Genomic DNA, 66,146 nt, shown 5'->3' on the forward strand with positions numbered 1-66,146 from the left:
AACTCCTCCCACAAGGTTATCTAAATCTCCTTGACAGGTGCACAGGCAGAGAAGGCATTTGGCCCTTGAGGTAACATTTACTTGGGAGGTTGGGACAATTCTGTCACGCTTAGGACAAGTCAGCTGACCCTGAGCCCAGGAGCACCCCAGGACTGCAGCACAGAAAATACACCAGCTGGCCGGTCGCCCCTCCTTTGTTCCATTCCCGGGGAATTGGAGTAGCGTTGGAGTCACCGACGCCATCCCCTCCCGCCTCTGGCGTGCATGGAGCATGCGCTTCCTTCCTCACTTCCTCTCCAGGAGGGAGCGAGAGTAAAGCTACGCCCTGGCGCGGCAGTCTCCGCGTCACAGGAACTTCAGCACCCACAGGGCGGACAGCGCTCCCCTCTACCTGGAGACGTGACTCCCGCGCGCCCCAACCCTGCTTATCCCTTGACCATCGGGTGTCAGAGATCCTGCGGCCGCCCAGTCCCGGCACCTCTCCCGCCCCACACCCGCCCTCCTGGCTCTTCCTGTTTTTACTCCTCCTTTTCATTCATAACAAAAGCTACAGCTCCAGGAGCCCAGCGCCGGGCTGTGACCCAAGCCGTGCGTGGAAGAATGGGGTTCCTCGGGACCGGCACTTGGATTCTGGTGTTAGTGCTCCCGATTCAAGCTTTCCCCAAACCTGGAGGCAGCCAAGGTATGTGAACACTTTTCTTCTTCCTACCTTCCTTTTATTTCGCCACGAAAAGGTAAAGTTTGGCATAATACGTGAGCTGTAAATCACCCTGCCTCGTTTTCTGATCAAATCATATCCATGAATACGGACAGAGAAATCAGTTCAAATTTAGAGACAGAAGACAGATTTTTTTCTTCACTTTTAAAATGATAGAGCAATAATATGGGTTGTTTTTAAACATCTTATTTTGAAAAGGGAAGGGAATCTTTTTCACCTAAAGTGGCTTGGATTGTTTTCTAGTTGCCTTACAACCTTTCTCAGATAGTCTATTCATTATGTATGCAGTATATGATGAAAGAGCTTTTAGTGTGCCAATAATACCAATCCAAATTATGCTCTCTCTAGTTGAGAATAGCTGGTAACCCTAGTGTTAGAACTATATGTTAAATTTCTGGTCAGAAAAAAAAAAAAGTGTGATTCTGTCAGCACAGGAAATACACCAAGATAATAAACAAGGCAATATCGATAATTACTATTATTGTATAATCTTGATAATCTTTGTTAATACGCATTTGTTTCATAGTCATCCAAAATTATTTCTCCTAATATTTGTTTTTCCTTTTTATAAAAATTTTATTTAATAAGAGGCATATTTTGTCCTTCAATGCACAATTAAATTTATATTCACGTGTGTTTATTCTAGACAAATCTCTACATAATAGAGAATTAAGTGCAGAAAGACCTTTGAATGAACAGGTAGGTCAAAAGTAACATTATGAATGCTATTTCATTTTGATTTAGTTATTATTATTTAATGTAATTATGCTGTGACATTTTGGTCATTTTGAATTTACAAACATCAGGAACTTAACAGTTAATTGACAGAAATTAGGACGGGAAATCTAGTTTTGGTAAATTCTATGCCCTAGCAGTTATTTACATTGAGTTCTGTATAATGAATACATAGAGTAACTATATAATAACCCAGTAAGCTCAGCATCACATCCACTCTGTTGTAAGATTGCCTAATTTACCAGAGATTTCTCTTTCACCAATATTATAGGAGAAAGAAATTAACACTTATTGAGCATCTGCCCTTAATTTTATCTCATTTAATTATTATAACAGTGCTCTGAAATAGGAATTATCCACATTTTACAAACAAGAAAATTAAATCCCATGGAGATTAAATCATTTGGCTCTTATACTTGGTAAGTAGTGGAGCAATGATTTTAAACCAGGTCTATCTCCTGTTTGCTTCACAGATTGCTGAAGCAGAAGAAGACAAGATTAAAAAAACATATCCTCCAGGTAAAGAGAAATCATATTGATGTTAATTTAAATAATGTAGGCTATGAGAATCTGAACTAAAATGGCTGTGTTGGGTTTGGGGCTATTCTTCCAGAAAACAAGCCAGGTCAGAGCAACTATTCTTTTGTTGATAACTTGAACCTGCTAAAGGCAATAACAGAAAAGGAAAAAATTGAGAAAGAAAGACAATCTATAAGAAGCTCCCCATTTGATAATAAGTTGAATGTGGAAGATGTTGATTCAACCAAGAATCGAAAACTGATAGATGATTATGACTCTACTAAGAGCGGATTGGATCATAAATTTCAAGGTAAATGAGAAAAAAGAACTTTTTGTTAACGTGGAATTTCCTATAATGGGTTAAGAGAAAGTCCAATATTTTAAAAATATCGTTTAAACATTCATAGTCCTTTATTAGTCAAGTCCAAAATTGAGATAAAGCATATATTTACTGATAACATGTAGAGCCCCAGCTCCGCAGAGTGCCAAATTTTATTTTCCCTTTAAAAATTCCTTTAGTGATGCTCTGAAAACATTTTTTAATCTAGTATTTATATTTTATGGTATTAAATTCATTTGAACAGAGTAATTTTAACAATTAGTACACACAAAATATCATAATTTCCAAATAATTAGATCAATAAAGTACCTCCCACCCTGCACAAAAAAGGTGAAATATCCACTATTTCCTTTTCAGTGTTTCCTCCTATAGCCATATCCTTTCTCCTTAGGTCATCCTAACCTTTACATGGCTTCAATTACATCTATATCCTAACATCCCATATCACTAGGCCAGACTTCTCTTAGCTATAGACCTATTTACCTGTTTACCTATTTGACATTTTCCCTTGGCAATCTCAGAAGCACCTCAAATTTAGCATGCCCATGATTAAACTCATAATCTTTGTCCACCTCACAACCTAGACCTCTTAGAGTACTGTTTCTTTAGGAAAGACACTACTATCCATCCAGTTTTTTAAAGTCAGAAATCTAGGATCAAACTATTTATCTTTTCCCTCACCTCTCAAGTTCTAACCTGCCAAAACTTACTAATTTTATGTCTATGTATCTATCAATTGTTTTTCTCTGTACTTGTCCAAACTCCAATCCTTGTCCAAGTTCCAATTATGTCTCATGTAAACTATAGCAAAATCTACAGTTCTCCCAGCAACCACTCCGCCTCTCCCCAACTCATTCTTCATTTGGCAGCCAATGTGGTAGTGTCCTGACCCGAAGTCAGGAGTTCAAGACCAACCTGGCCAACATGATGAAACCCCGTCTCTACTAAAAATAAAAAAATTAGCCAGAAGTGGTGGTGGGCGCCTGTAGTCCCAGCTACTCAGGAGGCTGAGGCAGGAGAATCACTTGAAACCAGGAGACAAGGGCTGCAGTGAGCCAAGGCCATGCCACTGCACTCCAGCCTGGGCGACAGAGCCAGACTCCATCTCAAACAAACAAACAAAACAGGAAAACCAAAGTCCATAATGAAGCTTGCACAGTCCTGCATGGACTGCTTCCTGACTACATTTCTAGGTTCATCCAGCACACATAATCTGATAGAAACCTTGTTCTTGCCCTTCATGGCACTTCATGCAGTTTGTAATTTTACCTTCATAAGTGTGATTATTTATGATTAATGCCTTTCTCCAAAACTAAACTGAAAACTTCATAAGAATAGAGACATTATAACCCCAGTGCCTGGAAGCCCATGAATTCATTGAATAAATTTATGAATGAATGAATGAACAAATGAAATAATATATGAGGGAATAAATGAACTGCCATACCTAGGCATTAAGGAGGAAAGTGTGTTTTTCATTTTGAGAACGAGTGCTTAGGAGTAAGTACAAGTTTTCTTCCCTGTCCTTATTCTGTTCCATGGCTACAGGAGATTTATGTTGATTATCTCTGCCAGAAAACAACTGACTATTAAATTGGACTTTCATAGGACATACTAACCTAGGAGTGTTCCGAAGTGTCATGTGTACCTATGAAGTGGGATGGAGGCAATGGGTTTATATTTTGACATATATCATATGCCATGCTACTCAGGGAAATTTACCTTTTAAAATCTTGAATTTGACTTTTTTACCTAAAATACTGGGACTACAAATAGAGACTGATTATAACTGCATACAAAACAGATTCAACCACTTCAACTGAAGTGATCATTTGATTTAATAAAATAGCCTAATATTGAGTTGGCTGGATTGGTCAAACTGGTTGTACATGCAGGCAGAGACATCGATCTGTTTTTGATCTGACCGCTAATTTGAGCAACTAATTTTTTAACTGTTCAACATTTTATTACCACCCCAAGTATGTTTGGAACTACCAAGTGCTAGTCCTAATGACTTCAGGTTTACTGTAGGAGGTATTAACTCCACTTGAGATCACAGAGAAGACAGGCCAAGGTTCTTGGAGAAAATGACTTGTGAGTAAGCTTCTGGTCTCCCCTTGTGCTCTGAAAATCCTGAAACCAGAGGGTTTTTGGCCACTAAGTTGAATAGAACCTCAAATGCATGTAGACTTCATCCCAGAGGGGAAGGTAATGGAAGCTAACTTCTGCCAGATGTGTTCCCAGACCTACTCTCGCCTTTAGGAAGCTTCCAAACAGGCTTGTACTATAGGACCCACCAATTCTCCTTTTCAGTGTTTTCTATAGTATGCACAATTTAGGATCTTTCCAAATTTCTCTTATAAAGTAGTGCTTTGGGGCTCCTGTATGCATTTGAATATTTATTGAGCAATTGCTATGTGTTGGACTATGAGCTAGACAATAAACCCTGTGTAGTCAGGGAGCATGCCTAACCTTTACATCACTCTATTTCCAGTGTCTGGCACATCATAAGACTTTAATTAAAATATATTACACAAATGAATGTCAAGTGCTATATTAGATGCTAGGGATTAAAAACATAACTGGGCAGATGATGACTTGGGACATGACCCTTTGACATTCACTTAGAATGTTGTGGCTATTTAACAAAAGTTATGTGTTAAACCTATGTTTGGCTCCCCTCTGGGAGTCTATACATGGAGGGTGAAATACCCCTTCATGAGCAGGAGGGAAGCCATTCTGAGTCATACTATCCATTTTAGAATAGTGAAGGAAATCAGGGAAAGGTGAGGAGCAATGGTCACACGTTCCACTGTTTACCCCATCTAGCAAAGGACTGCTAGGGGAGACCTAAGTTCCTGGCTCAAGAGAGTACAGCAGTGCAGCAGAGCAAAGACTCTTCAGTGGGTTACTAACATCCTCCCTGTTGTGAAGTAAATGGACTGAAAAACAGTCATCTCAGTTATTTTCCAGGTCTAGGAGGCAACCAATATTCCTCCTTTTACGGATCCTGAGGGATAGATAAGTGGGAAGGGAAATAAATTCTTCCACCTCTGCATAGACTGGGGCAGTTTCTGCTCTATGTATTCCCGAGAGCCTGAATTGCAACCCACAAATAGAAAAATCAGACACATAATAGTGAGACTCTGCTCCTGAAAAATAGATGACGATCCAAATTTTCAGCCAGCCAGGAGGAGAACTGATTTTATGTTTGTTTGTTTATTTGTTTGTTTTTCTTAGGGGCTTTTCTGATTTTTTTGTCTCTCTGGTACTCAGCTCAAAGGGCTCATGGCTCATGGGCTGGAGAACAGCTCAGCAATTTTGTACTGACAGAACTTCCAGTCCTCCATGTATAATTACCCCCGCTCATTTTCCTAAGCTTCTTTCCAAACAAGAAGGAGATATTCTGCCTGAGGCTGCATATACCTCTATTTTCATAGAGTCTGAAAGAAAAGCCACTGGATAAATTCCCTGTCCAAATCCCCAAAACCCATGGAAGAAAAGAGCAGAATCAGAACAGAAATACTAGGCTCTTCTTTCTTTGAGTGAATATGATGAGGATTATCCGGGCAGAATCTGGCCAGAGATTCAATTTCCATTTTCTCTAGAAGATAATTGCTGTTCCTTTATTTCAAAATACAAATCCACTGTGCATAATAACAATAATACATTAGCTTTCATATATTAGGTTGGTGCAAAAGTAATCGTGGTTTTTGCCATTACTTTTAATGGCACAACAATCCCATGAAATAGATACCTTGTTAGACTCCTTTACAGTGATCCAAGGATATAGCTAACCAGAGATATCACTGGGGCTAAAATTCTGATCTTTCCAATCTTTCCAGAGGAAACAGGGAGAATTAAGTGCATTGTAAATTTGATCCATTCAATGTAGTATAGATTGGAGATGACTAATAATTGATTCCTGGAAGATCTCCATGGATGTGCTACAATGCTTCATTGCCACTAGCCCTTTCCCTCAGGATGGGCCCCTACTTTAGTCTGAAGTTGTATTTGGAATACATTGCCAAATGTATTCCTAGGAAAGCCAAGGGAACATATGAGCATGCTTCTCTGCAAAGATTTACATATTGCTTTGTGCAGATCTGTTGCCATATTTTAAAAGTTTAAATTCCAGGCACATAAAATAAAGTAAGTTCCCTGTTCTCTAAGGATGAGTCTTGTCACCTTAAGCTGCCTTTTTTACATAAAGACACTCTAATACAAGTTCAATTAGAAGTAAATATTTATTTTAGGTGAGTCGTGAAATCTTCAGTACACACTCTCTGATTCTGGGTGTGAGGTAGAGGTCCCTGCCCCTACCCCAGGAATTTGCCTGCAAAGGTAGTACATGTAGGGATATTACCAAACTATCTATTCCCTGTATGGAACTGGAATATCAAATCATACAATATATAGAAGGGTACATTGAATAATATGACATACTATATAAATATGGCATACTATGTTAATAAAAAGTATAATATGGTTTGTATTATTGGTGATAACAATAAATGGAGAGAACTTTTCTCTTGCCTTTAGCTTTTCCTTCCTCTTATAGTCACCTAAGAAAGTTTCAGAATGTCCATTATCATACTAAGTTTTTAACATGAAGACGAATTTTATTTCAAACCAAGGGTTTCTGTGGACCAAGAACCACCATAAATACATTTCAAACATATCTGAGTATAAAAAAGTGAAGTACAGATTATAAGTATAATATGATGCATGAAATAGATCTATGATCACTATGGTGTGAAGTTGTGGTGGTTCTGTCTAGATGATCCAGATGGTCTTCATCAACTAGACGGGACTCCTTTAACCGCCGAAGACATTGTCCATAAAATCGCTGCCAGGATTTATGAAGAAAATGACAGAGCCGTGTTTGACAAGATTGTTTCTAAACTACTGAATCTTGGCCTTGTAAGTCATGTGCATGGAAATAAACCAAATTCCTAGTGCAGTTTAGAGTATGCCAAGAAGCCAAGTCACTTGCCTCAAGTAGCCAAGTGTTTATAATGTGTCTTCCTTCTACTAGGACCCGTAGGTTTTAAGGACAAGTAAAGCACCATTCTTTTTTTTCTAAGAGTTTATCATCCATCAGAAGAACTAGGCAAGTAGACACACACCCAAAATGCCAGCTGCTTAGAAACCATAAGAGCCAGAGAATAGCTTATATCCAACTGGCAGTAAGGAAAGGCTTCAGAGTAAGAGGCGTATGAAGGAAGCTTAGAGGGATGGTTAGGCTATAACCAGCAGAGGTAAAAGACATGTATGTGACAAAAAAAGAAATAACATGAGCAAAAGCATGTGATGTGTATTTTTGAAATTCCAGGTGATCTAATTTGAATCCACCTCAGCTTGGCTCTTCTGCCCTGACCTGGCCCTGACAGGCTTTATTAAGATGCTAATGTTGTAGGATGTCAAAGGTTATCTGACTATGACTGAAAGCTGTGGAGGAGCAACGATCAGGGTGTTTCTCAAAATATGTGGTCCATGGGTTTCAACAGATAGGACTAACAGCTTGCATGGTGGGCCCGAAGATACTTCTTCCAGGAGTGCTGAGCAATCCCTATAACAGCCAGCATGTGGTGCAGGCATAAGTGAGGGCTGTCTGAAAGGTGGTTCAGAAGATTCCTCTTTAAAAAATACATGTTTGACTACAGTTTAGTCCACATTATTTTTTAATAACAAGACTGGGAATATAGCAGTTATATATGTTTTGCCTTTTTATGATAGATCACAGAAAGCCAAGCACATACACTGGAAGATGAAGTAGCGGAGGTTTTACAAAAATTAATCTCAAAGGAAGCCAACAATTATGAGGAGGATCCCAATAAGCCCACAAGCTGGACTGAGAATCAGGCTGGAAAAATACCAGAGAAAGTGGTATGTATATGCATGGATGTGTGTGTGTGTGTGTGTGTGTGTGTGTGTATACTTCTATCTGTATAATAATTAGTGCCTTACTTGATACCAAAGAAAATTTGAGGTATGTGGCATTTTTAGCCCATTTATATTCAGGCCAGGCATGTTGGCTCAAACCTGTAATCCCAGCACTTTGGGAGGCTGAGGCAGGAGTTGAGACCAGGAGTTCAAGACTAGACCTGGCAACATAGTGAGACCACCATCTCTACAAATAAAAATAATTAGCTGGGTGTGGTGGCACAAGCTTATAGTCTCAGCTACTCAGGAGGCTGAGAGAGGAAGATCGCCTGAGGCCAGGTGTTTGAGGTTACAGTGAACTATGATTGCACCACTGCATACCAGTCTGGGTGACAGAGTGAGACCCTGTCTCAAAAAATAAATTAATTAATTAATTTTAAAATATGTATATACATAAAATACCAAAAAGTTAAAAGATATAAATGATCTCTACTCTGAAAATAATGTAAAGATTATGTTATATTCTATTATTTGGTAAAGATTACATCTTATACCCCACAGTAAAATAATACATAATAATATGTGAAGTAACAATATCACATAATAACATCTATGTGTACAGTCCCAGTGAACTACAACCAAACATCTCACAGTTCTTTTGGTATCCAACATCTGTTCACAGCAGATGTCAGCATCTGTGCCCAATCCCCCCACAAAGAAGTGGGTTGACTAGATCTTCTGCTCCACCTGCTTTTGTGTTCCCCAGAGCTAGCTGCCTAATGCTGCCTCTCTGTTCTTGGCAATGCTCTTCCACCTGCTCCTTCCCCTTTTCATTGGTTTAGATGCCTATTTACCCAGGCTAATTTCATCCTTCCTTCCCTTTGTTGGACTCCTGCCTCCTCATTTTTTCCTTGGCACCAACCAAGCTGTTGAGATCTTTCTCCCCACCTTGAATTCTCTTTAAAACTTTAAATGAAACTGACTATAAGGGGATATCAAATTCCTCATCTGTCCTTTGATTTTATTCTGTAAAGCACCCAGACCCATGGCTCCTCATCTCCTCCAGCATCTCATCTCAAATACAAAGACTATAGAGGCTGACGGTTCTGTTTTAGAGAGGCTAGAAAATAGAAATTGGGTCTGGGTTTTTTTTTTTTACTGGATAGCCTAAAAACTTTCCTCTGCTCTCCTTACTTCCAATCCTCACCAGCTGCCATCTTTTAAGGCAGCTTTTAAAGATTCACCCACTCAAAAAAAAAAGTTCTAGATTTATCAGAAAAAAACCCTTATGACTTTCGCTCAAGCTTACCAGTCTGAGCTAAAATGGACGTAGCTATTCCCATAATTCTTCACTCCCATTATATACTCCTATTCACCCATCTCTAAAATGTTCATATGCTTGACCTGTTTACTCATGTTACCTGAATGCATCAATGCAAATAAAACACAAATGAAATATTATTTCAACAAATATTTATTGAATACTAACTCTGTACCAAGCACTGGAAATACCATGCCTATTTAAAAAGACATAATCCCTGACTCATGAAGCTCAAAGTCTAGTGGAAGAGGTAGACTGTGTTTAAATTATCATGTATTTTCATTACAATTGCATTAAGTGCTCTGAGGAAAGAAACATAGTTCTATGAGACCTCAAAAAAGGAACCTGACCTGGACTTAGGCTCAGGAAATGCTTCCCTAAGGAAGTAACTTGAGCTGAGAACCGAAGGTCAAATAGGAGTTAACTTGTGAACATGAGAGGCAGCACATAGAGAAGGATGTGTGGAGTATCCAAGCAACTGAAACAAGCACAGTGTTGCTGGCACAGAAAGAAAGAGCAAAAAGAGAAGAGACTGGGGAGGTGGACCCAGGCCAGAACATGCAGCGCCTTATGAGCCATGGATGGACTCTGATCTTTATTGTAAGAACCATGAGAATTTTCTGGTCCCCTGAAGAATTTTAAGCAAAGGAGTTACATGATCAGATTGTTAAAAAGATAACTCTGGCTATAATGCGGAAACGCAGTGTTGGGCATAGATTTGGGGAGGGTGATGTTGCAGTTAGCATGTGAGAAATGAAGGCTGCTTGGACTAGAGTGGCATAGTGGAGAGAGAAATGTGCAAATTTGGGATAAATTTTGAAAGTGGGGCCAACAAGGCTACTGACGGATTGGATGGGGGAAAAGGAAGAAGAGGCAAGAAAGGCTCTTAAATTTCTATCTAGTTCACTGAATGGAGAATGAACCATTTACTAAGATGGGAGTCACTGAACAAAAACCAGGTCTGAGAGAAAGGATTTTGTACACTCATCCAGACAGCACTTAAATTTTACCCAAAAATTCCCAGGTGTGACTGCTCTGCTAGGGGTAGACATTCTAACAGGCTTTCCTGTATCCTGGCACCAGCCCTCTTGGTGGATTCTGTGAACTCAAAGCTTCCCTCTTCACTAAAAGGCAGTTTTTCCAAGAGAGACTCATGAGAATTTATGGAGGTAAACATGGCCAGAGAGAGAGCCCAGAAATTCCCGTTTTTCCCCTGAGCAGGAGCTGGGGTCTTCAGGGGGTTTTCCTTGAGGTAGAGCACTTTTCCCTAAGCTTCAATGACCATTTCAAGTGACAAGAGCACACATGTCTAGAAATGGGTTTGAACCTGCAGGAGCTTGCAAAGGAGGGGGAGTTCTTGCACTTCACATTTAAGGGCATCACAAAGGAAGGAATCAAGCTGGAGTTTCACTAGTTCTAGCAAAATGTTCATTTTTTCTTGATTTTTTTCCCCACTGGAGACTCCAATGGCAGCAATTCAAGATGGTCTTGCTAAGGGAGAAAACGATGAAACAGTATCTAACACATTAACCTTGACAAATGGCTTGGAAAGGAGAACTAAAACCTACAGTGAAGACAACTTTGAGGAACTCCAATATTTCCCAAATTTCTATGCACTACTGAAAAGTATTGATTCAGGTAACCACTGTGTGGTTGTGATTATGTGGAACAGAAAGAGTGATTCCAGGAAATGTGTGGGTGTGTTCTTTTCTTCCTGTTTTCAGTTTCCAAATGTAATCTCCAATGACATACACTGTGGGCTTGGGGAAAAGGGTTCACATCGATTTTTTTTTCCAAAGGAGCATGCCAATTATGAAAATATTTAGGAAAGGATAATCAGGAAAGGTGATGTTTCTGGATAATTTAATCTTCTTGTTAACAGAAGATTCATTTATTTGTTGAGCAAACAAATACTGAACATGTGCTATGTACAAGGTGCTGGAAAAGACCTAGCACAAAGATGGATATGAACCAGGCAGTGTCCTTGCTCTGACCCAGTTCAACCTCAACTCTTATTGCAACTCTTTTTTTCTCAGCTTGATTGAGGTATAATTGGCAAACAAACATTGTATATATTTAAGGTGTACAATTTGATGTTTTGGTACATTTATACATTGTGAAATGATTATCACAATGAATCTAACTAGTGTATCTATCACCTCACAGTTAACATTTTTTTCTTTTTTTTCTTTTATTCTTTTTGTGTGTGTGATGAGAACACTTAAGACCTACACTCTTAGCTAATTTCAAGTACACAGTACAGTACTGCTAACTATCACCACCATGCTGTACATTCTCCAGAATGTATTCATCTTGCATAACTGAAACTTCATACCCTTTGACCAACACCTCCCCATTTTTCCCTCCCCTTAGCCCTTGGCAACTACCATTCTACTCTCTTCTTCGATGAGTTTGACTATTTGAGATTCTACATATAAGTGAGATCATACAGTATTTGTCTTTCTTTCCCTGCCTTTTTTTATTAGCATACATGTTGTCATACACACACACAAAAGTAGGAAGGAAATCCTGCCATTTGTAACAAATCTTTCTTTAAAAGGCTTTACTCACTTTCCTTGATGGAAACAGTGTATGAAACCTAATTAATCCTTTTTAGATTATTCAAGACATCTTTATGAACAGTTTCAGCTTCAGCCTTTATGAACATTTTAACTTCAGAGTTAAAATGGAGAACATTAGACTGAAGGAATCCGGGAGCCTCAAACACACTTGGGAAATTATTTGTTTTTGTTTTTGTTTTTTTAAAGCTAAGTATTTCATGCATCCTGATCTCTTTGCTCATATGTGCAATGAGTTAACTGAGGATTCAGTCCATGTTTATTTTGGTTAATCTGCAATGAGGATAATAATATGCAATGTTTCTGTTGTTATTGTTCAAACAGATGCTCTGGACTGCCTTCATGGCTTTTTCTTTCCCTGTTCGAGGATTCAGCCCCAGATTGAACATTTATATAAAGACTTCTATAATTGTAATCTATTTCTCCCAAGAAGTGACCTTAAAATAAGCTTTCATTTCTGGAGAACATCCTTTGTGCTTCAATTCCAGACATTGGCCAGATGGCACCGGCCACTCTGCTGGCTCTGCAGAGCTTGTACATCTTGAGGGTCCATTCTGAGCCATCTTGCCCCATTGGTTGGCAGATGCCCAACTCAGAACCTCTGTCATCCTGGTGAGTCACTTCTCATCAGTGAAGAGCATCAGCGTGATGCCAAATACTTCTATGGATGTGTCCTTGAGCAAATAATGTGATAGCTGAAGTTACTATTTATCAGTTCTTTTCTAAGATCTCTTCCCCTGACTCTTCTCCCATTTTTTCTCCCTCCCAACCCATGACTTTTATGGCATTTTTAAAAATTCTACTGTATAAAATGTTCCTTACTTGTTTTTATCTTTCCATTTCCCTCACCTAATTTCTTATTGTCTTTATTTTTCCATAATTTTAATTTAAATATTTATACTAAGTTCTTTGCTAGCATCTGTCTTTCTTGCCCAGGGTCTCAACCAATTAAGAATGAATAAAGCAGATAGGAAACCAAAATATCATCTCTGTTGCTGATAAACACGGGGCTGCAGAACATAGCTTCACGTGAGAGCCAACAGTGGCCTTGTTTGCTCCCTACTCCTCCGTCTAGATCTTGGAACAGTCAGTCTCAGGGATGGTTTAGGTCTGCAGAACAGGCTCATTTCTCAGGTTCTTGCCTTGCACTGTTCCAGGCAAGTGGAAAAAAAGAAAGATTCGAAATCCCCACCAGTTGAGAAACATAGGCTAATGGCTGTTGCTTACCAACCATATCTGTGGGGGAGGATGAAGAGGAAGGGGGAAAGGCTAGGAGTATTTAGAGAAAATCTTTCAGTGGCAGCTCAAAGAATAGGGAAAATGGGTTCCCCCTCTAGCATCTTAGTTTTTCTTTTCTTCAAAAGTGGAAACAGATTTTTTTTTCTGATTTTAGAATTAATATTTTTTCTGAGCTATTATGGCATCATTATCCATTTTGTTCCATCAACATGCAGAACAGAATGTCAAATACAAAGGGTTCCCAAGAGGCCGGGCGCGGTGGCTCACGCCTGTAATCCCCACATTTTGGGAGGCCGAGGAGGGCGGATCGCCTGAGGTCAGGAGATCGAGACCATCCTGGCCAACATGGTGAAACCCAGTCTCTACTAAAAATACAAAAATTAGCCAGGCATGGTGGCGCGCACCTATAATCCCAGCTACTCGGGAGGCTGAGGTAGGAGAATCTCCTGAACCCAGGAGGCAGAGGTTGCAGTGAGCCGAGATGGTGCCACTGCACTCCAGCCTGGGTGACAGAGTGAGACTGTATCTCAAAACAAAAAAGAAAAAAAGAAAAAAGGTTCCCAAGAAACTGCTAGGAATTGTTACTTAAAGGGAGTTAGAGGGGATGAGGAAGAGAATATTACTTTCCATTTTGATTTACTTTTGAGCAGTTGGAATATTTTTACCTTATGCATATATTCTTTCAAATGAAATAAAGATTAAAAAGTAACATCTTGTTCAAAAATCAATTTTGCATTTATAAACTAGAACTATGTATGTTCTTATTTTCAATTAAGAAAATTAAGCTTAATTAATGAATAAACATTGTTCTTGCCCTCAAAGACTTACCACTTGAGTAGAGAAAAGTTGTTGGCTTGCCAGTCTTCTACCCTTCCTTTTGAGTTCATGTTACCTCAGGTTGAAAACTGTGTCTTTTATCATCTACCCTATTAGCAAATATTTTAAATGAAATTAAACTCTTTTGGAGAAGTTATCATTGCCCATGTCTGAAAAAGTTCAGTATAGCTGTATCTTACCCTATATTTCCAATCAAGCTTAGATTTTTTGTAAGTTAAATATATATGGTTTTAGCTATAAATATAGAGAAAAATATTTCAGTAAAATACTGTAATTAGTGCTGGGTGTGGTGGTGTTTACCTACAGTTCCAACTTCATGGAAGGATCTCTTGAGTCCAGGAGATTAGTCTGAGACTGTAGTGAGCCATGATCAGACTTGAGAATAGCCACTGCATTCCAGCCTGGGCCACACAGTGAGACCTCATCTTTGAAAAAAACAAAAAAACAAAAAAACAAAACCCAAACAAACAAACAAAAACATGCTGTAATTTATAAATTGACATTGAAAGAGGAAGCTATCCCCCACTAGTTTTAAGTTATTTTGTTCTTTCATATAGAAAAAGAAGCAAAAGAGAAAGAAACACTGATTACTATCATGAAAACATTGATTGACTTTGTGAAGATGATGGTGAAATATGGAACAATATCTCCAGAAGAAGGTGTTTCCTACCTTGGTGAGATTCTATGTGTTTTGTTTCTACTGTGGTGGTTTTCATTGTTCAAAGTAAATTAGGGACTTGACAATAATGACCTCATTAATTTGATAATTTATGCCAAAGCTTTCCAAATCACCAAGAATCAACCAGTTTGATAATATATACAAATAAAATTAACGTTTTCAACTTTTTATCTTTATAGAACCAGCCGAAGTACAAATATTTCACATTTATTAATTGTCTCATTAGCATTTTCTAATAATCTTATGGAGACAATTTTATAAAAATTTGACTCTAGGCCAGGCGCAGTGGCTCACACCTGTAATCCCAGCACTTTCGGAGGCTGAGGCAGGTGGATCGCCTGAGGCCAAGAGTTCAAGACCAGCTTGGCCAACATGGTGAAATGTTATCTCTACAAAAAATACAGAAATTAGCTGGGTTTGGTGGTGCATCCCTGTAGTTCCAGCTACTCAGGAGGCTGAGGCATGAGAATCACTTTGGGCCCAGGAGGCTGAGGTTGCAGTGAGCCAAGATAGGGCCATGGCACTCCAGCCTGGGCCACAGAGCAAGACCCTGTCTCAGAAAAATAAATAGGAAATAAATAAAATGAAAAGGAAAGAAAATAGGTTTAATTGGCTCACGGTTCTGCAGGCTGTACGGAAAGCATGGCACCAGCATCTGTTCGGTGAAGCAACTACTCGTGGCAGAAGGTGAAGTGGGAGCAGGCATGTCACAGTGTGAAAGCAAAGGCAAGGGTGGGGGAGGTGCCACACGCTTTTAAACAATCAGATCTCGTCAGAATTCACTCACTATCAGAGGACAGCACCAAGGAGATGGTGCTAAACCATTCGTGAGAAATCGCCCCCATGATCCAATCACCTCCCACCAGACCCCACCTCCAACATTGGGGACTGCATTTCAACATTAGTGTTGGGGGAACAAATATCAAAACTATATCAGATAGGGTTATCCAGAATTACTCTGGATGAACCTTATTTTTTTTCTAAATGAAAGTAGTTTTACTGGTTTTTCCTTGACTGTAAAAGAGCATATTTATTTTTAAAAGTCATTGAATGCAAAAAATCCTAAAAAGAAAGTGAAAATCACTCACAACATCAACACTCTGGTAACATTTTGGTTTCTATTCTTCCAGATGTTATTCTGTGTGTGTGTGTGTGTGTGTGTGTGTGTGTGTGTGTGTGTGTGTGTGTGTGTGTGTGTGTGTGCATGTACCTATGTCATTTCTTTCTCTTATATAACCAAAAATAAGCTCATACTACACATAGTGCTTTCGGGTCTACTTTATTTTTTTAACAGTAGACCAAAGACATTGTTTTCATATCAATAACTGTTTCATATCAACACCCTGTGAGTTAGAAATTCCACACTTAGTCAATTATCCTATGGAAATAAATCAGAAATGCCTCAAAGGCTTATGTGCAAGGCAGATATTCCCACTATCACTTACAGCAGTGCTGCGCAATATGGTAACCACTAACCATAAGTTCGTATTTAAATTAAGAGTAACTTAAACAGAATTTAAAATCTAGTTTCTCAGTTGACTAGGCACATTTCAAGTGCCCAGTTGCTACATGTAGCTAGTAGCTACCGTATGAACAGTGCAGAAATGAATACACTCATCATTGCAGAAAGTTCTGTTGGACAACATTGGCTTGTAGGAGCAAAGCAGTGAAAATAGGCTAGATACTCCACAAGAGGAGACTAAAGTAAATTATTTATTTATTTTTATGATAGACTATTTAAATTTTATTCTAAGTGTTTGTGTTTTTAAATAATTATATCTGCTCCTTACATATGCAACATAAATATTGTTTATAAAGACTTACATACATATTAATGTATATGTACATGTTTATATACATATATATTATGTGTGTATGTGTAACTTTTACAATTAGAGTTTGAGTTATGTCTTTAAGAATTTTTCTGTATGAGCACATTGGCTTTTGACTTCTGCTGCCATGGAGAGCCACCCTTAGATCCCCAGGGGCTCAGGGCAGCGTGGATAGAAGACAATTGACCAGCCTCCTCTCCTCCCATCTGAGCTAGTGACAAGCAGTGATCTGCCTTTCTATTCTGGCCTCAACAGTGTATCATGATTACAAATGTTGCCAGGTATGGCCACTATTTCCAAGAAGAAAGCAATGCATTACACATTAGACTATATTAATTATCTTCTTAAAATAGGGGTAGGGCAAGAGGAGTTTTCTTGGGGAGAAAATATACAAAGTAATAATAAGATCCTTACAAACTAACTGCAAAGACATGCTTGTTTGCAAATGGCAGAAAAGGCTCGTCCTAAAATAGTGTAGTGAGATAGCTATGTGGCTGGTTGAATAGCTGAGTACAAAGAGTGTGGTTTCTAATTCATCGTCTACCTTGAGGAAGTCACAGTCTAGACTCCTGTCTAGTAACACTTAATATGATGCTACTCCAAAGAGTAGAATTAGGACAAAGACAAGGACACAGAGTGCAGCTTAATATAAGTAGGGAAATGCTCCTTAATATAAGTAGGGAAATGACCCCTAAGACTACCTAACAGTAGAACTGGCTTCCTTATGAATTAGTGAAAGCCCTGAAAGACAGAAATCAAACTGTTTGGCTTAAGTAAGAAGGGAATTTATTGCCGTGTATAACTGGAGAAGTCCATGGAGGGATGGGATAGTCTGGCTTTGGGTTTGTGAATTCTACCAACAGTGTGAGGAATTGACCTCATCCCATCTCACAGCTCTGACTTTTTGTGTCTTGATTTATTCCAGACAGACTGCTCCCTGTGGGAACAAGATAGCTGGGACAGTCGCAATCTCACCTCCTCACAGCACATCAATCCCAGTGGAAAGAGAGCCTCTTTCTACCAGTGGTCCTAACATTGAGTCTCACGGACCTGGATAGGTCCTAGGCTTCTCCTTGAATTATAGTCCAGGTCACGGAAGACCCTGTTTAGTGATTCTTGAGTTATTCTACCACCAGTGGAGTCAAATGTTCTAAGAGTGAGCCAGGGTTAGGTTCCCCAGGGAAAAATCAAGGTGCAGTTACCACAAGGTGTTGAATAGGTCAAACCCCAAGTATCCACTCTAATTCCCAATCCTGGAAGTGTTCTAGCAGTGGCCACAGAGATGCAGAAGCGACTTCTGCAATTAGCTGAGTAGGAGGCTGAACTTGAGGATCTCAAATTATATGTCTTTCCATTCTGAGAGTCTATGATTCTTAGAAATAAAATCCAGGTCAAAACATCTTACCAGGAGTGTTAATATTTTGGAATTGCTATTGTGATATTTCTGGTGAGATTTAAACATTTTTAGTAAAAATTTGATGTCATCTCTCAGGGAATAAAATTATATTTCTTTCCTTCCTCCCTCCAGAAAACTTGGATGAAATGATTGCTCTTCAGACCAAAAACAAGCTAGAAAAAAATGCTACTGACAATATAAGCAAGCTTTTCCCAGGTATGATTATTTAACTGTTTTTTTAGCCTTTAGAATAATAACCCTTTTGAGTGGTAAATAATGAACTTTAACAAACATTAACTTAACATTTACAGATTTTGAAAAGTGTTAAAATCTGAAATGTAGCCACAGGATTAATTAGATGTGACCTTGGCTATTTTGTGGCCAATCACAGCACATAAATCTGACCTCAAAAAACACTGAAAAATAATGTAGGTCTTTACTGAAGATTCTTGGAGGTGGCTAGGAATCTTAGGTGGAAAGGAAAAGGCTACATCACAAAACTGAGCAATCCATCTTAAAATTCTCCTTTAGGTATCTTCTCTCCCTAGATAATCACTTCTCCAGACTACTGTCCCTGGTCATCTGTTCACTCCCCACTGCCCCACCTCCCACTCTCCCCTCCCAGGTCTTATCTCTCCCCTGGGATGGTCTGTGCCCCTAGGTAGTGTGCTTTACCCCCGCTCTTGGTTTCATCAGTTCCATACCTCCACCTATCACCCTACTCAGCCCATCAAACCCCAGGGAACTGAGCTATGGAAAGAAGCCTCCTTTCAAGGAGGAGGGTGGAACAAAACGAGAAAAGTTTGCAAATGGCAGATTCTTTTTTAAATTTGTTTAGCTATTAATGACAACCAAAAATTGCAAATTGTTATACTTTGACTCTTTGTCCCTATCACAGAAATTATGTACATATTCTTGATGGCATAGTATACAGCCCTTTAAAATATGTTTCCAAGCAGTTTTTAATTACCTGGAAACATCCTTCCATAATAATGTTAATGACACAAGCAAAGAACAAAATTGTACCACAACTGTGAAAAAAATATGCATCTCTCTGTATACTGCATCACACTAGTGAATGTTTTATATCAGACAATAACTGATCTCTTTCTTTTGTTCCTATTTTTCTATAATAAAAAAACACTTTATTTTAAAAGTTTACTGTTAGACTGCTTGAGGTTCCAAATATTTTATTGGCTACAGAAATGTATTACAATTGTTTTCAAATGGTTACCTACTTTAAGGTTTATGATTTTTAATTCAACAAAGGATTACTACATGGAAATATGGTTATTTTAAAGTGAGAAGGGAGCAAGAGTTATTCTCTTTTGACAGCAACAGTTCAAGTCTCTTCTTTGAATTTAGGGTTCCTAGGGGTTAAGGAGTGTGAAGAAAGGAGCAGAAGGAGAGAAGTCCTGCCATAGCCCCAGATCCTTAGGTGTGACTGAGTAATAGACTATCCTTCAAAAATGCAATGTCAAGGAGAGATTGGGCAGCTATAGAGTTATTATCATTTGGAATCAAGACCCACCAAATGTACTTCAGAACCTGACATATCCTGGCTTGATCACCTACACTGATTAAAGGAAGACAAAGAATATGCCCTCTAATGGCACAGTGAGGCAGAATGGAAAAAATACCAAATCAGAATTCAGACAGCTGGGGTGGGGTGGGGGAGATATATCTAAAGTCAAATCATGGGATGACTTTAGACATATCTCTCCCCTTTCTGGGCCTCAATTTCCTCTTCTGTGATATGGGGTTAGAGGGTTGGATTAGATAAGCACTAAGATCCCTTTCAACTCAAAATATGATCTGACCTCAAACTGTACCTTGTCAATAAAGTTGATTTCTACTTTAAGAACCAATTAATAGATAGGAAACAGGGCTATGACAACAATGCTCAATCTGATTACAGCACCATCAGAGAAGAGTCATGAAGAAACAGACAGTACCAAGGAAGAAGCAGCTAAGATGCAAAAGGAATATGGAAGCTTGAAGGATTCCACAAAAGATGATAACTCCAACCCAGGAGGAAAGACAGATGAACCCAAAGGTATGGGATTGACAGCTCTAGGTTAGCAATGAAATTGGGAAAGCAAAAGCTTTCACCACACAAGGTAGGGTGATCCAAAGAGCAAGCTCCATCACATCTGAGAAATTGACACAATCTGTATAGAACAGGCTTGACATGTGGTATCTTTATTTGAACAGCAATCTTTTTAAATGGTCTTGAGTCTCCTAGGATGGCAAACTGATTTCATCTTTTGATAGTCTTTGGTGTTCAATGGACTTTTGTGTTTGGAGAGGAATACGTATGACCATTAGTGCATTGTTTAATGTATAATTTATAATCTTATGAATTTATTGAGCAATATTTTTTAAACTTATTGAATATTCCTCTAAATAATCACATACTGCTTATTCAACAAGATCATCAAAATTTATGATTTGATCAGGTGCAGTGGCTCATGCCTGCAGTCCCAGGAGTTTGGATTGCTTGAGCTGAGGGTTTGAGACCAGCCTGGGCAACATGGAAAAACCTCATGTCTACAAAAAATGCAAAAATTAGCCAGGCATGGTGGTACATGCCTGTAGTTTTAGCTGCTCAGGAGGCTGAGGTGGGAGGATCTCTCGAGTTCCGGACGTGGGGGCTGCACCACTATACTCCAGCCTAGGTGACACAGCAAGGGCAATGAGAACACTTGGACACAGGAAGGGGACCATCACACACCGGGGCCTGTCGTGGGGTGGGGGGATGGGGGAGGGTTAGATTAGGAGATATACCTCATGTAAATGATGAGTTAATGGGGCAGCACACCAGCATGGCACATGTATACATATGTAACAAACCTGCACGTTGTGCACATGTACCCTAGAACTTAAAGTAAAATTTAAAAAATTGAATTTAACAAAGCAAAATTTTAAAATGATTTAACCAGTGATAGTAACTTTTAACACTTTTAAGGACTTGATAAAAATGACAAATTCAATATATCAAATTTCCTTAAATAGCATAAATATATCTATGCAATATATAACACAATTAAATATATCTATGCAATATATAACACAATTTACATCTTTTTAGGATTTTATTTTATTTTATTTTTTGCAGTAGAGTCTCCCTCTGTTGCCCAGGCTAGAGTACAGTGGCACAATCTCAGCTCACTGCAACCTCCACCTCCTGAGTTCAAGTGATTCTTCTGCCTCAGCCTCCCAAGTAGCTGGGACTACAGGCATGCGCCACCCTGCCCTCTAATTTTTTGTATTTTTCATAGAGATGGGGTTTCATCAAGTTGGCCAGGCTGGTCTTGAACTCCTGACCTCAAGTGATCCCCCCGCCTCGGCCTCCCAAAATGCTGGGATTACAGGTGTGAGCCACCATGCTCAGCCATCTTCCTAGGATTTTAGAAACTTTATCATACCCCCAAAGAAAAAGACTCAATGAGGTTATAAGTTCTAAATTGTTATCCCTTTGATTTCAGGTCCGAATGTGGGATCTAGTTGTACAGTTCAGTGGTTCAAGACCCCTTATTACAAAGTTGTGCTAGCTACATCATGGAAATTTACATCTCTATGTCTCAGATAGATATTATTTTTCTGAAACTCAATGTCTTTACCAGAAGTTGTGAACAAATGGTTTGAACCTACCTTATTTTTCTGTCATTATGATATATTGGCATCTTTGATATAATTGGAACCTTATTTATGTCTTATCACTTGAGCTCGGGAGGTGGAGGCTGCACCACTGTACTTCAGCCTGGGTGACACAGCAAGATTAATGTCTCATTAGTAGGTTCATCTACAGAGTTTATTCTTTAGGAGCTGAGAGAGTGGGTCAGTGCTCTCTTGGGTGGGGGGTGGTGGAGGAACCCAGCTAATTTATCATCTGAAAACATACCATTGGACTCTCTGAAAAGAGATTTTCATTGGTTATGTATAACCATCAGTGGCAATGAATAGGTAGACTTTTTCTTGTTCCTTGTTATGATGTGATATGAGATCACAAGGACCAATTTTGCTCATGGTATAGCTCTTAATTTTGAAGAGACTGGCCCACTTAAAGGTTCCCCACCCAGTATCTCCTGCTCACACAAATAGAAGCAGGTTCCTATTCACACTTAATAGACCCATGCTTAATGTCTGTGTATGAAGTAGAAGAGAAACAAACTAGCTATGTATTTAATACCTTGAAACTCAATAATACCAATAAAATTACAAACTATTTCCTTTTTATATTACTATTACCTTTGCTAACACTTTATATCAACTTTTTCCATTTGTGTAAGTTATTTCAGTTGTCGTTGTTGGTGATGATGATGACTTTATACCTAAGTTGGTGTAGCTTGGGCAGTGGGAGCTCCCTAAATTTCTCTTTAGTCTTTTTAGTACATCATCTTTGCTTTCTAGCAACTATGGGATATTCTACACCCACTCTGAATTTTCCTTTCCCAAGACTTGAAAACAATTCTCCTTCAAGCAGTTCTGGTTCATTTTTTGTAGAAAAGACTTGTAGAATTAGACACCCAAACCTGGGTTATATGAGTTCAAATGAGTGGTGATAGTGGCGAAAGATGCTGCTTCTATTTCAGCTATTGGGACTTTTTTGAGACAGGGCTGAAAAATATAATTTTTCCTTAATGTATCAAGTTTCTGTTGATTTTTCCTATCTTATACATTTTTATATTTTTGTGCCCTCCTTTTCTCTAGCATGGATTTCATAGACCATCACAATTTTTTCCTGCGTTTTATATTTTCCTACATTTTACATTTCCTACACTGTACATTTTCCTACATTTTTTCCTACATTGACATAGCTGATGTGTCAACTCCAATTGTTTGGTAGTGGCCCGTGTTGTGAAAGTTTATGATATTGCATCTGGGTTCAGGAAGAAAGAAAGCAGTAATGATCAATTAATAATGTTTGTCCTGAGCAAGAGTAGGCAGAACTGGTGATATGTGTGCCATGTTTGGGGACCCTGTAGACCAATCAGGCTGCTTTGACACTTCCATTCAACCCTAGGTCACTCTGGATGGGTGGTAAACTCTTTTATATATATATATATATATATATATATATATATATATATATATATAAAGCTCTTTTTTGAAATTGTGGTAAAATGTACATAACATAAAATTTACCATCTTAACTATTTTTAACTGTACAGTTTTGAGGCACTAAGTACATTCACATTGTTTCCGTACCGTCACCACCATCCACCTCCAGAGCTCTTTTCATCTTGCAAAACCGAAACTCTGTACCAATTAAACAACACTTTTCCATTCTTGCTGTCCCCACTCCATGGCAATAACAGTTCTATTTTCTGTCTCTATGGATTTGACTTCTATAGTGACCTCATATAAGTGGAATCATATAGCATTTTTCCTTCTGCGACTGGATTATGTAACTTAGCATCATGTCCTCAATGTTCATCCACGTTGTAGCGTCAGAATTTTCTTCCTTTTTTAAGGCTGAAGAAATACTCCATTGTATGTATAAGCCACATTTTATCTATTTATTTGTCTATGGACACTTGGGTTGCTTCTACCTTTTGGCTGTTGTAATACTTATATATATATATACGGGTATACAAATCTCTCTTTGAGCTCCTTCTTTCAGTTCTTTTGGGTATATATCCAGAAGTGGAATTGCTGGATCATATGCTAATTCTATTTTTAACTTTTTGAGGAACCACCATACTGTTTTCTGCAGCAGCTGCACCATTTTAAATTTCTACCAATCATGTGCAAGAGTTCCAGTTTCTCTACATCCTTGCCTAGACTTTTTATTTCTGGATTTTTTTTATCCTAACAGATGTGAGGTGGAGGATGAATGGTAAATTTTTAAAAATAGCTAACCAGGAAAAGAGTGGCCTATGATCTGAGACAGAGAACCAGGAATTGGGCAGCATAGAGCATTACAGCTCACCTCAACAGAAACCCAGCATGCCTCAATCATCCCCTCTGGAAGTGACCCATGTATAGCAATCGTATTTCCCTAGAACCCAGTGAGCCATAGGCTACATCCTTTGACTTGCTGGGGTAACATGCTCAGTGCTTTAAACACCACCTTCTATTGCTGTGCACAGGGCTGTAGGAATGGGTGCTGACATTTCTGTTTGGTTTATTTTTAAGAAAACCATGTAAAAAATGAATATAAAAGAGATGATTCTCAGTAGTCCACTATTGCCTATTTAGGATGTGAGTGTTTGGAGACCAATGATGAGAGTGGATTTCCCTCTTCATTAGGATTTCCATCAGATAGTAATGGGGAGAGAGAAAGAGAGTAGACTAAAACTCTATCCATTTAGTGTTATTCTTTTTTTTTTTTTTTTCCTGAGACAGAGTCTTTCTCTGTCGCCCAGGCGGGAGTGCAATGGTGCGATATCTGCTCACTGCAACCCCCGCCGTCCAGGTTCAAGCAATTCTCCTGCCTCAGCCTCCCAAGTAGCTGGAATTATAGGCATGTACCACCACACCCAGCTAATTTTTGTATTTTTAGTAGACATGGGGTTTCACCATGTTGGCCAGGCTGGTCTCAAACTCCCGACATCAGGTGATCCACCCAATCCATCCAGCCTACCAAAGTACTGGGATTGCAGGTGTGAGCCACCACGCCCAGCCTAGTATTATTCTTTGCAATGGCTCTCCTAAAACATTAAAAAGAAGGCAGGAATTTGGGGTTAAAATTAGTCCCTCTGCTATTGTTCAGAGATGTAATTTATTAATGTTACCACTGACCCTATTACTCTGGGATAAGGACAACTGACTCTAAAACAGTTTAGAAAACACCAACTAAGTGTAAGCCAAGGACCAGCAATTTCTAGGAAAAAAAAAAAATGTATTAATCCCCAAAAGGACATACCGACATATATCTTTGTGTTCGCAGTTGTTTCATTGCACTTTTCTCAAGGGCTATTTTGCCTCTCTGTTATAAAACCCAGTGAGAAACACCCATTGTCTCTAGGTAGAAAAAGAAAAGCATCCATGTGAGTGGAGGCAGGGTTGACTGGGTTTTCCAGGACAGTTATTCAGCAAGAAATAAACACTTATTCCAATGGCATGCCTAGCGCTGTGCTCAGGAAGCAGCTACAGAAGGAATATAAGAACCAATTCCTGCGTTTGAGGACTCAAGCAAGCTTTGAAATGGCCCAAGAATAGTCCTTAACCCATATGCTGGCAAGTGCAACACAGGCCACATACATGCACACATATCCTGCTGATTGATGAGCCAGACACATATAGAACAGGATCCCTTCAGGACAGAAACCTGGAGGATGTTACAGAGTAGAATAAGGGATGAGGTAATGGTCCAGCTAAAACCATTTAAGGAAATAATTATAAGCAGAACACATTGGCAGGAATATCTGTGGGGAGTCTGTTTTGGCCTTGCAGTGTGTGAGGTGATAGCCCTATCTAACCACAGCAACTGTTTATTAACCATGCCTAGCATGAACTGGGTCCTGTGAGGAATATAAGTAATAATAATAATAATAATAATACTCTATATTTATATCATGCTTCAGTTTACAAAGCATGTTTCTATGAATCTCATTTCAAGCTTAATGTAAAAAACATCCAACTTCATTACCAATGATGAAAAATGATACATTCACCTTTGAAAATAGTTTAAACTATTTAAACTATGGTTTCCACAGGGACCCACATTAAGTATAATATTTTTAAATGTTGGTCTAGTTGTTTGACTGATTCAATAATTATTCCTAAGTTTATGGATATGCTAATAAATTATAATTTATTCTAACTTCAACCAAATCTATAAAGTTGCTTAACTTTTCAAGTAAATTGCTCTCTGAAAACTACTTTCAAACTTTATTTCATTATCTAAGTGTGGTTCTTTTTGCCAGTTGGATGTTTACTCATTCACATCTGTTCTGTGAGTCACTGAAAGTCTTTTTTTTTAATCATCCAAGGGATGAAATAAGCATTCTGATACCCATAAACTCATTCCAGTGCTATCATTTAAGTTTATGGCTGGATAATAAAATTAGGTTGGAAAAGGTGATCTCTAAGATAATTTTCACTTAAATATCCTATCATCCTCATATCTTTTTTACAGGAGCCAGAAAAGTTAGCCTATTTAATAAGTTGATAATAAATTGCCTAATTCGTGTGGATACACTTATTTTTTAAGCAACATAAGAGAATTCATGCCTGCCTTCAAGTCTCCAGAAATTCTGCTAGAAATGTCCAAAAACAATGAGTCCAATATTCTCCCCTGGGAGTCAGCAAGTGGGTCAGGAAGACCCAAGTAGGCTTGGGAGAGCTATATATCAACATGGATTTTTCAAGGACAGCAAAGGGGAATTTCTTTCTTATGTACAAATCATGAATCTCCTTTTTAGAATTCACACCTTGATTTACAAATCAGTAAAACAAGGCCCAGAAGATGAGCAACTTGCTCAAGATCTCATGGCCAGAGTGGTGGAACTGGCCTTGAACCCATGTTTTCTCACTCTTCATCCAGTCTTCCATGCTGCATCTAATGGGCATGTAAAATGTCATCATTATGCAGAATCTTGAATCTCACAGCTCTGTGGCCTGTGTCAGCACACATGAGTCAGTATCAGTTGCTTTGCTTCATCCAGTTCAAAAGTGCAATCATGTAATCTTGACATAATTTTAAGTATTATGTCAAACTTAGTTTTTATAAACACTCTTTTACAAAACCTAATGTCTTTAGTATATCCAGTATGCAATAGGCCAACCCTATTGATTTATACACTTTCCCCAGAGGGGGAGAGTCAGGACAGCATAGTAGAGTAAGGACAAATTCATGTTTAGAAAAGCTATTTTTCTCACAGTGTTGAAAACCAGAACAGCCAGAAAAACAAGGCTGCATCTTAATTCTGGCCCTCTTCCCATCTGCTTCAGCATATGTTTTAAGGCTTGTGCTCTATTACCTTAGCCATGAGCTATTTTTTTTTCCAAAGGAAGCTGAAATAAATTGAGGAAAAAAATAGTCCAGCTTTCCAAAGTCGACTCTCATAAGGCTTTCAGTGCACACTGTGTAAATAAAAGATTTGCTTTACAGCTGCTGCAAAGAGAAAAGTCAATATGAGCCAGCTGCTTTGCTCTAAGAGCAGAAGAGCACCTGATGTGATTCCCACTGTTGCCAATGCTCTTGTAAGCGTGTGGAGGTCTTAAAACTGGTGGCAGCGGTTCCCAAACTTCGCTGCACATTGGAGCCACCTCAAGATCATTAAAAAGTACAAATGTTTGGTCCCTAGTCCCAGATTCTGATTTAATTAGTCTGAGGAGCAATTTGGACACTGGGCCTTTAAAAGTTTTCGCTAAGTGACTTTAATGTGCATCAAAGTTTGAAAACAACTGCCTTGCCGGGCGCGGAGGCTTACGCCTGTAATCCCAGCACCTTGGGTGACCGAAGCGGGCAGATCACGAGGTCAGCAGATCGAGACCATCCTGGCTAACATGGTGAAACCCCGTCGCTACTAAAAAATACAAAAAAATTAGCCGGACAAGGTGGCGGGTGCCAGTAGTCCCAGCTACTCGGGAGGCTTGAGGCAGGAGAATGGCGTGAATCCGGGAGGCGGAGTTTGCGGTGAGCCGAGATTGCACCACTGCACTCCAGCCTGGGTGACAAGAGACTCCATCTACAAAAAAAAGAAAAGAAAACCACTGCCTTGTCAGCCAGTTTACCAACAAGAGCAGGCACTCAATTTCTCTAGTCTAAAAGGTGAATTTGACCCAGCCCCAGTCATTAAAGGCTCCATATTTATTTTGGTTCAAAACCAGGCTCTGACCCTGTATTAGTTCTCTCTCACGCTGCTAATAAGTACATACCCAAGACTGGGTAATTTATAAAGGAAAACGGTTTAATTGACTCACAGTTCCACAGGGCTGAGGAGGCCTCAGGAAACTTATAATCATGGCGGAAGGGGAAACAAACAAGTCCTCCTTCACATGATGGTAGGAAGGAGAAGTGCTGAGCAAATGGGGAAAAGCCCCTTACATAACCATCTGATCTTGTGAGAACTCACTCACTATCACAACAATAGCAGCATGGGGGTAACCGCCCCCCGATTCAATTACCTCCTACTGGGTCCCTCCCATGACACATGGGGATTATGGGAATGACAATTCAAGATGAGACTTGGGTGGGGACACAACCCAACCATATCAGACCCTTACTTAGCCATGTCGCCTTGGGCATGTCATTTAACCTCTCTGAGCCTTAGTTTCTTCATGAATAAAATGGGAACAATGATATTTAATTAATAGAATTCTGTGAAGAATAAATGGCATATGGATGTAGTATATCTATCACATTTGTGTTTTAAATTGTTTCTGAAAAAATAAATAAATTGTTTCTGATATAGCTATCATTTAGGTTTAGAATCCATTAAATTTCAAGTCTTTCAAATAAATCATTCATTTTCACTAAAAAAAAAAAAAAGGCAGAGATAAATCTATGCCATTTATATGTTTTTTGTTGTTGGTTCTTTTTTTTTTTTTTTTTTTTGAGATGGAGTCTCGCTCTGTCGACCAGGCTGGAGTGCAGTGTTGCGATCTCTGCTTACTGCAAGCTCCGCCTGCCGGGTTCACGCCGTTCTGCCTCAGCCTCCGCCGCAGCTGGGGCTACAGGCGCCCGCCATCATGCCCAGCTAATTTTTTTTTTTTTTTTTTTTTTTTTAATTTTTAGTAGAGACGGGGTTTCACCATGTTAGCCAGGATGGTCTGGATCTCCTGACCTTGTGATCCGCCCGCCTCGGCCTCACAAAGTGCTGGGATTACAGGCGTGAGCCACCGCGCCCGGCCGGTTTATATGTTTTTTTAAGATGTAGTTTCCTAGTTTGGATTCCATGCTGACTGGGCAATCTTCTAATTGCAATTTGGCTTCTGTATAGAAACCTTTCATCTATTTACTCATTGACAAATATTTCTTGAGAGCTTACTCTCTGTCAGTCTTGTTCTAGGCAAGAGGGTATATCAGCAAACAACATATTTCTAAGGGAGGAAAACACTAAACTTAACAAATTATATGCTACAGTAGAAGGTGATAAGTAGTCACCTTCTGATGGATAAAAATAAAGCATGAAAGAGGATGAGAATGACGGGGCGTTCTGTTATAAATTAGGGAGACTGTCCTAATCATGTATGTTATAACCCATAAGATACTAGTCTCTTAATGAATTGCAGTCCAATTTTCTTTAAGCTATAGTAAACTCATTCTGTTACGAGTTGATAATGTCGATATAGTGAATAAAATAGCTTTTCATACATTACATACTTTTTAAAATTCCATACCATTTTTATAGGTAATTGGTTCCTGAACAAAAAGCAGCCTAATACAATAACGCTGAGACCTCTACTTTATTTTTCTTTTGAGACAGAATCTGGCTGTGTTGCCCAAGCTGGAGTGCAGTGGTGCAATCTTGGCTCACTGTAACCTCCACCTCCTGGGCCCAAGCAGTCCTCCCACCTCAGCCTCCTAATAGCTGGGACTACAGATGCACACCACCACGCCTGGCTAATTTTTTTTTTTTTTTTTTTGGTAGACATGGGGTTTTTCCATGTTGCCTAGGCTGGTCTCAAACTCTTGGGTTCAAGCGATCTGCCCACCCTGGCCTCCCAAAGTGCTGGGATCACAGGTGTGAGCCACAGAGCCTGGTCAAGGCCTTTATTTCAAATTGTCTTATGTTGAGTTCCCTCCAAGGCATGCACTAAGAGAAGGATTTGAGGTGAAGTAGCTTCATTGGGAAGTGACCCCAGGAAGCACCACTGCAGGGTAGGTACATGAGCAGGAAGAGAAAAAAGTCAATATAAGGTGTGATAATGAGCAAGCTTCAGCATGGGCAACTAGAGCTCAATCCTATTGAAGACTTCTGGGAAACAGTAGAACATGCCTGAGGAACAAGGAAGCTGATGCATTGATCTACCCATTTCATCCGTCATCAGTTGAGGGCTGCTCTAGTAGCTAGCTATGAAGAGGGAGGCATGAGAGTGGGTAATGTCTGTCCCACTATGGCGAAAACTTCATTTGTTTTTACTCTCCTAATTTGGAATTTTTAATGCAGTGTCTAAACAGACTAAGCTGTGGTTTTCCTTATCCCAAAAAATCTCTAACATCATGATACGATATCAGAGAAGATAGTAGAAAAAATGTTCAATATTATGTACAGAACAAGACTATTTTCAGACATACTCAAAAGTTGCAGAAGCCCTAACTACCTAATAACCAAATGATAAATCATTATTCATTAAAGCGAGCCCTATGGGGATCAGTAATTTGATTTAAACTCTTTAAAATAATGAAGTTGCATTGTTTAGAAATGGTCTGCACTAAGATTTCTCGCTTTGTTCAAAATGCCTTATCTAACTGAATTAATTTGAAATAGAAAACACTGCATTTTTTAAATTATTATTTATGTATCTGTTTATTAGTAGAGATAGGGTCTCACAATGTTGTGCAGGCTGGTCTTGAACTCCTGGCCTCAAACAATCCTCTCTCTTCAGCCTCCCAGTCTGCTGAAATCAAGGCAGTTTCTACACCAACTATTGAAGTAAATAAGGACTAAAAATTGTGGATCTCTTCTGGTGTCCATTTACCCCTTTTTGTGTAGGAGTCTCTGTGCTTCTTTGGGGACCAGATGACACAGATCTTCAGTGGTAAGACAAGAGTGGGCTTCAAGATCAGGAAGAAAGATGCTCAGAGAGTCACTTAGGTAAATACAGTGCGGGCAATTGGAACATGGGCAACTCTTAGGGCAGTGTTATTGTACATGGACTGTAGTTGGAGGTACCCAGGTTCAAGCCTGGCTCTGCTACTTATTAGCCATGTGATTATGACTTTATGTCTCTGTGCTTCAGTGTCTTCATCTGTAAAATGGGGATGATAATAGGACTGCCTCAAAAAGTTGTCGTGAAGAATAAATGAGACAATGCATTTTGGAGCATAAATCAGTCCCCAGTACATGATAAGCACACAGTACAGGTAGCTCAACCAAGAGGGCTATGCGGTAGAGTAGAGGTAAGAGGGCTCAGATGGGGCTCAGAATGGGGTGGTCACCTCACTGAGCTCTGCAGCTATTGCTTCTGCAGAGGCCCTGGACTTTGAAAGCCTCTTTTTGTAGGCCATCTGGTACTTTCTAGAGCACCTGGTTTCTTGGTGCTGACTCTCTAAGCTTTAGGGCCTCACCTGGTTAAGAGAATGGCTGATTTCTTTGATACAGAACAAAGCAACATTACTGTCCATGTCTGAAGGTGAGGTCTTACCCTGCAGAGAATGCAGGTAGGGGAAGCTAAGCAGATCAGAGTCCAAATGCCAGCTGTTATTTCCTGTGTAGCCTTAGCCTACTCACTTAGCCTCTCTGAGCCCCAGATTCCTCATCTCTCAGTGGACGGTAATATCTGCTTGCAGACATCAGTGCAGGTAAAGGGCATCACAGAGTAGGTGCATGAGTGATGCCTGGTGTTCGCATGCCACATTTGAGGCCCATCGGACAGTGTTTACATCCTGGAAAGTTTTATTAGAACCAGTTCTAAGGTTTGCCATCCAAACCTTGAAGTGAGGCACTGGTCGCCTCTTTGTCTAAGTTTTTGCCCGCCCCCTGCCAGAATTGGGCAGAAGACTTAGAGCTGCTTACACAAAGCCACACATTTGGACTTTTAACTGAAGTGATGGAATCTTGAAGTTATCTGCCACTCTCATTCAAGTCCTTGGCCTGATGATGCTCCTCAGTTTGGAAGAACCATCCCTAATCAGAAATGAACTAATCTAAGGACCCATCTGTCTAGTAAACTGAATCAAAACTCTTCTCTGCCAGGACATCAAGGTGGATTTATTTGTGTGTGGGAGTCATGCCCCTTGAGACTTACCAACTTGATTCTTCCTCCTGGAACCTCATCCCCACCTGCTCTCCTTGACCTAAACCCCTCAACACACAAACACACATAGACACATACAAATATGTACATTACCTAGTTAGGGAAACAACCTTGCAAATGCTGCATAAGTCTAATATTTGTGGTTTTGAACATACGTGTGGTCTTTAAAATGAGATGTAGTGATATTTCCTGAGTGTTTGATATAGTTCTCTTACCTCTTCCAGGAAAAACAGAAGCCTATTTGGAAGCCATCAGAAAAAATATTGAATGGTTGAAGAAACATGACAAAAAAGGAAATAAAGAAGGTAGGACCAAGTGTGGTTGTACATTGCAAACTTCACCCATTTGTCAGGGGCTCTTGTTATATAAAAATTCCCACAGTCAAATTGACTGTGCTAAAGTCTCCCCGCAGAGCCCAAAAAAGACTGAAGTCACCTTTCAGATACAGAGGGGAACAGAACCTCCATTTCTCTTATCATTCAAATTAGCCTTTTTCAAGCAAAGGCATTTTCTTTTCTTTTACGTTTTATTATGAAAAATGTCAAGCAAATGTAGAACGAATAGCATAATTGATCCCTGTGTCTCCAGCACCCATCTTCAATAATTATCAAATGTTGCCAGTCTTGTTTTATCTCGCCCCCCTTTCTTGGAGTATTTTAAACAAAGGCATTTTCTGAGCACAAATTTTGTGCACCCTGCAGTCCCAAAAGCAGTCACTCACTTACATAAAGCAAAACACAGAACCAGGCCCTGTTCTAAGTGCCAGAGATGTCCCGCCCAAGGAATGCACAGCGTCATTAGAGCTATGGTGGGCCCTGCTCAGTGATGTCATGGATAGCTGTGTTACTGCCAAGGAGGTGAGAAGATGGGGTGGATCTTCATACTAGGACAGAGACAGTTGAGAGAAGGGCCACAAGAAAGTCTTCCCTGGAAAGTTAAGGATGAATCTGCCGAGTGGGGAGAGATGGAGGCAGAGCGAACATTAGGTACCAAGACATAAAGGGACAAAACAGAGGGGTGTTTCCGGGAACTGGAGCCATTCATGACCCCAGGAACACTGGATGTTTGTGCAGAAGAGCAGCAGACAGCGTTGGGAAGTGGGCAGTAGCCATGCCAGGAAGACATTTGTGCACCCTTCAGAGAAGGTTGGTTTTAGCCAAAGGAGCCTAAATTGGGGCCTAATTAGGTTAAGAACTGAGAAATCCATCCGGCAGCAGTGTGACTACAGATTGAAAAAATAAGATCCCAGAAGGCAGGAGAGAGATAAGGAGGCAAGACAGAGAGATCTGGAGCAGAAATATGGAGCTGTAAACCAGGGGACAACAGAGAAAATAAAAAGCAAGGGAGGAACTCAAGAGCCATGTGGAGAAGGAGGATTCTGATATGATTCCCAGGTATCTGGCCAGAGCAGTTGCAAAGTGATGCCTTCCAAAGAAACAAGTAATGCTTCTCAAACTTTAAAGTGCATCCAAATCACCTGGGGAATTTCTTAAATATCCCACTGCTCAGGTTGCACTGCAGCACCACTAAATCAGAAATTCTGGGGACACAGCTCTGGCATCAGTATTTTTTCAACTCCCCAGGTTATTACAGCGTGCAGCCAAGTTTGCAAACCACTGAGATACAGCACAGAGGGAGAAAGAGGTATTTTCAGCACCCTCGTAGCTTGGGTCTTCTAAGTTGAGTGATGATGGCAATAATTATCGATATTCATGCATACTTTATTTGGTTCAAAATGATTTGAATTTCCAGGCTGTCAGTTACATTAAAATTTACATGAACCATATTTCATGAAATCTGTCGTTGATTAAAAATGCACCATTGTTTTATGTGCCATTAAATTACAATATGCCATCAATGACTGCAAAGAATTTAAAATTAAAATGTTCATCTTAGAATCACTGTAATACGCTGTGTACCAAAATACATTCCAAAGCCATGATAAATTGTATGGTACATCAATTTGGAGTATTTGTTACTGTTTTCACCGATTAGCATATGAATCAGACTCCTGGTCATAATCAACAACATCTTGCAATTCAATGTTCCCATTCCAGAAATGACCAACCTGGTGAAGCATAGAACTCTGGTGCTTGCATATGGAAGGCTCTGTTAGCAAACTTCAGAATAATAGCATTGGGTTCGATGCTCCCTTTTGTATCTGGGAGTTATGCAGTATGCCCTCTTGAAGACAGAAACAGAGAGCTCTTTCTCCACTGCTCTCATATGCACTCTGCTTGACTTGGGGTCATCTTCTCAAAGCCTGTGGGGGATCTGGGTCCTAGGGCCATGCAGTGGCTGCAGCTGTATAAGCAGGGAGAATTACTCTCAGTTCTGACCTTTCTTAACCATCGTTGCCACCCTTTGTTTGGTAAGGGACTGGGTGACCTGAATCCCCTTCCCAAACCCAGGAAAGGGAGGTCCATGTGATGTGATAGTGAGGATAATGAGAAAATCTTATGTAGCCTTAAAAAAATATGCTTTTAAAAAGTGAATCACAGCCCTTCTCTCCTTTGAGCCTTACAACCTTAAAACTTCTTTTAAGGTTAGCAAGATGGCTACTGGCTTATGTCTCCTAACACCCAGCTAGGGCAGAGTTGGCATTAGACCAAAGGGCCTTTCCTTTGCACCATGCTGGTTTTCCCACTGCACACAGTAATAGCCATGTCATAAAGATACAATTTTTCCTTTTCAAAAGAAAGCAAAATATTTGCCTGTTTGTCCATTCAAATCACTGGACCTCTTCACATCTGTCTTTGGGAGTCTGCACTGTTTTTGTTTTTTTTGTTTTTGTTTTTTTGTTTTTTTGTTTTTTGAGACAGAGTCTCGCTCTGTCACCCAGGCTGGAGTGCAGTGGCACGGTCTCCGCTCACTGCAAGCTCCGCCTCTAGGGTTCACGCCATTCTCCTGCCTTGGCCTCCCAAGTAGTTGGGACTACAGGCTCCCGCCACCATGCCTGGCTAATTTTTCGTATTTTTAGTAGACATGGGGTTTCACCGTGTTAGCCTGGATGGTCTCAATCTCGTGACCTCGTGATGTGCCCGCCTCGGCCTCCCAAAGTGTTGGGATTACAGGCGTGAGCCACCGCGCCCGGCAAGGCAGTGGTTTTCAAACTTTGATGCACATTAAAATCACTTAGTGGGAGTCTGCCTTTTATTCCATTAAAGATGTTGACACTGCACCCTATTCTGCAGAGCCAGTATTAACGAACCAGGAATAAACAAGAAGTGCCCTTTGTGCCTTAGGGGTCAGGAATAAAGGAATCGTCGCCTTAGGTGCGATGCCTGCAAAATGTATGTTCAGCTTCGTTCTCTACTTTGTGCCTGAGAGAATGGGAAAAGTGAAAAACAAAAACAAAAATGAGCATTTATTGAACATTTGCTTTGTACCTGTTAGATGTTTTATAGTCAGTACTGCAAGGCTATGGAATGGTCTGTCAAGGACCAACATTCAGAAACTGACTCTACCACTACCTGAGCAAGTGACTTACCCCCTCTTTTCTGTTTCTTCATCTCTGAAATGAGGATACTAATGCTTACCCATGAGTGTGGAACAAACAACAACATGCTTTTTCCTGTTCTCTCACTCAACACAACAATCAACACAGAAGACTTCTGTGACCAAATGTGTGGGGGTTTCTCCTCACCACCAAGTAAGCAATCAGTTCTGCAGCAGACACCAGCTGGGTGTCCGCCGATTCAATTCAATTCCAACACTTTCTACTTAGAGTTAGCCTCAGACACCACAGGGTGAGGGCGCAGTCCCAAAAGAGTGCCCCTTCCTTTGCACCAGTTGCATTTCCAGGCCTCTGGAACAGCTGGCTGACTGGCTTCAAGTTTCGGTTTCCACAGCCTCCTCTTAGGGTTCAGTTAATTTGCTAGAGTGGGCCTGGTAGGTGGTAGCTCACACCTGTAATCCCAGCACTTTGGGAGGCCAAGGTGGGAGGATCACTTGAGGCCAGGAGTTTCAGACCAGCCTGGTCAACATAGCGAGACCCCATCTCCACAGAAAATTCAAAAATTAGCCAGGTGGGCCAGGCACAGTGGGTCACACCTGTAATCCCAGCACTTTGGGAGGCCGAGGAGGGTGGATCACAAGGTCAGGAGTTTGAGACCATCCTGGCCAATATGGTGAACCTCCGTCTCTACTAAAAATACAAAAATTAGCTGGGCGTGGTGGCACGTGCCTGTAGTCCCAGCTGCTCGGGAGGCTGAGGCAGAAGTATGGCGTGAACCCGGGAGGCGGAGCTTGCAGTGAGCTGAGATCACGCCACTGCACTCCAGCCTGGGCAACAGTGCAAGACTCCGTCTCAAAAAAAAAAAAAAAAATTAGCCAGGTGTGGTGGTGCACACTTGTAGTCCCAAGTTACTCAGGAGGCTGAGGCAGGAGGATCACTTGAGCCCAGATGTCCAAGGCTGCAGTGACCCATGATCATATGACCGCATCCGGCCTGGGTAAAACAGTGAGACCCTGTGAAAAAAAGAGAAAAAAAGAAAAAAAAAGGATTGCTAGAATTCAGAGAAATGCGTTTACTGATTTCTTAAAAGGATATTTTAAAGGATACAAATAAACAACTAGATGAAGAGATACATAGGGTGAAGTCTGGAAGAGTCTGAAGTACAGGAGCTTCCATCCTTGTGGAGCTGGGGTGCAACACCCTTCCAGCATGTGAATGAGTTTTTATTCACCTTCCTGTCAGCCTCCACGTGTTCACCTATCTGGAAGCTCCTGAACCCTGTCCTCTTGGGCCTTTCATGGAGACTTCATTGGATAGGCATGATTGACAACCACGTAGGAATGTGATTGGACAAAAAGGACATGGTCTAAACCCAGTAAGGCCTATCTCTTCAGATTCTTCTTGGCCTCTCTGTGCAGCATTCCTTCCTCCAGGGTACAGGGCAGGACCCTCTATGGATCAAGGGTGTTATGACCCACAATCAGATTAGAGTCCTGCCTTGGCTGGGTGAAAGGAGAGCAGGTCAGAAAGATTCTGCTTCCTGAGGCCTTCTTCTGAGGCCCAAAGTGCCCTAACATTATGACAGAAGGCTATGAAACAAGGGCTATGGGAGTTATAAGCCAGGAATCATGGACAAAAACCTATATAGATAGTTAGATGATGGATGGATGGATAGATAGATGGATGGATAGATAGATAGATAGAGAGACAGACAGACAGACAGACAGACAGATAGATAGCATAGGGTATAACCTCGTGGGGTTTTGTGGGGGGCAATTAAGGTGATGGCTGTAAAGTGTTCAGTGCTGGGATTTCCCTTTCAATCCTCATGGCTGTGCCCTAACAGGGAGCAGATGTCCTGCTTGCCAGAGAGGATATAAGCCCTGTCTAAGCCTCACTCACTTAGTGATTGTAGAGAGGTCCTTCACGGTTCATTTTCCTTTCTCATAGGAGCTTAAGGATACCCAAGTGACCCAGGCTCAGATTACATTCAGGCTCGCTAAGGGTGGCTGCTAAACCACCCTTTTACACCCACTCTCTCCTTTCTCTCCTCCTTACCAACTAACAGAAAGCAGCATTCTATCTAGTCATTTACAGCTATTATTGCTTAATACTTAAAGGATCAAGGGAAAATGGGCGTTTTCAAAGGCTTCAGAAAGGTGTCATAGGCAGCCTCCTTACCTGGAAATCTTTATTTTTGGTGGGTGTTTTGACAATGTATATAGATTTTATTTGTTTGTTTGTTTGTTTAAGTAGGACAGAGGAACGAAAAAGAGTTTACAGTTTGGCTTTTTGCTCCTTGCATACAATTCAAACAGCATGAAATAAAGTAACTCTTAATTTGAAAAAAAAAAAGTGGGTTGTCACATCAACAGGGACTTAAACCTAGTATGAGTCAGGAAGTCAGGAAGTCAGAACACCCGGTTCTGATCATAACTTTTACTACCTATGTGACCTTGAACAAGGCACTTAACCCCCAAGTGTGGTTCCTAGACCAACAGCATCGGTATCACCTGACAGCCGTTTAAAATGCATAACCTGGATCCTCACCCCAGACATACTGAATATGAATCTGCCACTTCCCAATAGCCCCAGGTGTTTGGTATAAACATTAAAGTTTGCAAAGCCCTGGTCATGAGCCTATTTCCTATTTGGTCAAATGGGGATGGTATGACCCACCTGAACATCTCACAGGGTTGTGATGAAGCGCAGATGAGATAATACATGTAAACATTATTTTATACTGCAAAGTACTACACAAATGCCAAGAATTAAAATGCCTCTCGATGTGAAAGATGGAGAATGGTAATTGTGTTATTGTATAAAATGCTTCTCAGTTAATGGTAATCACTGTAATGGGATTGGCCTTTCCTGATCTTTGCTCATTATGCTCTAATAATATTTTCCAGATTATGACCTTTCGAAGATGAGAGACTTCATCAACAAACAAGCTGATGCTTATGTGGAGAAAGGCATCCTTGACAAAGAAGAAGCCGAGGCCATCAAGCGCATTTACAGCAGCCTGTAAAAATGGCAAAAGATCCAGGAGTCTTTCAACTGTTTCAGAAAACATAATATAGCTTAAAACACTTCTAATTCTGTGATTAAAATTTTTTGACCCAAGGGTTATTTAGAAAGTGCTGAATTTACAGTAGTTAACCTTTTACAAGTGGTTAAAACATAGCTTTCTTCCCGTAAAAACTATCTGAAAGTAAAGTTGTATGTAAGCTGAGATTTTGTATACAGAATCTTTATTTCCTCATAGACTTATATTTTATAATCAGAATATGTTGCTTTGAAAAAGCCTCTAATGGACTGACCTGAAAACTCACCCTTCTTCCACTGTCTCATCCACATAAGCACTCCCTGAAGAATTAAGGGGGTTCTGTTTTCAAGGCATGCCAGGTACTAAAGCACCTTGCAGAGTGTGTCTGTTACAAGATGTCGTTTCCACTAGCAGTTCCCTTTGGGGAGTTGAAATAAATTCACATTTTCTCAAAGTCTCATAGCTTTGGAGGAGCCATCTGCTTTTTTGGCTGCTCTTTTTAGCTGGCTTTTTATTAGGCCCAGTGACATAAAAAGGATCCAGGTAAATGGGTATAGGATTTGCTGGATTTACTAACAATTTCCCCCTGTTCTTAACATTTCCTATTAGTGACTTTTCAGACACTGAGTTTACTTATAAAGAGAGATATTTATGTACTCTCTAAGAAGACAAATGAGGTCATAAACACTGCATAAAGCAAGGTAAAAATGTATGCCACATCTCAGTTATCTAAACTAGATTAGATCCAAGCCAAGGTTTCTCAACAGAGAGCAAAGGGCCAGGCAGTAAGGTAGAAAGAGAGATAAAAATCATTCCTTCCTTGTGATCCAAAGCTGGTAGAGCAGCTTTCCTGGAGGAAAAGGTTAATGAACTTCAGGTGCCTGCAACTCAGCCCCCACCACAAACACAGCCCTGGAAACATACAGTGGCCCAGGGTCCTCTCGAAATGTTAATGGTTAATGTTCCCAAACCAGAGAATGCTTTGAAAATGTATTATTCAGTGTAAATTAATTACATACATATTTTTCTATATATTTGTTTCAAACTGTAAAAATAACATAATGCTTTGTGTATTAGTGAGAGGTGAAGCCAGCTGGACTTCCTGGGTCGAGTGGGGCCTTGGAGAACTTTTCTGTCTTACAAGAGGATTGTAAAACACACCAATCAGCGCTCTGTAAAACACACCAATCAGCGCTCTGTAGCTAGCAATAGGTTTGTAAAATGCACCAATCAGCACTCTGTAAAACGCACCAATCAGCACTCTGTAAAATGCACCAATCAACAGGATTCTAAAAGTAGACAATCGCAGGGAGGATTGAAAAAAGTGCACTCTGATAGGGCAAAAACGGAACATGGGAGGGGACAAATAAGGGAATAAAATCTGGCCACCCCAGCCAACAGCGGCAACCTGTTCAGGTCCCCTTCTGCTGTGGAAGCTTTGTCCTTCTGCTCTTCACAATAAACCTTGCTACTGCTCACTCTTTGGGTCTGTGCCATCTTTAAGACTATAACACTCACCGCAAAGGTCTGTGGCTCCATTCTTGAAGTCAGGAAGACCACAGACCCACCGGCAGGAACCAACTCTGGACACATTGGCTGTCACTGTTTCAAATGGTCTTTGACACCTGCATTGCTGTCCTGAATGCCCCCACCTGGTATCCTACCTTTTGGTGGGGACTGTGGGGGAAAGGCTGGTTTCTTCTCCCATCCTCTCCAGAGAGTTGCAAAAAACAAACAAAAACCAAAGCCTGACACACACACACGAACTAAACTCAGTATGTTCTAGAGAAGCCACTACCCATCTGTTGAGTGGGGAGAGGGAACTAAAAACACCTTTGCCCAAATAACACTTGCCAAAACACAGTGAACCAGACTGTTTCCATGAGTCATCTTTGATAACATGACTGACTCTAATTCGGCCATACCCAAACAGGCTGCGTGTCCTTCAGACAATAAACTGGTGCTGGCCAAAGCATTTTATCCATTCACTTTTCTATAATGTATCTAAACATGCAGTATTTTTAAAAATAAGAAATGTACTTAGGGAGTTTATTGTGGTTCTCAAAGCACATTGGCATTCATTAGCTCCTATCCATAACCAAAACAAAAGGAACATCATGAGTCCCATTTTATGAAACAGGAAACTGGTTCACAAAGGGAACAAAAGCACAGGATATGCTCCAGCTCGTGCGGCCAAAAAATGGTAAAGTTGGGATAGAACGTAAGTTTCTTGTCTCTCAGCCCACTCTAGTGATTCTACGTGCAAGGCAGGGACTAAAGTAGTCAGTCCAGAATAGTTCAACTGTGGCCACAAAGAATTCCAAGTTACTAGTAACTTGAAGATGACCAATGTTTTGGCTAGAGAATGCTAAGAGAGACCTTAGGCAAAAATAAAATACTCAGAAAAAAATGTTTTTGAGATTGTGGTCTTAATTTCAAATTTGAGCTCATGTTACGTCTTTTGGATTACTCTCAAATTTCAGAACATTTTATGTTAAATAGCATGATAACTCTACATTTTTAATGGTTCCTAGGCCACCACAGATGTTTGTTTGAACCTTTTCTTACATACATACCTGTTTTCCTTCCCTTATTTTTTTCATTTAGGTCTCTCTTCATCCAACTAACTCCCCACAGTTCAGGTAGTGAATACAGGAAAACAGCAAAGCATGATCAAGAGAGTACCCTATTTCAAAGATGCTATAACATGAGAAAAAAAAAGACAAGACACAGGGATTATATATATTAGGAACAAACAAGAAAATCAGCAAGACAGGGGCTGACAGCTACTGTTTCCCATTGATGCAGCACTTAGATATGTGCAGTTCTAATTCTGCAAGCTCTGACGCATTAACACCTAAGGGCACTTGTTTCTTGCTTAATGGATGACCTGGAGAAGCAAGACAGGGGGAAAGAAAATGAGAGAAGATGAAAGAAAGAGAGAGGAGAAAAAAATAACAAAAAGAAGAAAGTGAAACTATTTTTGCTATGCTGGGATGGGGTAAATATGAGGAATTTTTGTGGAAGCCTAAAGATTTATTTAATCTAACAGTTGAACAGAAATTGAGACCAAAACAATATTTAATTATAAATGATATATTGCTTAAAGTGTACTACTGTAATCTATATATATAATAAAGACCAATTAAATTATGGGAATAAAAATCAATTCAAATAAGTACAGGACTACCAAACACTCATAAAGTAACTTAGCAATGAAATCTATACTAGAATTCTGCAATATAATGTCAGATTATGGTATTATTTATTTGTTCTTTTGATTTATTCCATGTTTTCACCATATCTGAATCACATTAGGTCAATGAAAATGCCAAGATTACTAGTAATTATAATTGTTTTGCTTTTAGATTATGAATACTTTTTTCAAAATTGTATTTATAATAATAAAAACCATTAAAGTGAAGAAGGAGCTGTCACCATTTAAATGTATAATTTAAAAGTCAATTTTATTTTCTCATTTGTTAAAAAAAAAAGGAGACTCAAGTTTGAAAACATAGTTTATTTTCTCATTCAGGCTTTTGTAGTTTATTTTTACAAAATAGCAGACAAAATTTCGTTCTTCATATTAATAGAGAATATGTAAGACATATCGAAATATATATATAGCACTTAAGTTATAAACACACAGCAAATTCAGCATCACTTAAACAGCAACCATATTTTCACATAATCAGGATTGCATAAGGAGATAAACATTATTTTTAGCCTAAATATATAAATAGTCTTTGATGCTTTATGTCAATTAGTATTTATAAAAGCTAGTCTAAAAACTAACACCACCTACAAAAGTGATGAGCTTTAGGATACAACCTTGCCATCATGCCATAATAAAGACTTAAAATTATAGAAAGCCAGAGGGAACGAATCACTTCAGTGCAATTGCAGCAGGTAGAACTACCTAGTTATGATTTTAAGATGGACACTATAGGAATCCAGAAGGGATGCTTTTGAATCTTCAGTTGTTGGATTCTTTATGGTCCAAACATATCTTAATTTTGGTTAGAGTTATGCCCCCAAATCACCTAACTGTGATAGAGGGAAGTTGCATAGGGACTTTCTTCATCTCTGAAAGAAAATAAATACAGCATAAATCAGTGTTTAGAACTGTATGCAGAAAACTAAAAGATCAACTTATTATACAATTTAATATCCACTTGCCAAAGAAGGAATATATCAACTTAGAATATTGTGCATGCCTAGAAAATTGTATGAAATGCCAATACTTAAGACATACCTTACTATCTCCATTTTATTCGTATCTCAGTTATTAGAATAAATAATGTCATTCATTTATGTATTTATATTTGCTTATATTTACATGTATTTTAAATCTATACTAAATTATATTCATATTTATATTTGTTTATGTTTTCTATATTCTACCTCTTTCTCAAAAGGATTTAAGGTACTAACAACAAAAGGCGTATATACAATAAGATTAATAAAATAGAAATTAAAAAATCAGGACTAAGGAAAGGAGAAGGAAACCAACGCAATTAATCATAAGAAATATTATAGGAGCTGAACGGAGGTATCAATTTTAGTTGCAAGCTTCCCAATAGCCAGAGCAAAAAAGGAAACACAGTAGATTGTACTTTTTTGAAATCAAATCATAAAGAAAAAAGGAAACCAATTCTATAGGAGAAAGATCTGCCCTAATATCAAATTTAAAAAACAAAGAAAAAAGTTCACATGAGATCTTATGTAGGAAACACTCAGTAACAAACAACAGACAATGTCTTTGACAAGTTTTGCAACTATTAATATTTTACAAGTATTTTCCATGACACTGCTTCTCTTGAAAGTGTCAGTGAGAGAGACGCTTTTATTTTGCTGCTATCCAGAAGTGCTAGCTGGACAGTGAAGCTATTAAAGCAAAGAAGCAAACTTTTTATAGTAAATAACAGATAAAAACACTGCAACAGATATAGCCTTGTGCATCAGGCAGCAGCTCTGTTTAGAGTTTATATACTAAAAATGCCTTTCTAGAACTAAAATGCAGTTTTTAAAGCAAAAAAGAAAGAAAGAAGTTAAGAAAGAAAGAAAGAAAAAAAGAAAAAAATCAGAAAGAAAGAAAGAAAGAAAAATCAGAAAGAAAGAAAGAAAAGAAAAGAAAAGGAAAAGAAAAGAGAAAAGAAAGATTTGGCCCAGCAAGGACATCTTAATAGTGATTTACTTAGACTTTGACATTTGTACCAGGGTATTCTTACCTGCTCTCTTCTTTTAGCTTCTTGGCTGCCTGTGTTGATAACTTAATCTGCAAGTCAAGTCTCTGCAGGAAATCTCTGGCTGACACTTCCTCAGGCTGCACAGGCTGAACATCAGATTCTTGAGGACTGGGAGGAGGGAGGTCTTCCCCGGCCACCACTGGCTCCTCTTCCTGAGAAAAACTGTTATCAACAGTTTCATTTTCTGGAGAATCAATGGAGTTAAGTCCATTAAACAACAAAGCCTTCTCTGATATAACTGGGATGTTCAAAGTTTTCTTCAGAAATATACAATCATTGGTAAACAGTTTATTGGCCCTTTTAATCTGCTCCATCTAAAATATAAAAAAGGAAACACAGAGTTACATATAACCAAGTCAAGGAGTAAGATTCATTATACAATACAGAACTACCAGTACTCATAAGCAAAATGTATACAACGCTTTCTTGGGATTTGAGACTCTTCATTCAGGTTTGGTAACCTCCCCAGATATCTCTAGTTATTTCAAGAGATGTTGGAAAATTGTTTCCCAATTTTAAAAAAGGACAGACTAATTTTTCCCCATTATACTATTTCTACTACAAGGCAGCTTTTAATAACAGTGGACTTAAATCTCTGAAGTTTAAAAATGTAAAATTTTTAGCACTTAATAAATTCCATTCTTGTTTTAACATTTCTACTATCTGATTTTTTTTTTAAACTTACCATTGCTGCTGTTTTACTTATGGAGTGCTTCCCATGTCTCTAGAACTGTACTTAGTAAATACAGTTACTGTATGAACATGAGCTTGTTACTTATCTCATTGATCCTTTCTCCTCATGTGTAAAACAGGTACCATCTACCTTTCACAGGGTTGTTGCAAGGCTTAAATGAGAGCTTATATACCCATTCACATCAAGGAAATATATATATATGAGAGAATATATAAAAATATATGTACATTCTATATATATATTCCCATATATATCTATATGGAAAGAGAGAGAGAAAGTAGTGATTAGAGGGTCTGGCAGTGGATGGTACTTACTACTCTCCACTTTCCAATGAAGAAATCAAAACACAAAAGAGATGGTAGATTTGACCAAGTACATATGGCTCTTTAAATGTTTAAACTGGGATTTTTGCCTGACTCCAAAGTCCGTACAACATCTGAATTAAAGTACACAACTAATGAAATCACATTATGGGGATCCTTTAATGCCAAATGAATTCTGACTAAAAACAAAAAAATTGTATTTCTACTTCAAAAACCCTGCAAAAACAACAGTCAACTAAGTGGACCGTGTTCATCCTGCTTTGTTATAAGCTGATTCCATGCAAATAGTACATGTAAAGCTTTCTTTTTTCTTCTAAAGATACTCCATTAAAGGAATGAGATTTTTAAAAAGGATGGTCTTTTGTGTTCTCGTTTCTAGTTTAAGGGGAGAAAGAGAACATAAACATGGGCAGGTGCCTTTTAGAGACAAAATTAAAATCTAAAAATCCCAAGTATCTCTGGTCTAGCTCAGGTTTGAAAGGGTTAATAACTTGGACACTTTGCCCACAGCAGGTTCAGGTATACGCTATTTCGCCTTTAGGACCCCTAGATCTTGCCCCCAAGCATCCAGCTGCTCCATCTCTCTTAGTGCATAGGCTTCCAACGACACTAAGCCCTCCCCTGGCTCCAAAGTGAGCATATGACTCATTCCTGCCCTGGGGAGCATCACAGGCTTTTGTGATAGATCACAGGCCCATGACAGAATCATTCAGACATGCAAAGAGACTCCTGCAGAACGGTCTAGGGGAGAGTTCTCTACTGCTTTCTGCTGGAAGGAGATAGGCTGGAGATGCTGGCAGTCATCCTGGCACCTTGTGGAATCTGATACTGGAGTCACCTTAGAGGCGAGCATTTGAACTTCTGGATCACAGCCTGAAGACAGAACATGCTCAGTTCCAAGATCCACTAAACTCCACTTGGAGTTTGTTTTTTGTTTAGGCCAATTTGAGTTCGGTTTTCTGTCACTCGTAGCTGAAAGAGCTCTTGCTGATACAGTGCCCTTTGAAATGCTTATCGGAAGGAGACTACGATTGCTAATAGTCATTGCTTCCTGGGAATAATGATGGAAGACAGAAACAGATGGGACCAGGATCCAAACTGCTGAGCAGAGCTAGGAACTGCAAGAGTACACTATGAATTCTTTGAGGGCAAGAACTGGTTATTGCTATAGCCTTCCTGGTCTGACAAAGATCTCATATGCACCAAGTGCTTAGGATGGATGGACAGGTGGATGGAAGGATGGACGGATGGATGAATTAACACAGGTCACAGGAGTAGGCATGGAAGATGAAGTAATCAGAAATGGGTAGTAAGTTATCTGTCGTGCTGCTTATTTTCCTTTCAAACCACTCTCCCTTCCCAATCCATTCCCCCACTCTTCTTGGGCTTATTCTAAACCCTAGGAGGCTGACTTTTTAAGAACTGCATTACCCAGATCCCTTTGTCCTTGGAATTCCAGTTGGTTTTCCAACAGCAGCAGAACGACCTTACCATAACCAGTGGCTGCATTCCTCTCTGGTGAGAGTTCCTATCAGGAGTCCCAGATCCAAGGCTCCAGATCTTGCCAGTGTCCCCTTGGCCCTTCAGACCTAGGGGTAACGTCTCCCTGCTATTGCTAGTCTCTGGGTGCTTCACCTTCCCTTGTTGGTTCCCTCAACCATGCCCACATTCAGTAAATGTCCCTTTACTAAACTCTCTTCGGCCACATCCTCTGAGAGTGTTATCTGTATTCTGCTGCGATGCTGACAGATACATCTATCATACAGAGCACAATGGGCCATCAAGGCCAGGCAAGGGGCCTACAGAGGACTAGACAAGGTGACTGACTCAGAGGCTGTGTGCGGTCAGGGAGTCCACAGGCAGTGAAGGGCAAGGCTCCCCATGGCTTCTGTACATACTGCTGCACAAGTGACTCACTATAACTGGTCCACAAGCTTCCTAAAGTCAGGGGCTCCACTGTCTTCATCTCAATGTCATTAGTAAGCATTTAAGATGTATGTGGACCTTTATGGTCTAAACTATAAGATGACACACGAGATGCCAGAGTCAAGAACACCAGGGATATTCAGACACAGTTAGCAACAAGGTGAGAACCAATCTAAGGACAGGGGCAGATTTGAGTCTTGAGTTTAATACAGCATAGTACTCAGAAGCATGGGTTCAGGGGCCATACTTTCTGAGTTGACATCCTGGCTTTCCCACTTTCTAACCATTCCCTGTCGGTTTACTTATCAGTAAAGTAAGGATAGTAACAGTTCCTTCCTCTCCATATATCGTAATGAATTAATTCATGTAAAGTATTTAGAACAACATGCGGGCTGGACACAGTGGCTCATGCCTGTAATCCCAGCACTTTGGGAGGCCAAGGTCAGGAGTTTGAGATCAGCCTGACCAACATAGAAAAACCTCATTTCTACTAAAAAAAGAAATACAAAAATTAGCCAGGCGTGGTGGCACATGTCTGTAATTCCAGCTACTCGGGAGCCTGAGGCATGAGAATTGCTTGAACGTGGGAGGCAGAGGTTGCACTGAGCCGAGATCACACCATTGTACTACTCCAGGAGTACACACACACACACACACACACACACGGCACACAAGAAGTACTCAAAGGTGTCAGCAATTATTATCATTAAATTTAATTAAAAGTAAGAAAGCAACAGGTAAGGGCAGATTCTAATATATAACCGGCAAATGAGAAGGAAGAAGGTAGAAATTTTCTCCCATAAAATATTGTTTCTCAGCTGGGCACGGTGGCTCACTCCTGTAATCCCAGCACTTTGGGAGGCCGAGGCAGGTGGATCACCTGAGGTCAGGAGTTCAAGACCAGCCTAGCCAACATGGTGAAACCCCATCTTTACTAAAAATACAAAAATTAGCCAGGCATGATGGCAGGTGCCTGTAATCACAGTTACTAGGGAGGCTGAGGCAGAAGAATCCCTTGAACCTGGGATGTGGAGGTTGCAGTAAGCCGAGATTGTGCCATTGTACTCCACCCTGGGTGACAGAGTGAGACTCCATCTCAAAAAAAAAAAAAAATTGTTTCTCCCCCAAAATAAGAATATATAGGGAAAATCTCACATGGATAAGCCCAGACGAATACCATAATATATTGTCACTGTTTTGAGATGTCACAAAAGGCTTTGAATAGGTTTTTCAAAAGCTAATGAAAATCTTAACCTGTTCTTTACAAGCTATGGCTTAGGCCAAATGCATAGGCTCTAAACTCTGTTACCCATGATGAAATATGAAATCAGACATGCAAAGAGCCAGGAATAAAAGCATTCCATCTAGAAAAAGGAGTAGCAAATGCCCCAGAGCAGGAAAAAAATCACGTGGCTAAAGTGTAGGGAGAGACGGGCTTTTGCTGTGTTAGCCGGGATGATCTTGATCTCCTGACCTTGTGATCCACCTGCCTCGGTCTCCCAAAGTGTTGGGATTACAGGCGTGAGCCACCACACCTGGCCTCCTTTGGTACGTTTTATACTTCTGTCTGAACGTAGATGGGTCTACTGTTCTGGCAATTTCACTTCACATAAAGCTAAGAAAAGTCATGATCCAATCCAAGGAAGAGCTGGAAAACTCTATAGCTTTCCTACCTACCCTCTGTTCAACATTTCCTAAGATCCAATTAATGCTGAGACTAGAAAATGTGTCCTTTCAAACTGATGCAGGACTATCCTCTGTTTCTTAGGGATGGATGAATGGGAGTGAGGAGGTACATTGATCAAATGCTTTCATTTCAAAAGTCTCCCTCAATCTAGATTGAATAGTGTAACTCAATGAAATATAAATTTACTGTCTGGTCACTAAGAAACAGTTTATAGAATAAGGAAAGTAATAGCCAAAGGGTGGTCACAAGTTCAATTATGGTGAAATTAGGCAGAACAAGTGCCATCAATAACTTAAAAACAACATACTGAAAATGACTCCCCAGCCAGGCGTGGTGGCTCATGCCTGTAGTCCCAAAACTTTGGGAGGCCAAGGCAGATGGATTGCTTGAGCCCAAGAGTTTGAGACCAGCCTGGGTAACATGATGAAACTCCATCTCTACCAAAAAGTATCCCCCAAAACATTTAGCTGGGTGTGGTGGTGCACCCCCATAGTTCCAGCTACTCAGGAGGATGAGTCAGGAGAATCGCTTGAGCCTGAGAGGTCAAGGCTGTAGTTAGCCAAGATCTCGCCACTGTGCTCCAGGTCAGGTGACAGAGCAAGACCCTGTCTAAAAAAAAAAATTTTTTTTAATAAAATAAAATACAATGATTCCCCTGTGAAGGGAATTCACAAAGATCCCTCCAGAAGATACCTTAAGAGCAGGCTGCTGAGTAAGGTCAAGAACTCTTCCCATCTTGGGCCAGCATCATCAGTCCACCTACCTAACAGTGAATGCAATTCTCAAAACTTCTTTTTCTTCCTCTCCATTCCTTAAAAGATATAAGCTCAACCAAAAATGTTTCAGGATACATAACAACATGTACATAGCACTGTGTGGCTTGCAGAATGTTCTCATATACGCACACAGCTCTCATTTGATTATTAGTTTACAGAAAAGAGACTTAAATATTAAATGATTCTCCCAAGATTTACCCCCACATCTGTCTCCTGTTACGTTCTAGATGTTGATGGCAATGAGACCAGACCCCTCCATTGCTATGTGTTCATGAGAAAAAGGCTTTTTTTCTTCCCCACACTGTCAGAAAAGTACATGAGATTCTATTTATGGCAAATGTCCAAAAAAGGCAAATCTATAGATTAGAAAGCATATTGGTGGTAGTCTGAGACTGAGGAAGGAAACAAAGAGTGAGAGGAACGGATGGGCATGGGGATCTTTTCAGGGTGATGAAACTGTCCTACCACTGAATTCCAATAATGGCCTCACAACTCTGTAAATTTACTTAAAGTCATTGAATTGTACACTTAAGATGGGTGAATTTTGTGATGTACAACCTCAATAAAGGTGTTTAAAAAAATAATGAGAATCTACAAACACCCCGAATGACTAAAGGCTACTTTGCCATACCTCTCACTTTTGGTGGCTCTATTTATAGTTATCTTCTCTTTAACTAGCAAGGGTCAGCAATCTCCACCAGCAGCAGGGGTTAAAGTTATGAACACTAAAGATTTACATGCACCTGAGTTTCTAAATCACAATGTTTATTCTCCCTAAAAATGACAATCATTTCACCTTTTCTCAGCAAGGTAACTTTCGTTAGGGGAAACATTAAGCAACAACTTGGCTTAGCAGCTAATTGGCAGAGGAAGAGAAAATCCTGGGAATAAAACTGGCTAGGAAGTAACTGAGGGTACTGCAGGGTGAGGTGGCCTCTGGAGAGGGAAAAAGACAGGCAAGCTGCCTGGAGGAAGCAAAGAGAAAAAAGAAAAAGTTTATTCAAATAATAGGTCCACTTGGCTGCCTCCTTTCCACTTTCAGTTTCTATATGGCTCTCTGGAGGTTTCTCCCGGGTTTCTGCACAAAAATTCATGGTGGCAGCCTAGAGCTGGTCAATTTCCTCCAGAGGCTTGACCCTAACTGGGAGGAGCCAGGATCACTGAAAAACCAATAGCTAAATCTAGAATACAGGGTTAGGGAAGGAATCTTAATGTCTCAGTGGAGATAAACACACCCAGGGGAATGCCAGTCCAAGCAAGTTAACGTCTGAGGTTTGAACTATATTTAACGGTTACTCAACCCACCCCAAATAGTTTCAGTTTCCCAGACCCACTTCCTCAAATGCCTCTTCCTCTGGTAGAGTTGCTCAAGCCTAAACTTATACGTCATTCCATGTAAAGATCCACTGCTGGTGGAGGGGAGGAGATGAACACTGAGCACCAGCAAGGGCAGCAGTCTTTTACAGATTTGAGAATGAGCCTCAAACCAAATCTTGCAGTTCAAGTCTTCAGCAGGCCGCACCTCTTCACTCAGCCCCTGCCCTGGATCCTGACTTCCAGGGTCTGCTCAGCTCCATGGCTGGTTATTTCGTACCAGTCAAGCTTTCTTGTGGCTGAAGTCCACATGTATGTGGAGAACTCACAACATGCCAGGCTCCAGGCTAGCCACAGAAGATACAAACATCAATGAAACAAATTCTCTGGCTTCTCAAGTAGCTAGAAACTACTAGAAAGCAGTAGCTGAAAAACTCACCATGAATAAAAAGAGAACAACATGTATTATCTTCTAGCCCTAGCATCTAGCCCAAGGCCTCAAACCAACCAGGCTCAATAGAAGTTGGTTAAGAAAATAATGAATGCCAATTTTTAATGGCTATTAATGACTAAAAAGGTGATGGGAGGAAAGAGTCATAATGATCTTTCCTAAGTCACTAGCAGAAGAACTTGGGTCCATCAGGTATCAGGCCTAGCCAGCTTCTTGAAACTCCAGATTCTTCTTTCCCATCCCCAGGATGCCCAGGCCCATCTCTAGGGGAGAGATATTCAAACTAAACAGTAAACAAGCAAGCAGAACATTTATAGCATATCAGCAAATCATTCAGACCCCAGCCACATCTCACCACCTCCTTCCTTCTCTACTGCTTTGGTCCCAGCTGCTATCCTCTCCCACCTGCATTATTGCAAAAGCCACCATCTTATCTGGTTTCCTTGCTTGGTACTAGCTTCCCTACAAACTATTTTTAAAGCAGCAGCCAGAGTGATCCTTTTAATGCACAAGTCAGATTATGTCACTCTTCGACTCAAACCCCTTAAATGCATCCCAATTCAGAGAAAAAGACAAAGCCCTTACAATGGTCTTCAAGGTCCTAAGTGATCTAGTCCAACCATACCCCACTGCATTCTAAGCACCAGCCACAGTACTCCTGGAAGGTACCAGTTATGTTCTCACCTCAAGGCCTCTGCACCACTGGTTATTCCTTCTGCCTGGAATGTTCTTCACCAGATATCTGCACAGGTCCCTCCCTTACCTCCTTCTCAGCAAGGCTTTCCCTGGCCACACCATTTTAAATTCCAGCCATCTCCATGAGCCCTCCCCAACTCCCTCTCCTGCTTGATTTTTTTTTCACTATGCTTATCAATATCTGACATAAGATACATTTTATTTTTCTACTTACTGTCTCCACTAACTAAAATATAAGCTCTATGAGGACATGGATTTTTATTTACTCACTAATGTATCACCAGAAAGGTAGCTCTGAGGGAAAGAAAAAAAATTGGATGAATGATAAATACTGTTAGGGAAACATGGCAGGGAAGTTGGGGAGGAGCGCTGGGGGACTGGGGAGAAAGGCTACAATTTGACATAGAGTGTGCGGAAAAGGCCTTAAGAATGAGATATTTAAGCAAAGACTTGAAGGCAATGAGGGAACAAATCACTCAGCCAGAATCAGCTCCATCATTCGCCCAGGGCCAGTAAAAAAATATGAAAATGTGAGGCCCTTGTTCATGAACTATTAAAAATTTCAAGAGATGACAGTAGAGCATTAAACCAAGTGTGAGGCCCTTCTAAGCATGGGGTCTTGTGTGACTGCGCAGGTCACATGCCCATGAAGCTAGCCCTGTATCCAGCTATTAGATAAAGACAGATGGAACAGCAAGTGCAAGAACCCCAAGGAAGAACAGTGCTTTGGGAACAAGCAAAGCAGCCATGCTTGTTAAAAATGGAAACTCTGGCCAGATGTGGTGGCTCACGCTTGTAATCCCAACACTTTGGGAGGCCAAGGTGGGCAGATCATGAGGTCAGGAGTTGAACACCAGCCTGGCCAACATAGTGAAACCCTATCTCTACTAAAAATACAAAAATTAGCTGGGCGTGATGGCGTGTGCTTAAAGTCCCAGCTACACGAGAGGCTGAGGCAGGAGAATAGCTTGAACCCGGGAGGCGGACGTTGCAGTGAGCCAAGATAGCGCCACTGCACTCCAGCCAGGGTGACAAAGTGAGCCTCTGTCTCAAAAACAAAAAACAAACAAACAAACAAAACAGAGACTCCTAGACTCCTTTTCTGGGTATTCCAATCCCATAGATCCAATGTCAGCTAGGATCCTTCATTTTTAGTTTGCCCCAGAGTATTCCTGTCCTGCCCAGGCCAATTTGAGGAACACGGAGCTATTCTCACATCCTGAGATATGCTCTGCTGCCAGCCCTTCAGCACCACCTCAGAAAATGGCTCCCAGCTTGCTCCCCTTGTAATCCAGGGCTGGCAACCAGGTCTCCATCTTCGCCCCCTTGTCGGAGTCTCTGTTCTGGGAACTTCCTTGTACCTAGACTACGACTGGCTCTTAATCAGTCTTCCACCAAAGGACTGAAGTCCTGCCTGACACCCAGCTGGGTGGCTGAGGAGCTGCCATGGAGAGACAGGCTTTCCTGAGAGTTTCTGCTCATCTGTGCAAGGTTGACAGACATGGTATGTTAAGGTCAACTGTTTGCTGGACTGACTTAATTTCTAGGTACACTGCCTTGAGTCTCTAAGCCCCCAATATCTCATTTTCGACCTTTTAAAACAATCATTTAAATATGTTGTAGATGGTCTTGCCAGTCAACAACAGAAACCTAATTTGCTCAACTTCTTTCTGTTCAGTCAGAAGAAAAATATTTTTCTGCCTTTTTAGCTTCCACCTTAAAATCTCACAATGAGTAAACCTAATTAATATCTGCAGATATTAGACCAGTGCAGTGGCTCACACCTGTAGGCCCAGCACTTTGGGAGGCTGAGGTGGGTGGATTGTTTGAGCCCAGGAATTCAAGATCAGCCTGGGCAACATAATGAGACCCCATTTCTACAAAAATTACAAAAAGTAGCTGGGCATGTGGGCTTGAGCCTGTAGTTCCAACTCCTCAGGAGGCCAAGGTGGGAAGACCACTTGAGCAGCAGCAGCTGAGGCTGCAGTGAGCCATGTTAGTGCCACTGCACTCCAGCCTGGGTAACAGAGTGAGATCCCGTCTCAAAAAAAAAAAAATCTGAAGATATTAAAACAAGAATATCACTCCACTGTTATGGTAAGTATTATCACTTTCACTGATTCTATATTACCGGTAGAGGAGTCTCTAAAAATTTTATCAACTATAAGCCAGGGCCCAAAGTAATGAGAAATACATGTAATAAACCAGTGGTCCTCAACCAGGGGTAAATTTGCCTTCTAGAGAACATCTGGCAATGCCTGAATAGGGGTGGGAGAGTGCTACTGGCACCTAGTGGGTAAAGGCCAGAGATGCTGCTAAATATTCTACACTGCACAGGACAACCCCGTATAACAAAGAGTTATCTGGTCTATAACATCAACAGTGCTGAGGCTGGGAAACCCTGTAATGAACTATGTGTCACTATCAGTTATAGTTCCTGATTCATTATACTTGTGTTTAATATCTTAAAATCAAAAGTCTTTATAAAAGCAATGAAAAATCTGATCTACACTTTAATTTTAAAAAGGGGTTAATGAGGTTATGAGTAATAGGATCTACATTAGACATAACAGGGATTAGAAAGCATTTGATCAAAGGTGGAGAACTGCAGTAAACAGATGTATAAGAGTTTATCTATAATCAACTCAAGTGAAACCACAGATGGCTGTGGGTCACAGAGAGATTGCACGGGAAGAGAGCATGGGAAATAACACTCTTCTGCATGTCATAGATTCCTAGGTGCTGTCACTAGCCTAGTAAGGCAAGATGCCTGAAAACCAGACAGAAAAGACTGTCCTCCTTCAGTAGCCAGGATGCTGAGAGAGCTCCTGATAAGACTAAGATAAAAATAAGGATGGATATCAAAAGTAATATCTAGAGAAAAGCAAATGCTTTATCACTGTTAATTCAAGCTGGTCTCAATGAATGAACATACTTGGAAAATATCCTTACCTCTCATCCATCTTCTCATCTGTAAAAAGATTAATTACAGCTAACTCCTAGGCTTATTGTGAAAGTTAAATAAGATAAAGATGAAACAAGACAAATGCAATGCCTGCCTCACAGGAGGCATTCAGCAGAGGGTAGCTACTGGTATTTCCCAACTTCACTTTCCTCTGCCTCTGACCCAAACCAGGCCCCATTAATGCATATAGAGAATTACAGCTCTATGTTCACGTGTATAGAACTCCCAAGAGGGCAGAATGGGGCTCTCCATGGCATGATAAAGTCAATACATGACTGCACAGCAAGGTCTCTTTCAAAATATTTCAAAGGACCTGATAGGTAAACATATAGCGGCTTAAATATGCAAAATACATTCTCCTTCATACTGATTCTCCTTCATTCGATAAAGGGCCAGAAAGAGTTTCACTTTAAGAGAAAGATATAGATAAGATCCTCTTTCTTCCCATTGCTGTCTAAGGTGCTTCAGGAAAGAACACTGAAAACTGATACAGAGCCCAAATGTAAAAAGGCCATCACATAGCTCACAGTTAATTATAAGTAATTTTAATGAAACAATTTGTTCCCTCAGGTTTCCGTGTTCTTCCCAGAGGTGTAATGCTATACACCCAAGACACGCACACTTATAAATTTGTAATAAACGCAGCCCTCCAGCTCACCTACACCACAGTTCTTGGCTGCTGCTTAGCGACAGGTGTCACATTCGCGGTTGCCAGTGAGCCCAGAGGGTGTAATTTCACTTCTACATAAAGAAGCATAATCGATAGAACCAGAACCATCCAGTAGGAACAACTGCACCATTCCTGACTCATCACGGAGCTTGTTTTCACAGACAACAAAATTCACCTCAGTTGGGCTTTGCGTAAATATAGAGTAGTGTGATGGGGCCTGCAAATCGGGTGAAGGTGGTTCACCGGGATGCCAAAGCCCTAGTCCTCTTTGGCCTCCTTCACGCGACAGATCTAGTCTGAGCCTGGGCGGGGCACCGGGAACTCGATGCAGCTACCTAGGGAGGGAGCCCTGGCGGCCCGCCCCTCCCGCTACAGGACCAGCTTTGGCGACCACTGCGGTGGCCAGCAGCGCGCGCTGAGCGAGCCCTGGGAGCCGAGCCGCCCGGGGACGCACGGCCGTCCCTGCGACTCCCCATCCCCCAAACCCCCACCCGCAGTCCCACCCCCACCCCCACCCCCACCGCACCCCGAGCCGCACCGCCTCCTGCGCGGGAGCTGCCAGCCCGGGCCGCGGCGGCGCGCCCTGCTCACCGTGACACCGTACTTGAGCGCGATGCCCTGCAGCGTGTCGCCCGCGCGGACCCGGTGCTCCACATGGCGCTCGATGACGCCGGCGCCCAGCGGCGCCCGCACGCTGGCGGTGCTGCCGTACGAGCGGGTCTTGGTGCGGGCCAGGCTCAGCGACAGCTCGGCCTCCTCGGACTCGGAGCCGGAGCGCGAGCGCGGCGGCGGCGAGGGGGCCGAGGGCCGCGGCGCGCGGGGGCCGCCTTCCCGCAGGGACAGTGCAGGCGAGGAATCCGCCATGGGTCCTGCCGAGGCCGCCGGGTCGGGGAGCTCGCCAAGGGGGCGGCGCCTCCTCCGCCGCCGCCGCCTCTTCCTCCTCACAGGGGCTGCAGCAGGCCGTTCCGCGGGGGCGGCGGGCGGGAAGCCGAGGCGGGGAGCCGCAGGCCGGGCATGGCGGGCGCCTCCTCCTCTGCGTCCTGCCTGCCCCGGGCGCCCGCGGCACACGCACCTGCAAGGTTAAGAGCGAAAGCAGCTCCTGCCGCGGCCTGGCAGTACCAGAAAGACCCTGCAGAGCGAGGGAGCGGGGGAGCGCTGAAGCCCGCGGCCGTGGGGGCTAAGAGAGGGCTATCTGCAGGCGTCCTAGGCCCCAGATGGACCCCTGCTCCATGGCGATAGAGCCCCGACAGAACCCGGCCCTGGCCACGGCGGAAAAAAAAAAAAAACCGTTGCTCTGCCTCCTTTATTGATTCCCCAGCAGGAGCCAGCTTGCACAGACCTTCCAGCTCTGCCAATGCCAAGGGTACTTCCCTCCCCCCACCCCAGTGACCTCAAAGTCCACGTCACAGAAAAACTTAAGATCATCAAACACACACAGACAGCTTCTCCAGGTCCATCTCAACAGCCTCAGTGTCCAGTCCTTTCAACATTGCACTAGGAGGGTTAGTGCTTCTAAGGCCTAATGGGTGGTCTCAAAATAGCCCCCCTAGTTGTTCGGGTTTCACACTTTGTACACTAGTGCCAATTTAAGTCCTGGCTGCCTCGAAAGGCTGGCCACATACAATTCATTCTCCAGGCTCAGTAGTTGGAATTTACTATCTGCATTCATCTTCTCTTCGTCAGTTTATTCTTTGACACCCTGAAATCGCATCTCCCTGCCCCGTATTGCTATTAATATTATAACCACCAAAGACCTCTTATCTGTACTCTTCATTTGAACACCGTCTACTCTTGAACACCCTTTAAACACACTGTATTATACACAGAGTGGATACAGATTTACTAGCATCTAGTGCCTGGTTTCTGTTTTATTTTGGACAGCTCTCCAAGAAGAGGTACCTTGTAGGAAGGTCCAGAGCCTGGGGGTTCGATTCGTTGGCTGAAGTTTTGGTATGTTGCTGTGCTGGACAGAGGCAAAGCTAATATTGCTCAGGAGAGAAAGGATGGGAGAGGAGCAAGCTTCCACAACACCATCCCACTCAAAACTCCTACAATGAGTCTCTGGGGACAACAGCATTACTAAAAACCTCCATTGGCATTCAAGCTATTATTTCTATTTTTATTATTCATGGTCTGACCATACCCCATCTATAACTCATTCTGTATACTCCACATATTCCTGCCAAACAGAGCCTCTGAAACTGGCCTCCTTGTTCCTACTTTCACACCTCGCATGTTATTCCCTCCAATGGTAACACTCTTCCAGTACCCTCTATTACACTGTTTAAATCTTTAAGGTCTGTCTCAAATGATACATCCTCCATGAGATTTTTCCTAATTCTTCCCAATGGTCCCTTTTTCCCACCTGCCCAGCTGTTACTGTTTCTTCTTTGAACTCCAAGAGGTTTGTATTAATACCTCTGGTTTAGTATTTAACTCTCTGTGTTTTGTGTTTGTACTTGCATGTACATGCATGAGCTTGTCTTATCTCCTCCAACAGATACATGCTCCTGGGAGGCATAAATGGGTCTTACTCATCTTTTTAGCTCCAGCAGTGCCTAGCTCAGTGGAATAAAAAAAAAAAAATACATAATTACAAGTGGTTGAATTGAGGTGTAGTAAAAAGATCCTGAATGCTAATTTAGATTGTTTAGCATAAGTCTGCCATGCATAAACTTTTGGGTGGTATCCAGTGTGTCCATTTCAGACCCAAGAGAGAGGCAGAATCTGAGTCTCAATATATAGACAAGATCTGGTAATGTTTCAAGAAAGAAATATCTTCCTTCAAAGAGTTTACAATCTAGGAATGAGACAGCATATAATGTTTTCCACTAAGAAAAAGTTTACTGCATGACTGGAAGTTTTAATCTGAAGATTAAAGAACTGAGCCAGGTGCAGTGGCCCATTCCAGCACTTTGGGAGTCTAAGGAAGGAGGATAGCTTGAGCCCAGGAGTTCAAGACCAGCCTGGGCAAGATAGTGAGACCCATCTCTACAAAAAATACAAAACTTAATCGAGCATGTGGCATACTCCTGTAGTCCCAGCTACTTGGGAAACTGAGGTGGGAGGATTGCTTGAGCCCAGTAGGTGATCTCTGCAGTAAGCAGAGATCATGCCACTGCACTCCAGCCTCAGCAACACAGTGAGACCCTGGGGTTTTTTGTTTTGGTTTGGCTTTGGGGTTTTCTTTGTTTGTTTGTTTGTTTTGAGATAGAGTCTTGCTCTGTTGCCTAGGTTGGAGTGCAGTGGTGTGATCTCAGTTCACTGCAAGCTGCGCCTCCCAGGTTCAAGCAGTTCTCTTGCCTCAGCCTTCTGAGTAGCTGGGACTACACGCATGTGCCACTATGCCCGCCTAATTTTTTGTATTTTTAGTAGAGATGGGGTTTCATCTTGTTGGCCAGGCTTCTCTCAAACTTCTGACCTCAAGTGATCCATCAGCCTCAGCCTTCCAAAGTGCTGGGATTACAGGCCTGAGCCACCACGCCTGGCCAGGCCTGTTTTGCGTGTGTGTGTGTGTGTGTGTGTGTGTGTGTGTGTGTGTGTGTTTTAAAAAAAGAACTGAGTTACATGAGGTGTTATTAGATGTTCATTGTTTTCCTTCTTAAACCAGAACTTCAAAATTGTTTTAATATATATCCACCTACAACATAGAAGTTCATCACAATTAAAGATGAAACATTAAAAGCATTTCCTTTGAAGGGAATGGTAAGAAAAGGAAGCCTATTACTGCCTCTGTTTAACATTGTTTTGAAGGTCTTTGCCAAGGCAATTTTAAAAAGAAGAAAAGGAAATGAAGATTGAAAAGAAATCAACTGTTATTTACAGATAGTAGGCAATACTAAAATGTTTATAGGCAACACAGATAATGAATACATTGGAACTGTTCAAACAATTGAGAGTTCACCAAAGTTACAAGATACAAGATCAATATACAAACATCAATTGCATCACTCAATCATATAAGTATGAAAAAGATGACATTCCAGATACCACCAAAAATACCTAGGAATAAATTTAACAAAAGAAAATTGTTTCTGGTGGAGTAGGAGCAGAAAAAAAAATTTAAGGTAATAAATAAAAAGATAAAAAATAAAAGAAAGAAAGAAAAGTGTGTCTTGTATGGAAAATATAAAACTTTTTTGAAGTACATAAAAGAAATATAAATAAAAGCAGAGATATACCATGTTTGTGAATGGGAAATGCAAAATAATGAAAATATCATTTTGTTTACAAACTAATGTTAAATTCATTAAAATTCCAAACAAAATCTCTATAGCATTCTTCAAAGGATATGACAGAGTTATGCTGAAATTCATATGAAAGATAAAGCACTAACAAGGGCCAAGGCATTCCTGAAAAAGAATTAGGAAGGAGGCTTACCCTTATAGCCATGAAGACTTAAAACTATCAGAACTAAAGCAATGTGGGACTGGTACTGAGGCAGGAAAACGTAACAAAGGGACAACGAAGTAAGCCAGCAAACAGATTCACATATATTGAAGAACTTAATCTATAACAGACATAAAATTACATATTCAATAAATGTTGCTGGAACAATTAGTTTTCTGTGTGAGAAAAGATGAAATTAGATCCCTGTCTTATACTACACATCAAAATCAATTATAGATGATTAAAGACATAATTGGGAAAAGCAAAATTTAATGCTTTTGCAACAATATTTTTATAACCTTGGGATAGCAAAGGATTTTTTAAACAAGATACCAAAATCATATAATTCACACATCACATAATTCATCCATTTAAAGTGTATAATTCAATGCTTTTCTGCATATTTATATTACATTACTAATTTCTTGAATTGTGACAAATGTACATAACATAAAATTCACCATTTTAACTATTTTTAAGCTTACAATTCATTAACATTAAATATATTCACGGCCCGAGTGGTGGTTCTCACCTGTTATTCCAGCACTTTGGAAGGCCAAGGCAGGTGGATCGCTTAAGGCCAGGAGTTTAAGACCAGCCTGGCCAACATGGTGAAACCCCATTTCTACTAAAACTACAAAAATTAGCCTGGTGTGGTGGCAGGTGCCTGTAATCCCAGCCACTTGGGAGGCTGAGGCACAAGAATCGCTTGAACTTGGGAGGCGGAGGTTATAGTGACCCAAGATCGCAACACTGCACTCCAGCCTGGGGAACAGAAGGAGACTCTATCTCAAAAAAATAATAATTAAATATATATATATTATATATATTTATATATATAATATATATATTTATATATATTTTAATATATATATTCACAATGTTATGCAACTATCACCACTATCTATTTCCGAAAGTTTGTCTCACTCCAAAAAGAAATTTTTTTTTTTTTGAGACAGAGTCTAGCTCTGTCGCCCTGGCTGGAGTGCAATGGCACAATCTCCACTCACTGCAACCTCCACTTCCTGGGTTCAATCGATTTTCATGTCTCAGCCTCCCAAGTAGCTGGGATTACAGGCCTGCACCACCATGCCCAGCTAATTTTTGTATTTTTAGTAGAGATGGGGTTTCGCCATATTGGCCAGGCTGGTCTTGAACTCCTGACGTCAGGTGATCTACCCACCTCAGCCTCCCAAAGTGCTGGGATTCAAAAATAAATTTTTAACCATTGAGCAATAACCACATTCCAGCCCTCCTCAGTCCCTGATCACTTCTAATCTACTTTCGGTCTTATTAATTTGACTCCTAGATAGTTCATAAGTGGAAGCATACAATATTTTTCCTTTTGTATCTGGCTTATTTTACTTAACATAATGTTTTCAAGGTTCATCCATGTTGTAACATGTATCATGTTGAGTTTTGGAGAGCTCTTTGTATATTTCGAATATAAGTCCTTTAGCAGATACGTAGTTTTTAAATAATTGTTTCCCAGTCTGTGGCTTGCCTTTTAAATCTTTTAACAGGGTCTTTCTCAGAGCAGGAGTTTTTAACTTCCATAAAGGCCAACTTGCTGGGTGCAGTGGCTCATGCCTGTAATACCAGCACTTTAAGAGGCTGAGGCAGGAGAATCCCTTGAGGTCAGGAGTTTGAGACCAGCCTGGCCAAAATAGTCATATTTTTTGGTCTCTACAAAAAAATAGAAAGACTTAGCCAGTTGTGGTGGCACATGCCTGTAGTCTCAACTACTCACAAGGCAGAGATGGGAAGATTGCTTGAGACCGGGAGTTTGAGGCTGCAGTGAGCCATGATCGCCCCACTGCACTCCAGCCTGGGGGACACAGTGAGACTCTGACTCAAAAATACATACATACATACATACATATGTCTAACTTGAGGACTTCTATTTTGTCTTTCATGGATCATACTTTTGGTGTTGTGTATAAAAGTACAACCTAGATATTCTATGTTATTTTCTGGAAGTTTTATAGTTTTGTGTTTTTGTGTTTTACATTTACTTCTGTGATCAATGGATTTCCCCCTCCTTTTTTGTGATGGGGGTCTCACTATATTGCCCAGTCTGGTCTCAAATTCCTGGGGTCAAACCATCTTCCCACCTCACTCTTTTGAGTAGCTGGGAGTACAAGCAAGCACCACTGCACCCAGCGGGCTGATTCATTTTGAGTTAATTTTTGTGAACAGTATAAGGTCTGTGTTTAGGTTCATTGTGTTACATGTGGATGTCTAGTTATTTCAGCAACATTTGCTGAAAAGACTATTTTTTCTCTATTAAGTTGCCTCTGCTCCTTTGTCAAGACTCAGTTAACTATATTTGTGTGGTTCTATTTCTGGACATTCTATACTGTTCCACTGATCTATTTGTCTATTGTTTCACGAATACTACAGTGTCTTTATTACTGTAGCTTTATAGTAAGTCTTAAAGTTGGGTAAGTCCTCTGACTTTGTTCTTCTTCAGTATTGCATTGGCATTTCTAAGCCTTTTACCTTTCCATACAAACTTTGGAATCAATTTGTCAATATCCACAAAGTAACTTGTGATTTTGACTGGGATTGCATTGAATCAATAGATCAAATTGTGAAGAAGTGACATCCTAGCAATATTGAGCCTTTCTATCCGTGAACATGGAATACCTCTCCATTTATTCATATCTTCTTTTATTTCTCTCATCAGTTTTGTTGTTTTCCTCACATAGATATTGTATGTATACCTAAGTATTTATTTGTTTCTGTCTGTCTCCTTTTTTCTTTTTTGGTGCTAATGTAAGTGACATTGTGCTTTTAATTTCAAATTCCAATTACAGGAAAGCAGTTGTTTTTTCTGTAATAATCTTGTATCCTACAATCTTGTTATAATCAGTTATTTGTTCCAGTTTGGATTTTTTTGTTTTAGGAGGGTTTTGAAGTTTTTTGGACAATTCTTTGGGATTTATGTTACCTATGAACAAAGACAGTTTTATTTCTTCCTTCTCAATCTGTATATCCCTTTTCCCCCTTACTGTCTTATTGCATCTGCTAGGACTTCCAATACAATGTTGAATAGAGGGTGGCAGGAGATACCCTTACCTTGTTTCCAATCTTGGGGGAAAAGCATCTAGCTTCTCACCATTAAATATAATGTTGGCTGTAGAGTTTTTCATAGATGTTCTTTATCAAATTGAGGAAGTACCCCTCTGTTCTCAGTTTGCTGAGGACTTTTTAGCATGAATGGATGTTGAATTATGTCAAAAGTTTTTTCTGCATCTATTGATATAATCATATGACTTTTTTCCTCTTTAGTCTGTTGATGTGATAGATTATATTAATTAATTTTTTTGAATATTGAACCAGCCTTGTTTACCTGGAATTAATCCTACTTGGTTGTGGTGTATAATTCTTTTTATAAAATGTTGGATTCAATTTTTTAATATTTTGTTGAGGACTTTTACATGTGTATTCATGAGAGACATTGGCCTGTAATTTTCTTTTCTTGTAATATTTTTGTCTGGTTTTGATATTGGAGCAAAACTGGCATTATAGAGTTAGTTAAGAAGTGTTTCCTCTGCTTCTGTTTCCTGAAAGAGATTGTTGAGAATTAGTATCATTCTCAACAAATGTTTGGTAGAATTCACCAGCTAAACCATCTGAGTTATGATAAATGAAGTAGAGACTAGAAAAACAATCAAGAAAGTCAACAAATCCAAAAGTGTATTCTTTGAAAAGATCGACAAAATTGACAAACCTTTACCTAGACTGACCAAGAAAAAAAAGAGACGATTCAAATTACTAAAATCAGAAATAAAAAAGAGGATATTACTACTGATCTTAGAGAAATAAAAAGAATAGTAAAGAATGTTATGAACAACTGTGTGACAACAAATTAGATAACTTAAACAAAGTGAATGAATTCCTAGAAAGACATGAACTAACAAAACTGACTCAAGAAGAAATACACAATCTGAATAGACATAGGACAAGCAGACACTGAATTCGTCATTTTTAAACCTCCAACAAAGAAAAGCCAAGACCTAGATAGCTTCATTGGTGATTTATACCAAACATTTAAAGAAAAACTAATATTAATCTTTTGCAAACACTTCCAAAAAAATAGAACACTTTCTAACTCATTTTATAGTGCCAGTATTACCTTAGTACCAAAACCAAAGACATAACAAGAAAAAAAAAAACTACAGACTAATATTTCTTATGAATGTAGACACAAAAATTCTCAACAAAATACTAGCAGACTAAAGCTTGCAACACGTAGAAAGATTATATACCATGACTAACTGGGATTTATCCCAGGAATTAATAGTAAATTTAACACCTGAAAATCAATGTATTACAATATATTAACAGAATAAAGGGAAAAACAACCCACAGGACCCTCTCAATAGACACAGAAAAAGTCTTTGATGAAATCCAGCACCCTTTTGTTATAAGAACATTCAACAAAGTGGGAATAAACAGGAACTCCCTCAAACTAATAAAGGATGTTTACCAATGAACACCATCCAGAAAGTTAAAAACACACACCATACACACACACACACAATGGGAGAAAACATTTGCAAATCGCATATCTGATAAGGCACTTGTGTCTAGAACATATAAAGAACTTTTATAAATCAATAGCGATAAAACAAATAGTCCAACTAAAAAATAAAATAGGCAAAGGATTTGAACAGACATTTCTCCAAAGAAGATATAAAATGGCAAGTAAGCACACGAAAAAATGTTCAACATCATTAGTCATTAGGGAAATCATTAAAATCACAATGAGATACCACTGCATATTCACTAGGATGGCTATAATTTTAAAAAGACATTAACGAGTGTTAGCGAGGATGTGGAGAAATTGGAATTTTCACCCATTGCTGGTTAGAATGTAAAATGGCGCAGCTACTTTGGAAAACAGTTTGGTGGTCCCTCAAAATGCTTCATGTAAAGTTACCATATGACACAGTAATTGCACTCCTAGATATATACTCAAGAGAAATAAAAACATATCTGTACAAAAATTTGTATATGAGTGTGCATAGCAACATTATTCATAACAGCCAAAATGTGAAAGCAGTCTAAATGTCCATCAACTGATGAACAGATAAACAAAATGTGGTCTATCCATGCAATGAATTCTATTTGGCCATAAAAAAGAATAAAGTACTAATATGTATTACAACATGGATGAACCCTAAAAATATTATAATTAGGGAAAGAAGCCAGTCATAAAAGACAATATGTTGTATGATTCCATTTACGTGAAATGTCCAGAATAAGCAAATCTAGAGAAGACAAAAAAATAAATTTGTGATTGCCAGAGTCTGGGTGTTTAGGGGGAATAAGGAATGAGTGCTAATATGTATGAGGTTTCTTCTGGAGTTTTGAAAACGTTCTAAAGTTATAATAGATTGGGTGATAGTTACACAACTCTGTGAATATACTAAAAACCATTGAACTGTGCATTTTAAAAAGGTGAATTTATGATATGTGAAATACGTCTTAACAAAACTGTATTTAGAGAGAGAGAGAAAGAGAGAGAATGGTTTAATAAAGCTCCAACACTCAGCTTCAACCATTATCAACTCATGGCCAATCATTTCATCTATACCCCACCCCACCACTCTACCCCGTCTCCCACACTGGATAATTTTTAAAGTAAATTCCTGATATTATTTCTTCTGTAAATAATCAGTTTATCGCTCCAAAAAGTAAGGACTCTTCAAAAAAATAATCATGATACTGTTGTCACATCCAAAAATTTTTTCAATAACACCTTAGTCCGGGCGTGGTGGCTCATGCCCGTAATCCCAATACTTTGAGAAGCCAAGGCAGGCAGATCACTTGAGGTCAGGTGTTCACGACCAGCCTAGCCAACATGGTGAAACCCTGTCTCTACCAAAAAAAAAAAAAAAAAACAAAACGAAAATTAGCTGGGCTTGGTGGCACATGCCTGTAGTCCCAGCTACTTGGGAGGCTGAGACATGAGAATTGCTTGAACCCGGGAGGCAGAGGTTGCAGTGAGCCGAGATCATGCCACTGCACTCCAGCCTGGGCAACAGAGTAAGGCTCTGTCTCAAAACCAACAACAACAACAACAACAAAACAAACAAACAAACAAACAAAAACTGTAATCCTAGCACTTTGGGAGATGGAGGCGGGCGGATCACCTGAGGTCAGGAGTTTGAGACCAGCCTGACCAACATGGAGAAACCCCATCTCTACTAAAAATACAAAATTAGCCAGGCGTGGTGGCGCATGCCTGTAATCTCAGCTACTTGGGAGGCTAAGGCAGGAGAATCACTTGAACCTGGGGGGTGGAGGCTGCGGTGAGCTGAGATCATGCCATTGCACTCCAGCCTGGGCAACAAGAGCAAAACTCTGTCTCAAAATAATAATAATAATAATAATAATAATAATAATTTTTAAAAACAGACCTTAATATAATCAAATATTCTGTGTTCACATTTTTCCTAATTGTCTCATTAATGTGAATTTTTAACAGCTGCTTTCTCAAATTAAGATCATACATTACATTTTGTTATTTGTCTCT

The 66,146-nt window shown here is 40.3% G+C and overlaps 2 protein-coding genes across 5 annotated transcripts; one reads left to right on the plus strand and one right to left on the minus strand.

Annotated features, from left to right (window-relative positions):
* The first annotated feature begins 343 nt into the window (after window positions 1-343).
* On the plus strand, window positions 344-38,645 carry SCG3 (secretogranin III). Its single transcript, NM_001133114.1, is given in 12 exon segments — window positions 344-682; window positions 1,365-1,417; window positions 1,927-1,972; window positions 2,067-2,282; window positions 7,093-7,235; window positions 8,052-8,201; window positions 10,980-11,157; window positions 14,732-14,848; window positions 18,214-18,297; window positions 20,000-20,137; window positions 32,181-32,261; window positions 38,323-38,645. Coding segments are annotated over 12 exon segments (1,407 nt in total). The 5' UTR covers window positions 344-600; the 3' UTR covers window positions 38,442-38,645.
* Window positions 33,667-56,511, minus strand: LYSMD2 (LysM domain containing 2). Of its 4 annotated transcripts, XR_010137156.1 has the most exons (6): window positions 55,802-56,481; window positions 43,691-44,022; window positions 41,036-41,159; window positions 38,331-38,435; window positions 36,309-36,426; window positions 33,667-35,279 (listed from the first exon to the last, which is right to left on the minus strand). XR_010137156.1 is itself a non-coding variant. In XM_063716152.1 (4 exons), exons 1-3 carry the CDS (start codon window positions 56,072-56,074, stop codon window positions 41,075-41,077), a joined length of 690 nt encoding a protein of 229 aa, XP_063572222.1. In that variant the 5' UTR covers window positions 56,075-56,481; the 3' UTR covers window positions 37,558-38,435; window positions 41,036-41,074. The 4 variants fall into 4 exon arrangements, 2 of the variants coding, with proteins under 2 accessions (XP_063572222.1, XP_024088389.1); XR_010137157.1 differs by lacking the exon at window positions 36,309-36,426; XM_063716152.1 differs by lacking the exons at window positions 33,667-35,279; window positions 36,309-36,426 and having other exon boundaries at window positions 37,558-38,435.
* Window positions 56,512-66,146: the final 9,635 nt, after the last annotated feature.

This window comes from Pongo abelii, chromosome 16 (assembly GCF_028885655.2).
Source record: "Pongo abelii isolate AG06213 chromosome 16, NHGRI_mPonAbe1-v2.0_pri, whole genome shotgun sequence".
Taxonomy (NCBI): Eukaryota; Metazoa; Chordata; class Mammalia; order Primates; family Hominidae; genus Pongo; species Pongo abelii.

What these genes read in the sequence shown, in the direction of transcription:
- LYSMD2 (XM_063716152.1), bottom strand. Translation starts at nt 56,074, where the DNA reads ATGGCGGATTCCTCGCCTGCACTGTCCCTGCGGGAAGGCGGCCCCCGC. An exon ending in CGCTCAAGTACGGTGTCACG is followed by an intron (nt 44,023 to 55,801) that starts GTGAGCAGGGCG and finishes TTTATATTTTAG; the next exon opens with ATGGAGCAGATTAAAAGGGC. An exon ending in AAGCTAAAAGAAGAGAGCAG is followed by an intron (nt 41,160 to 43,690) that starts GTAAGAATACCC and finishes CTCATGTTATAG; the next exon opens with CATCTTTGAAATAGGGTACT.